Here is a 69,649-nt window from a genome sequence, read left to right as displayed (position 1 = left end):
AGAGTAAAAAGGGGCCCTCTTCCACCTCTGCGAGGTTGGCTTGCAATCCTATGTGGTGCAGAGTAAAATTACAGTAATGTACAGCAAACATGAGATATACTGCTTTACACTAATCCATATTACTGTAGTGTACAATAACAGTGCCAACTTGTAAAATGCTGCAGTACAGTACCATACTGTAAATCTTTACTTTACACTACCTTACACTACAATACAGTAAATGCATTCTGCAGTAAAGCTGTAAGTCTAAATGTAAAATGTAAAAAGTGACAAGTTCTTGTCCCACTGTAAGCTTCATGTAGACACAATGGCAGTAGTGCAGTGCAGATTGTTTAGTGCTGAATTACTGTCCAATATACACACCTGTTCTCCAGACGAAATGTTTGAATAATTTAATTTACAGTGGTTCTCCCAACATTTGGCTGCACCCTTCGACCAGCCTCAGCCATTGTGAGGCAATGATTGACAACATGGTCCACAAGTGACAGATTTTGACAACTAGTTCAACATTTTTGTATGTTGATTGATTGAAAACTTTATTAACAGATTGCAGAATGGGTACAATACAGTACGACTCAATACAAACAACTGCTAAGAGGATGCAGACCAGAAAAATACTTTGTCTTGTTTACATAAGGGTCCTACATTTTCAATTCATCAAGACATTTATGACATACAATAAATACAAATATACAGTACTGTTTAAGAAAAAGAGATAATAAAAAAATATATATAATATAATATTTTATATATATATATAATATTTTTACATTTACAGAGGCCAGTTTCTAATTGCAGCCACCCGTAGGTGGTCTTTGAGAGCGGTTTTGAAGGAGTGTAGTGATTCACGTTCCTTTACGGCTGTGGGTAGGGCGTTCCACATTATTGTGGCATAATTGCGAAACGTGTTTAGTCCCTTGTTTGAGCCAAATCTGGGTTGCACGTGATTTGTGGAACTATAACAATAATAATAGCTTCATTTTATATAGCGCCTTTCAAAAGACCCAAGGTCGCTTTACATAGAAATAACAAGAAATAACGAAAGTAACAAACATAGTGGACAGACACAACATACAAAGTGAGAAATCCCTCTGGTGTTGTGGTCGTGGACTTCACTGACCTTTGGGAAGTATTTTGACATGTACATGGGTATCTTAGTGGTGTAGTGTATCTTGTAGACCAGGCCCATTGCAAGTTGCTGTACTCTGTCATCTATTCTAAGCCATCCTAGGTTGTCAAAATGGGCATGGGTAAGGTGGGTTTTAGCAGTAAGGCCAAGCAGTAGTCTGACCAGTTTGTTTTGTGATGTTTGTAGCCTTGTTTTTAGGGCCTTTGAGGTGCTTTGGTACCATGAGGTGCAAGCATAGTCGTAGACCCCTTGAATGAGTGCTCCTAGAGTCTTCAGGGTATTCTTGTTTACCAGAGAGGAGATCCTGTACAAGAATCTTGTTCGTTGGTTGACTTTTTTGATTACATTGGTTGCCATTTTGTCACAGGAAAGATTTGCCTCTAGGATGGAACCCAGGTAGGTAATTTCATCTGTCCTTGTGACAATATTGTCACCCACTGTAACTGAGAAGCCGTTGGTCTTGCTGAGTTTTCTATTTGATCCAAAGAGAATGGACTCTGTTTTACTCAGGTGTAATGATAGTTTGTTATCAGCGAGCCAGGTGCAGATTCTGCCGAGTTCAGAGCTGAGGGCTTTTTCAACCTGCAACTTGTCCCTGTCAGAGACCAGCAGGGCTGAGTTGTACAGGAACAAGTTGCAGTCACAAGCTGATGACATGTCATTTTCATAAATTAGGAACAGTAAAGGTCCTAGTATGCTTCCTTGTGGAACACCACAGCTCACTGGGAGGGGGGGGGGGGCAGGGTACTGTTCACCTCCACCATCTGTTCTCTCCCCTCCAGGTAGGATTGCATCCAGCTCACTGATGAACTATCAAAACCAATTGCTTTTAGCTTATCAATCAGAATGGAGTGATTGACAGTGTCGAAGGCCTTTTGTAGGTCCAGCATGAACATGCCGCAGTATTTGCCCGTGTCCACCTCGTGTTTGATGTGGTCGTTCAAATAGAGAAGGCATGTGTCAGTGGAATGGGATGTTCTGAAGCCAGATTGGCATTCGTAGATTCGCCTTTTTTCCCGCAAGGTACTTTTCAACCTGTTCGTAGACTCTTTTTTTCATAACTCTCGAGATGGAGGTAAGAATAGAAACAGGGCTGTAGTTGCCTGGGTCTAATTTGCTGCCTTTTTTGTGCAGGGCGGTCACTCTCACAATTTTGAAATATTTGGGGACGTGTCCCTGTTTTATGGAGAGGTTTATTATGTCGGTGATGACTGGGGTGATGGTGGCTGCTGAGTCTCTGAGGAATTTGGAGGGGATATTGTCATGGCCAGTGGCATTGTTAGGTTGGAGGGCGCTCAGTTTTTTGAACACCTCATCAGTTGTTACCATTTCGAGTTTGAAATCGTCTTTGCGAACCCCTAGGTTTTTGTAGAAGGCTCGGATGTGTTCTACACCAAAATGCCCAGAGTGGGAGGGTAGTTTATTAACCAGTGTTGTGGCTGTTTGTAAAGAATATGTTTAAGTAATTGGCCATGTCCAGGGGCGGCTGATTGGCGCAGTGGGCAAGGCGCTCGCCTCTAACGCAGGAGACCCTGGGTTCGAGTCCAGCTCTCTTGCGTTGCTACCGGCTGGCCGGTCGTTCATACTAACACAATTGGCAAGTGTTAGAGGGTGGGAAAGCCGGTGGGTGGGGATTTGACGTTGTGGACAGCGACTCCTACAGGTCAGTTTGGTGACGCCGGTTACGACGGAAGCAGGAAGTGACGGGGGCAGCGTGAGCCTCCCACGCGTTACTCCTCGCCACTGAGAGTTCGAGCTGCTGCGGTGAAAAGATGCGACAGGCTGCCTCCTCGTGTACCGGAGGGGACACGTGATGCAAGGCTTCTGTCCTCACTACAGCCGACCTGTGGGAGGCATAGTCTAGCAACGTTCAAGACAGGGGAGGGAAGAATTGGATATACGAAATTGGGATGGGAGAAAAATAGAATATGGGGCGATGAAAAAGTGGATACAAAAAAAAATAGTAATTGGCCACGTCCAGCTCGTCTCTGATGAGAGTGTCGTCTGTCTTAATGTTGATGTTTGTAAATCTGGTTTTCAGTTTCTTACTGCAGCCGAGTTGGTTGTTGAGTCATTTCCAAAGCTCACAGGGTTTGTTTTTGTTTTCCTCAGTTTTATCATTGACGAAATTTTTGTGTGCAGATTTGATCATGGTATTTACATCGTTTCTTAGCCTGTTTCGTTGTTGTTTGAGTTTAACCACGTGGGCTTGGAGATCACTGTAGTAAGAGTGTAGTCAGAGCATTTTTTGTCTCTGGTTTTCATAGCGGTCACAGTATGTCTGAGTGCATCCACGGCTCAGCGCGATTTTTAACCCTGGTGGTTCTCAGGGGGGCCATGTTGTTTAGTATTTTTTTTTTTTTCCACTTTTTCTCCCATTTTCTATATTTTCTCCCATCCCAATTTCGTATCATCCAATTCAACCCTCCCCTGTCACGAACGCTGTTTCTTGCCTCCCACAAGCCGGCTGCAATGTGGACTAAGTCATACATAGCACAAGTCTCCTCCGGTACTTGAGGTAACAGCAGTCGCATCTTTTCACCTGCGCGGCTCGATCTTTCAGCGTCAGGGGTCTGTGTTTTGGAGGGGCGCCGCCCCCATCGCTTCCTGATTCTACTGCGCAGGCGCACCAACCGACCTGTAGGAGTCGCTGTCCACAACGCCCATCAGTTTCCCACCCCCTAATACGGCCAATGTGTATTAGTACGGACGACCAGCTAAACTGAAAGCAATGTGGAGCGCTGGGCTCGAACAGGCGAACCCAGCGTCTCCAGTATTCGTGGTGAGCGCCTTGCCCACTGCACCACGTAGCCGCCCTCATGTGTTGTTTAGTATTGATGTGAATTTGGTTTTGAAGCCAAGCCATGTTTCTTCAACCAGTACCACTGAGCTCCTCTGACCAGTCCAGACTCTCCAGTTCTTGGTTAAAGGCCTCACTAGAGTAGGTTTTAAGGTCCCTAGATGTGACTGTTTTGTGACAGCCGGCCTTTTGTTTTAGTTTTTTGCGGGTACAGAATATCATAAAATGATCGCTTACCCCTGCATACTATGAGATCAATGGTAGTTTGTGTTGAATCACACACCCTTGTGGGTTGGGTGATTAGCTGACACTGTGCAGATCACAAAACCTACTGAAGGATTTGAAGACGGGTGTTTCTTTACGTTGCATATCCATGTTCCAGTCCCCAATACGAATTGTTTCTACATCTTCCACCCCAGCTAAACACCCATCAAGTGTATCATAAAAACCACTCTGCTCTGGAGGTCTGTAGATGGTGTCGAGTCGACTAGTACAGTTTTAGCCCTTTCGAACATAATTTCAACCCATACCGTTTCAATTGCATCATGATTCAGGTCAGTACGAGTAATGAATTGGTATCTTTGTGTATATACATGCAGACACCACCCCCATACTTGTTTCTATCATTTCTGACGATTGAATCGTTTTCTATTTCCACCTCAGGGTCTTTGACTGACTAATCAAGTTTGGTCTCAGAGAAACATAAGATGTTTGCCTTACCGTTTAAAAACATTTGTCTAATTTCAGCCAGTTTAGGTCTTAGGCTATTACAGTTTTTCTCAATTGCTTTGGTGCATTTCTCTGATCAGAATTAAAGTTCTCATAACTGTTAGTGCATTTCTCAAAACAATTAGTACAAACTGCAAAACCTAGGTGATAACATGCAGAAGCGTGTCACTTGCTCAAAATGGATAATTCATTCCTCAAAAGCAAGTATTCATGTCAATGAAAGTGTCACTGTCATCAAAATGAAAAGTCCTGACACCATTGTTTATGAACAAGATAGTCAAATGGCTTTGCCATGTTTTCGTTATGACAGTTCACTCTGTAAGTGTTTTCCAATGCAAAAAAAGTCAGATCTTGGTGACACTTTCTGAAAATGCTCAAGACAGCACTATACACTATTTGCACAGCCATTTGAAATCTACAGTTACACATTGCTGTATTTATTGAGGTAAATGAGTACAAGACACGTATGTTTCACATTTTTACTGCATATGCTCTTTGCAATTTTTATTTGTTCACAGCATTGTGCAAAAGAAAAATACAAACTAATTTACAACAAACATAAGAAACACCCTTTGGCCTTTGGGTAGAGCTGTGCACAACTGTAAACAATATTGCAGTACATATTGGAACTGAATTGGAACATACAACATACACAGTACTGTAAATCATTCATTCACATCCAGACGTTCCTGTCTGTCTGGCTATTGGATTCAGGAATGGGAAGTAGGGAGGGAGATATTCCACCAGCATCCTTTCATGTGCTGCAAACCACTGTGTGACCAGAATTGCGTGGTGAAAACGCACATTATCCCATACAACAACGTATTTGGTCAGATGGTCGCCATTTAGACCCCTCTCATTCTCAGGGACTATGTCCCTGTAAAGAGTGTCTAAAAAAGTCAGCAGATGTTGTGTGTTGTATGGACCAATGCGGGGCATATGGGTGAGGACCAGTGGCGTCGTTAGCCCTGGGCTTCCGGGGCTTTAGCCCCGGATGTTTTTCTCCTAGCCCCGGACCTTAAAAAAAAAAAAAAAAAAAAAAATTGTTTACATTTTTTTTTTTACTTTACTTTTTTTTTTTTTTTTTTTTTTTTCAGCATCCCCATTGTCTGTGCTGAATGTTTGTTAGTGTTTGGTATTTTTTGTTGGTTTTTAGTACTTTTAATCCATTTTTAGTAAGTAGTTTTCATTTGATCCTATCATTCTTTCATTCACCGATTTGTGGACTTGAAGATGTGCACTTTAACACAGCAGCACCTGGAGCCATCCATACCCATGTCCAGTGTCCACTGACAAAGACATGCTCATGATACTGTGATAAACTATAATAAGCTTTAATCGAACCCTGGTTCATTTCCTCGGATAGTCCGGTTGGTTTGGGGTGGTGTGAAAGCTCATTCACTCTTGCAAGTGAACCCTGCTACAGTTCATTTGAGATGTGAATGCAAAGCGGACCAAAGGCAGGAAAAGACCCAAAAATCGAATATTTCTTTTATGAGAAGACTGAAACATAATTATAATGAAACACACAATAGTTTTTTTTTCGATTGCTTAAGCATGATTTTGAAAACAGGGCCCGGTGTTTCAAAACACACAATTAGCACAACCACACACACAATTATCAGAACACCTCAGATCCTTTGCTAAATTAAACACTTGTCAAAACCATACACTAATTTATAAAAACTACATTTTGTTACCATATGAAACACACGTTTCATATGACTCAATTCTGTTTGAACCAGTTACACACACTGCTGTGCTTAACCTAAAACACATTTAGCTATTCTACTTCTCAGTGATTAGAGTACTGTAAGTGAAGTATGCAGAGAATGTGCAAATATACAATAAATTCACCAAACACTACACAAGACCAATGCTGTAGTGTAGACTGATGAAAATATAATTTATTTATCTACATATACCCAAATCAATGATGCAGACTGCTAAAAAAAACATTTTCTCTCCATATACCCAAATCAATGATGCAGACTGATGAAAATATAAATGTTCTCTCCATATAACCAAATCAGTCAACATTTCAACATGGAGAATCACAACAAAACATGTCCCAGTTTTCATGCTACTATGTGCATAACACTGTAAGCTCAGCAAATATCAGACAAACATAAAATACTGTATCCAGTACAGGTTAAAATTACAGTAAAACAAAAACAATTTTGAAAAAATGTAAATAGAGTACAGAAAATACTAGACATTATCTCTTTGCCTATGGATCTGGCAAGATCATTTTTTGTTGTGATTCTCCATGTTGACATGTTGACGGATTTGGGAAAATGGGAGAAAATGTATATTTTCATCAGTCTGCATCATTGGTTGTCTTGTGTAGTGTTTGGTGAATGTATTGTATATTTTCACGTTCTCTGTGTACAGTACTTCACTCTCTTTCCATTTTGGTTGAAGACAGGTGAACTCACCTGCTGCATTTTTATAGTGCTTAAACCTGATTGGTGTATCTACAATTAAGCAATGGTGTGTTTGTGCATCTGATGGCTGTGTTTAACCAATTGGCTCATATGTGTGGTAATTTGACATTCTGTGTCTAATGTAATGGAAGTGTGTTTAGTGTTTTGCAAATCACTGTGTGTATTGTTTTGCAAAAAGTGTGAGGCTGACATTGTGCTTATAGGGGTGCAAATCTGGGCCTACGTTTTGCTCCTTGAGTGTAAGGTTTTGATAATTGTGTAATACTTTTGATTTGAGTGTTTATGCAATTGAAGAAAACTGTAAAGACTAGAGATGAACTGTTTATTTCTTTTGTACATAGGCTGTGCATAATGTTTGTTTGTTTGTTTGTTTATTTGCTTATGTGTATGATTCTTAACTGTTTTTATTTTGTTATTGGTGTATATGTGTGTATGTATGTACAGTATATGTATATATATTATATATATATGTATATATATGTGTATATATGTATATTTGTACTCCTGTTGGGGCCTCTTGGACCAGATCAATGTTTTATCTGGCAAAATAAAGGTTAAATAAATAAATAAGAAACTGATGATTTGGTCCTGTTAACTTTGAATTTTCTATGGGAACTGCCCAGATCCCTCTCATGGACATGGACCTCACTTTGAGAACCTCTAATGATTCGAGTTCTTCAGTATTCATCTCTAATTACTCTAAAATTGCGTATTTCTGTGTTAAAAAAAAAAAAAAAAAAAAGGGGGGGGGGCTGAAGCCCCCAATGTTTTCTAACCCTAAAAACGCCCCTGGTGAGGACGCCGTTTTCTGAGATGGCTGCACACATTGTAATATTCCCTCCTCGTTGGCCTGGGACATCAGTGGTTGCTCTCTGTCCAATGCTATTCCTTCCACACCTTCTACCTTTTGCCAGATTGAAACCCGCCTCATCAACATATTTGAATGTGTGCAGCGATTCCCTGGCATCCAGCTCCATGCAGGGGAAAAATTATAAAGAAATGTATAAAATTAGCTTGACAGATTTTGACAACTAGTTCAACATATTTGTATGTAATGACTCAAGCAATGAAATGAGGACTATTAGTTTTATAGGGAATGACTATTCAGCAGTCATAAGTATAGTTAATAAAAACAGCAGAGAATTGTATGAAAGCAATTGATGCATGTCCAAAAGTATTTGCAATTTGTTCGGAGGAATGAGAAACTGCTACTATGATGTGCACAAATTACAAAATGTTGTGGAGGTTGAACTAACAGTTATGAGAACTTTAATTCTGATCAGAGAAATGCACCAAAGCAATTGAGAAAAACTGTAATGTTTAGATGAATTATGTGCAGTCCATTGGAATTAATTATTGTAATTAATGTAATGTAATATATGTAATGACTCAAGCAATGAAATGAGGACTATTAGTTTTATAGAGAATTACTATTCAGCATTCATAAGTATAGTTCATTTTGACTGACATGACAATGATGACATAAGCAAATGATAATGTTATAAAACAGCAGAGAATTGTATGAATGCAATTGATGCATGTCCAAAAGCATTTGCAATTTGTTGGAAGGAATGATAAACTGCTACTATGATGTGCACAAATTACTAAATGTTGTGGAGGTTGAACTAACAGTTATGAGCATTTTAATTCTGATCAGAGAAATGCACCAAAACAATTGAGAAGAACTGTAAGCAAATGTGTCTTTGAAACAAGTAAAATAATCTACCAGCGCAGTAAGAAAATTTGGCTTCATAAGATTTCTTGAAATGAGTAAAAATATCTAGGGTTCTCTCTCCTGATTAGATAGATAAATATCTATGTTCTGATGGTCTGGGGGAAGAAGCTGAGCCTTAGTCTCTCTGTTCTTGCTGCGTGTGTACTGTGTACATAGGCGCTTGCCTGACCGCAGCAGCTTGAACAGGCTGTTGTTGGGGTGGTGGGGGTCTTTCATTATTCTGCAGGCTCTGGATTTGCACCTCCTGTTATATAAGTCCTGCAGGGGTGGTAGTGCTAACATTGTATTGCACTATCTCAGGACTTTAGCATGTCTATTTTATCATGCCTATTTTATGTCTATTTTATTACCTGTTTATTATGTCTATTTTATTATTTAGTATTATTGCACAATCAAAGCGGGCATGGCCACCTGCATTTCACTGTATGCCCTGGTATGTATGTGACAAATAAACCTCTTGAATCTTGAATCTTGAGATAGATAAATAGATAGATAGATAGATAGATAGATAGATAGATAGATAGATAGATAGATAGATAGATAGATAGATAGATAGATAGATAGATAGATAGATAGATAGATAGATAGATAGATAGATAGATAGATAGATAGATAGATAGATAGATAGAGATGGATGGATGGATGGATGGATGGATGGATGGATGGATGGATGGATGGATGGATGGATGGATGGATGGATGGATGGATGGATGGATGGATGGATGGATGGATGGATGGATGGATGGATGGATGGATGGATGGATAGATAGATAGATAGATAGATAGATAGATAGATAGATAGATAGATAGATAGATAGATAGATAGATAGATAGATAGATAGATAGATAGATAGATAGATAGATAGATAGATAGATAGATAAGATAAGATAAGATATTCCTTTATTGATCCCCTTGGGGAAATTCAGGCATCATAGCAGCATGGGGGGAGGGGGGGTACAGGTAGTAAAACAACACAGTGTACAGGTAGTAAAAAACAACACAGGCAGTGTAAACAATTTGATCAATATGGTCAATATAATTTACTATCTGACTAGCTGAAGAAATATTCACATTATTCACAGTGTCACATAGGGTGCAGTATGCATAAGGTAGTGTTATAATTTACTATCTACTGAGTATACATTATTCACAGTATCACGGTATCCACTGAAATATACATTATTCACAGTATCACAGTATCACAGTATCCACATAAGGTGCAGTAAGCCTAAGGTAGTGTAGGTTGTCCTCCTTGGGTTCCTATGAGTCCCAGGTCAATGTCTGGTAGCAGTCGCTGTCGCTGCTCCCTGTTGTGGAGCCTGGAGGCTGCTAGTCGCTGCCCACTGTTGTGGAGCCTGATGGCCGCTGGCAGTGGTGCGTTATTGAAATCATCTGGGGTGACACGCACCACGTGCATGCGCGCTCCCGGCGCGTGCGCGCGCTCCCGCGAATGCGCATTTAATGTCCCCTCGCTTGGGCACAGACTAAAGACCTGCCTAATTGCCTCTACGAATGGAATGTAACACGTCTTCACAACAAGTTAGGTGTGAATGGGTCTGAGAACGTATTTAACACACCTGACGACCGGCGCTATTGATATGCAAATAGCGAGTGAGCTTGCACACCGTGCTACCCCGTCCCATGAACAACGCATGCCTGGCCGCTGGTATGAAGGACTGTCCGAGGCGGTTAGTTGAGTGTCGGGGGGGAATGAGTCTGTGGCTGAACGAGCTTCTCATCTTGACTAGCTCGTCGTAGAGGGGGTGGTAGGGTAGATAGATAGATAGATGGATGGATGGATGGATGGATGGATGGATGGATAGATGGATAGATGGATTGATGCAGAAAAGCATTGCTATATAGTGTAACTTCTCAAACGGACAGAGGAGAGGGCGCTAAACTAAAAACACACAGCAGAAAAGCTTTGCTATACTGTACTGTAGTGTAACTTCCCAAACGGACAGGAGAGGGCGCTAAACTAAAAACACACAAACGATGCTCTCGTCTTCACACGGCCACACCCTAATAGTTTGTCGACGAATGAAACTGTTTCAGAAGGTTTGAGGAATGTCTACAACACCCAATCAGCACGCACTGTTTACAAACCAGGCCAATCAACGTCTACAGTGGGTGGGATTTACATATCAGTTACTTCCTGACTTTTCCCAAAATGCTTCTTTTTACCGCAAGTTAACCGTCAATGATTATTTGCAAGCCGTATTAAGATAAATATAACTAGTTTGGCTACAGTCGACGCTAGTGCGTCATATCACCGCTACGATGGGTTTATTAACAATTCTGAAGAAAATGAAGCACAAGGAGCGGGAGATGAGACTGTTGATGCTGTATCCTTTGCTTTGCATTTGTTATTACTTGTTAACTGCGACCTGAACACGGCATCCCCACATCTGCAACGTCAGTGTAATACCTTGTTGAATTGATTTAATCGCCCCTAATGAGAGGATGATGGCTGTGATCTGAACGATTAGCTTACTCGATTTGTGGTAGTTTGTTACAGTGAAATATAGGCCACTGGCCTTGCTTTGTTTGTATTTGTATGTTTCGTCTGATCCAAAGCTAGCTGTTTTAGTAGAATAGGCACACCCTGAATCAGCAGTGTGTCTGTCTGCCGGTCTATTGACTAGCCCATGAGTCAGTGCTCCATATAGTTATAATATATACACAGTGACAGTGCTATGTATGTGTGATCTAATCTACACCGTGTGTGTGTCTCTCTGTGCCTGCCTGTCTGCTTATGATGATAGACTCAGGTGCCAAGAACTGCGATACCCCCCCCAGAGAACGTCTTTCTCTGGTCTGCACCCCCTTAACAATTGTGTGTATTGAGCTGTACTGTATTGTACCCATTCTGCAATCTGTTAAATAAAGTTTTCATTCAAAAAAAACCTCAGCTCTGAACTAGGCAGAATCTGCATATGGCTCGCTGATAACAAACTATCATTACACATGGGCAAAACAGAGTCCATTCTCTTCGGTTCAAATAACAAACTCAGCAAGACCGACGGCTTCTCAGTTACAGTGGGTGACAATATTGTCACAAGGAAAGATGAAATTACCTACCTGGGTTCCATCCTAGAGGCTAATCTCTCCTGTGACAAAATGGCATCCAATGTAATAAAAAAAGTCAACCAACGAACTCGATTCTTGTACCGGATCTCCTCTCTGGTAAACAAGAATACCCTGAAGACTCTGGCAGGAGCACTCATTCAGGGGTACTACGACTATGCTTGCACCTCATGGTACCAAAGCACCTCAAAGGCGCTAAAAACAAAATTACAAACATCTCAAAACAAACTGGTCAGACTACTTCTTGACCTTACTCCTAGAACCCACCTCACCCCTGCCCACTTTGACAACCTAGGATGGCTTAGAGTAGATGACAGAGTACAGCAACTTGCAATGGGCCTGGTCTACAAGATACACTACACGACCAAGGTACCCATGTACATGGCAAAATACTTCCCAAAGGTCAGTGAATACCACGATCACAACACCAGAGGGAGCTCCACAAATCATGTTAAACCCAGATTCGGCTCAAATAAGGGACTAAACACGTTTCGCAATTATGCCACATCAATGTGGAACGCCCTACCCAAAGCTGTAAAGGAATGTGGATCACTACCCACTTTCAAAACCTCTCTCAAGAGACACCTACGGGAGACTGCAATGCAACACTGGCCCCTGTAAATATCCTAACCCAACCCCCTCCAATGTACAGTCATTTACCTAGTATGGTCTTGTCAATAGTCCAATGTACAATTTTGTTTGTTTGTACAGAGTCCCCCCCCCCCCCCCCTCAATGTACAGTTTTGCTTGTTTATACAATGTGCCCCCCCCCCCCCCCCCCACCCACCTCCAATGTAAATTACCCAGTATGGTTGTCAATATCCCAGTGTACCCAACCCCCCCCACCCAACCTCCTCCAATGTACAGTTTCTACGTCAAATGTATATACTCCCTTTTCTTGACTCCTTCTGTATCACAAACAGTACTGTATTTGCAAATCTGGTATGTCATAAATGTATAGATGTAGCAGTACTGACTATCTGTATGTCATGTATGTCATATATGTCCTGATGAATTGAAAATGGGGGACCCTGGTGTAAACAAGACGAAAGTCTTTCTCTGGTCTGCATCCCCTTAACAATTGTGTGTATTGAGCTGTACTGTATTGTACCCATTCTGCAATCTGTTAATAAAGTTTTCAATCAATCAATCAATCAATCAATTCATTCATCCCCCCGCCCCCCCCCCCCCCCCCCCCCCCCCCCCCCCCCCCAGGCCTACCTATAGTGTGTGAGCACTCTTCACTCATGGCATGGGCCCCTCTTTGAGGGGATTTGAAAATCGTGTTTTCCAAGCTTCTAGGAGTTGTGGAAAATGAAAACATGCCCAGACGGCTTTGGAAATGTCTTGGGCATTCAAAAATATTTTTTCTGCAGAATGATCAAGTTATCTTTGATGGAGCAACAACCCAAACAAATAGACCTAGGAAAAGTGCCTGTCTGACAAAAAAATTAACATCTGCACATAACCGTCGACATGGTCATGGAAATTGAGCTATTATTTATATCATGGAGTAGTCATGGGAAAAGTTTGGAATTGTATTGGGGGGGGGGGGGGGGGGTGTTGATCCGTGTGTGTCCTTCAGTCCTTAACCGCGTGTCTTCAGAGGCCTGGACAACGCTGGGAAAACGACCATCCTGAAGAAGTTTAACGGAGAGGACGTCAGCACCATCTCTCCCACCCTGGGCTTCAACATCAAGACCCTGGAGCACAGAGGGTGAGAGAGACGCACATTATATATGTACATACATACTTGCATACACACACACCTATACACACACACACACACACACATCAATTACGTTTGTGTACAACATGGACAGTGCATACACAATAGACCTGTCGCTAAACCATGCCCCCTTTGAAAACTCGGACAAGCAAAGCCGACCGTGAATGACTCGTTGATGATGGCCGCAGGCAGCCCCTTTCCTGACTGTGATGCAAGCCTTGCTTCACAGTCACGAAAGGGGCTAGGCAGCGGGAGATTTACCACAGCAGGTAATAGACCTGTTTTTTAAAGATAACACAAATATTTCATCTAGAAGCAGACAGAGAGGGTTACAATATGCAGTGGAAAAGTACTTTCATGAGATACACATTTACTTTAGACCTCCATGGTGATGCAAGCATTACTTACAGTTGACTTGATTGAAGATTACAAGAACTATGACGATAATCCATGATTACTACTATTGCTGATACATTTAGTTTAAGGCTAGTGGGCCAACGCAGTATACAAGCTAGACCCGACGGTTGTGTCACTAGTCACTAGAATGAGGAAAAAAGTGAGAGCTGTCACTTGCCAACAATCCTCCTCCATAAAGGGGTGAGACGTCAGAGAATGTTATGCTGCACATTCTAGTGTACATCAGGTCAAATTTTTAAGCGCTTTGGATAAAAGCGCTATATAAATACAGCCATTTACCAAAATACCTGTAAATCACAGTATATGGGTACAGGACATTTTCTTGTTCTTATAACTTTTCTTATAACACAGGGCGGCTACGTGGCGTAGTGGGCAAGGCGCTCACCACGAAATCTGGAGACGCTGGGCTCGCCTGTTCAAGCCCAGCGCTCCACATTTGCTTTCAGTTTAGCTGGTCGTCCGTACTAATACACATTGGCCGTATTAGGGGGTGGGAAACTGATGGGTGGGGATCGGGCGTTGTGGACAGCGACTCCTACAGGACGGTTGGTGCGCCTGCGCAGTAGAATCAGGAAGTGTCGGGGGCAGCGTGAGCCTCCCACGCGTTACTCCTTGCCACTGAGAGATCGAGCTGCGCAGGTGAAAAGATGCGACTGCTGTTACCTCAAGTACCGGAGGGGACTTGTGCTATGTATGACTTAGTCCACATTGCAGCCGGCTTGTGGGAGGCAAGAAACAGCGTTCGTGACAGGGGAGGGTTGAATTGGATGATACGAAATTGGGATGGGAGAAAATATAGAAAATGGGAGAAAAAGTGGATACAATTTTTTTTTTCTTATAACGCAAAGTATAAGTTATATTTAATATAAATATAAATAAATGCATATACAACACATTCTCAAGATAGATCACTCTGATTAGAAAAGAAAACCCACAACTAAAGTGTACATAAATAGCCACTATTTTTAATATATACAATAAATATACATGGATTTACAGTTACACAAATGGATGTACGATATAAACTGGAATAGCGAACAATATCATGTGTTGTTGTGATACATCTATGGTAATTTACCATTATATTCTTGTAGCCAAATGAATGCTGTGACAAGGCTTAAAATTGATTTTGTCCCAACCCCAGACCCATAGTTCACAAATCGAATTAAAATGTTATCGCTGGATGCACATTGTCAATCTCCTGACCCGTTAGTCATAGTCACAACATTTGCTGTGCTTATTGATGACCCTTGGAAGGAGAAACATGTTGATTTTGGTTACCCTTTCTTCTAGTACCTCCATTATGGATTAACACTTTGAGTGCCACGCGGTGGCGCCAGAGTTAGCGCTTCAATGCCACCATCGGCGCCAATGTTACGCTTAATATCGCCTAATCTATGTTTTAAATTATGGCTATGTGTCTAATCTGCCCTTCGCTTATCAAAGAATCCTTTTCCAGTCAGTGCTGTCAAGGCAGATTGGTTTTTATCGCTTCATTTCCGTTTGAGAGCATTTTGAAAAGCACCCGTTTTGAGGTAAAAAACAGTTCATTCTAGACCATTCTATGATAATCGTCTTTTACTGGAATATTCCAGAACGTTGATATTTGTCGGCCTATTTATGAATCGTTTTCAAATAAACGCTAGATGATCAATATTATACGTGCACGCAAGCACATTCGAGCCGCGCACGGATAATCGCTGTGTTCATTTCCTCTTGGACTTTTACAGTGAAACCGAAAGAGCCCATTTCACAAAACAGCTTATATCTTCATCAAAATTAGTCTGATTATCCTAACACTGATAACATAGATTCCTTACCTGACATCAGATGGTATCCAACTGGTATATTCCAATTCCTGATCACCATTCGAAAAAATCGATAAGTGTATGGATCCAACGTGTGTACAGTGCAGTACATGATTCCGCGGATCTCAGAGGCTCCAGAATGAACTGTGATAACCCCGGCTGCATCAGTTGACTGGAAAATGTGGAGTACAGGATTTTTTTTCCCATCCATTTTCATTGAGTCCATTCCAAAATCCCTTATGTCATCTGGGAGACGATAGGGGGCGCTTTTTTCCACATCTGATCGCCGGCGGCGCTCGGGTATACTAGGGTAGGCTCGCGTGATGCAATATGATTTCAGATCGCTAAAAAAAAAAAATCAGAGAAATCTCGTGAGTGGCTTTCAACATAACTATCGGAAACCCGAGATATCTCGTGAGTGGCAGTGAAAGTGTTAATAGCCTGGTCTGTTGACATTTGCAATATCAGCAGTAGTAGATGCCTATAGAATATGTACTGTACTTTTACTTTTGAAACTTAATACAGTACTGTAGTGATTGTAATGGTACATAATTCACCCACGGACCTATTGTTAGGAACATTCTAGAAAATTAGTGCCGCCCGATCATTCTGGAACGTTGGTGATGATGTCATAGTAGAACCTTCTAGAACCTCTAACATTCCTATTTAAGCATTCTTTAGCTTTCTAGTAATGTCCACCTTCCGGGGCCTGCTCCATAGGCCGGCACTCCTCATCTGGAGTAAGAGGGGAGGAGAGAGGGGTGATGGATAAGGAGAGAGGGGTGATGGATAAGGGGAGATGGGGTGAGGGGGAGAGGTGAATGAGGAGAGAGGGATGAGGGGGAGAGGTGAATGAGGACATGATTGTAAAGCTGCACACATTCCATGATGCTCACTTTAAGTCAAGTCAAGAGTTTTATTTGTCACGGCATACAAGTATACAATGAAATGCGGGTGGTCTTGCCCGCAACGATGTGCAATAACATATAATAGAATCCAATAGAACAACATTGTGCAATAAACAAGTAACATTGTGCAATAAACAAGTAACATATTAGGGCATATCAGTATATGTACATAAGCAGGGACCGAAACTAGAGAGCGCCACCCGCCATTTGCGCTCAGTTTTTACGTTTGGCGCCTCCCACTGAGACGTCTGAGCGCCGTGTGACGGGCAATCAAATAGTCATGTGAAAACCGAAAATCATGATCCAATTCTTTAGCGGAGTTCTCACTCGCTGTCTCAGCAGACATGAAGCGCGCACCGCGCACTGCTGCTGCTACCCCCTCCCCACCTGTTTCTGTATGCCTGCATGTAAACAGAGGCTATTGCCTCCGAGTCACCGTGACGTTAGTTAGCACTGCTGATGCTGCTCCTACCCCTGTATGCCTGCATGTAAACAGAGGCTATTGCCTCACCGTGACGTTAGTCTAGTCAGTGTGGGACCTTCGTGAGATAACGTTAGCTACCGTTACAAAATGACCCAGTCAACTATTCACTTAGTTTAATACACGAGGCATTGTGTAACGTTATCCAGCCGGCTAGCTACGGATAGCTCCCGACATCAACAAATCCTCCAGCAATAGTCCAGTGCATAATACCTCCGTTGGCTAGGTAACTAGTCACTACGAAATGTCGCAGTAAACTAAATAGTTCACTGAGGCGTTGTCCCAACGCCATCCACCAGTAGCTACAGATAGCTCTTGGCATCAATGTCCTACAACAACAACATGCGTATTCGAGTCCCTGGTTTACATCGCATGAGTGAGGGCTGCTGACTAGGGTCCAGGTGCAGCGCCGGAGAATTCTTTTGCATGCTGAATGTAGCGTTTAGGGTCCAGCTGCACCCCCGGAGAATCCTTGCTGGAGCTGGAGGCCACTCGAGTATACACACAGACAGTGGAGCTGTTTGCAGACAGCGAGGTGGCGATGTCTCGCAGATAACACAATCACAAGTATGATTATATAATATATATATTTTATTAAAAAAAAATCTATATAAAATAATAATAAAAAAAATATGTATCAAAAAAAAGTTGGCGGGTAAGAAATATGCTTGGCGGGTAGATTCTTCCCATCTACCCGCCACTGGCCGGTGAGTCAAAAAGTTAATTTCGCTCCCTGTACATAAGTTATTTACAGAGCATGGAGGACATGCTAGGTCCTTTGGTAGTGTCTTTCTGTACATGCTAATTTATACAATCTCCGGTTATACTATACTATTTTTAAAGTGACCTTTCCTTAGTGGCCATAAGTGTGGGCGTGTGCAGCATGAGTGTGTGCTTGCTCATGTTAAAGTGGCTGCTAGTGTGTGAGCGTGTACAGTGTGTCGTGTGTGTGCTCATGTGTGCTTGTGTGTGGAGAGTTCAGTGTTCAGGGCTCTGATGGCCTGGGGGAAGAAGCTGAGCCGAAGTCTATCTGTCCTCGTTACTGGTGTTCGCAGGCGTCTGCCTGACCTCAGCAGCATGAACAGGCTGTTGTTGGGGTGGTGTGGGTCTTTCATTATTCTGCAGGCTCTGGATTTGCACCTCTTGTTGTATAGAACCTGCAGGGGTGGTAGTGCAATACCCGTGGTACGCTCGGCTGAGCGCACCACTCTCTGTAGGGCCTTCTTGTCCTGTGCCGTGCTGTTTCCATACCAGGCAGTGAACTTCCTTAACTGTCTCAGGTGGTAGAGGCGTTGCTTCGCCTTTTTTACGACTGAGTCTATGTGTGTTGACCATGTCAGATCCTCTGCGATGTGGACCCCCAGGTACTTAAAGCTGCTCACCCTGTCCACGGTAGCCCCGTTTATCCTCAGTGGTGTGTGTGTCTCCTGCTGTCCTCTCCTATAATCCACGATCAGCTCCTTGGTTTTACCAATGTTCAGGAGCAGGCTGTTGTCCTGGCACCAGCGTTACAGTACCTCAACCTCCTCCCGGTAGGCGGCAGGCCTTCTCGTCGTTGTCCGAGATCAGCCCCACCACCACCGTGTCGTCTGCGAACTTCACTATGGAGTTGGAGCTGAACTTGGCCACACAGTCATGTGTGTATAGTAGGGATGCACAGAATGGGAAATTCTTGGCCGAAACCGATACCGAAAATAGAAAACAGTTGGCCGAAAACCGAATGCCGAAAGGCCGAAAATGATTCATAGAATAGATTTTTTTTTACCAATGTTGTGGAACATTATGATTATGGAAAAATATATGATTATGGCTAAACTTAACTTAAATAATAAATAATCACTATTATGGGTCCATAAAACATTTATTCAGCACTTCTGAATGCATACAGCACATTAATTCCATCTTTTCTCTGGCTGCCGCGGCGGACATCTGTGCTCTACTGAGCGCACCTTTCTAGTCCCCAGCTGAATGTGCTCTCTTGACTCGGCACAGTAGACGCGTGACGTGTATGCTCGAGAAAGATTATATTATCAACGACAGACAGCGTCAATGTGAGAAACACTACCCCCCCCCCCCCCCCCCCTCTCGCTCTGAATAATATGCATATTAGATCACTCAGTGATTAACCGCGACGGGCATATAGTGAATAAGGATGTTAAAGAAGCATTTATTGGACGCGTTGCGCGCAGAGTTTACATAGAAACAGCGCGACTCCCGACAGCGCGACATCATCACAACAACACAGGTTGTTTCTGTTTCGGTATTATATTTTCCGTGAAAAAACTCTTTCGGCCAAAAGCCGAAAGGCAATTTTTTTTATTTACCAGGGTAGGTTCTGTGTATAACCTTTATTTACCAGGGTAGGTTCTGTTTATAACCTTTATTTACCAGGGTAGGTTCTGTTTAGAACCTTTATTTACCAGGGTAGGTTCTGTTTATAACCTTTATTTACCAGGGTAGGTTCTGTTTATAACCTTTATTTACCAGGGTAGGTTCTGTTTATAACCTTTATTTACCAGGGTAGGTTCTGTATATAACCTTTATTTACCACTAGCTGGCTCTACTAGTACTAGCCCTGCTATCAATCCAGTCCAGAGTATAAGCTAACGTTATGATGCAGAAGGCTCACGTTATGATGCAGAAAGCTAACCTTATGATGCAGAAGGCTAACGTTATGATGCAGAAAGCTAACCTTATGATGCAGAAGGCTAACGTTATGATGCAGAAAGCTAACCTTATGATGCAGAAATATCTGTGGTATCGTTACATGTTGGCAGCTAACGTTAGCCGTCAAATATTATGTGTTTATGAATTGACCTTACCTTTGAGCAAACATAAGTGTCCTTGGTAATGGTCTTCACATTCAGTTGTGTATGTGGTCGACGACACAACATAATCCACCGCTTGCACTTCTCTAGTTTTCGTTTGGGCTTCGGAAAAGGTATGAAATATACTCCTCCATCCAGTCTTTCAGGGTACCTGGTGTCCGAATTACAGGTACCCCACGAACAGCGTTTCACCATCGGATATTAGGTCGATAATAACATAAAACTGAACTCTTGACAGTGTTTTTTTTTTCTTTCTTTTTTAACTTAAATTTTTATTAACATTTATAGACAAACAACACTTACACAAAAATGGAACCCATAATACAACATTGTTAAACAGACATAAATAATAAAGTACAAAAAATATAATACAATTGTAATACCCAAAAAAATAAAAAATAAAATCAGAAAATGCTAACTAAGTCAAAAGTGTGTGACATGGGTTCAGAGACCCTCCTTGAACCTCTTTCCTCCTTTACCCTTCGCCCTCTTGTGATGCATTTGGTTCTTCCTCTGTGATGTCGTTTTCGTTCCCCTTGTAATCCTCCCACTTTCCCCATCTTTCTCCAAATTTCTCCTCCTGTAACCTCAGCATGTGTGTTATCCTCTCCATATCCTGTATCTCCTCCACTATTCCTACCCATTGTGCTATTGTCGGTGGGTCTTCTTTGTACTACAGTCTTGTTATTGCTTTTCTGGCCGCTATCAACATTATCTTTATTAAATATTTGTCCCCCCCTTGTATTCCCTCGTGTGTCAGGTCTCCTAAGTAAAGCACCAGTCCTGTTTGTGGTAACCCGTATCCTAATATTCTGATCATTGCCTCCCCTATCTCCTCCCAATACCCCTTCAGCTTCTGACATCCCCAGAATATGTGTGTGTGATTTGCCCCCTCCTTCCCACACATCCTCCAGCATGCTCTTTGTGTTGGTGCATATTTTCCCTTCAGCTCTGGGGTTATAAAGAATCTGATTATGTTTTTCCATCCAAACTCTTTCCATATCCTCGATCCTGTTGTTGAATGTTGCACCTCGCATATGTTCCCCCATTCCTTCCCTGTTATTCCTATCTCTAGTTCCAGTGGGTTTTTTTTTATCCACTTTTTCTCCCATTTTCTATATTTTCTCCCATCCCAATTTCGTATCATCCAATTCAACCCTCCCCTGTCACGAACGCTGTTTCTTGCTTCCCACAAGCCGGCTGCAATGTGGACTAAGTCATACATAGCACAAGTACCCTCCGGTACTTGAGGTAACAGCAGTCGCATCTTTTCACCTGCGCAGCTCGATCTCTCAGTGGCGAGGAGTAACGCGTGGGAGGCTCACGCTGCCCCCGACACTTCCTGATTCTACTGCGCAGGCACACCAACCGACCTGTAGGAGTCGCTGTCCACAACGCCCGATCCCCACCCATCAGTTTCCCACCCCCTAATACGGCCAATGTGTATTAGTACGGACGACCAGCTAAACTGAAAGAAATGTGGAGCGCTGGGATCGAACAGGCTATCCCAGCGTCTCAGCATTCGTGGCGAGCGCCTTGCCCACTACGCCACGTAGCCGCCCTAATCATCAAAATGTGTTATGAAATTATTTAAGATTTGGGATCCCTTCATAGGGCTGAGAATACAAAATGATGCACAACTTTTGTTGTCTAAATTAAGGGTACAAAATGAAAGAGATTTCTTGTGATGTTTGAGAATCTTACCTGGAAATGACAGTTTCAGTTTGAAACTGTGTCACACACTTACCCTGCTGATATTGTGATATTAGGATGTTCGATATTGGCTTTTTTACCGATATCCGATATACCGATATTGTCCAACTCTTATGTCCGATACCGATATCAACCGATACCGATATATGCAGGCCCCCCCCCCCCCCCCCCCCCCCCCCCAAAACTGAATAATTTCAGGTAATTAACATTACATATCTCTTGTCGTGGAATTAACACAACATTATGCATACTTTTGACAAACCGATCCCGATAATTTCCGATATTACATTTGAATGCCAATATCAGCCGATAATATCGGACAAATCTATATATATATATACATATGGCTGCTGTGCTGAGTAGTGTAGAGGTCTAAGCACTGGAGCGACTGGTAGTGTAGAGGTCTAAGCACTGGAGCGACTGGTAGTGTAGAGGTCTAAGTACTGGAGCGGCTGGGTAGTGTAGAGGTCTAAGTACTGGAGCGGCTGGGTAGTGTAGAGGTCTAAACACTAGAGAGGCTGGGTAGTGTAGAGGTCTAAACACTAGAGAGGCTGGGTAGTGTAGAGGTCTAAACACTGGAGAGGCTGGGTAGTGTAGAGGTCTAAGTACTAGAGCGTCTGGGTAGTGTAGAGGGCTAAGTACTGGAGCGTCTGGGTAGTGTAGAGGTCTAAGTACTGGAGCGGCTGGGTAGTGTAGAGGTCTAAACACTAGAGAGGCTGGGTAGTGTAGAGGTCTAAACACTAGAGTGGCTGGGTAGTGTAGAGGTCTAAACACTAGAGAGGCTGGGTAGTGTAGAGGTCTAAACACTAGAGAGGCTGGGTAGTGTAGAGGTCTAAACACTAGAGAGGCTGGGTAGTGTAGAGCTCTAAACACTAGAGAGGCTGGGTAGTGTAGAGCTCTAAACACTAGAGAGGCTGGGTAGTGTAGAGGTCTAAACACTAGAGGCTGGGTAGTGTAGAGGTCTAAACACTAGAGAGGCTGGGTAGTGTAGAGGTCTAAACACTAGAGAGGCTGGGTAGTGTAGAGGTCTAAACACTAGAGAGGCTGGGTAGTGTAGAGGTCTAAACACTAGAGAGGCTGGGTAGTGTAGAGGTCTAAACACTAGAGAGGCTGGGTAGTGTAGAGGTCTAAACACTAGAGAGGCTGGGTAGTGTAGAGGTCTAAACACTAGAGAGGCTGGGTAGTGTAGAGGTCTAAACACTAGAGGCTGGGTAGTGTAGAGGTCTAAACACTAGAGAGGCTGGGTAGTGTAGAGGTCTAAACACTAGAGGCTGGGTAGTGTAGAGGTCTAAACACTAGAGAGGCTGGGTAGTGTAGAGGTCTAAGTACTGGAGAGGCTGGGTAGTGTAGAGGTCTAAGTACTGGAGAGGCTGGGTAGTGTAGAGGTCTAAACACTAGAGAGGCTGGGTAGTGTAGAGGTCTAAACACTAGAGAGGCTGGGTAGTGTAGAGGTCTAAACACTAGAGAGGCTGGGTAGTGTAGAGGTCTAAGCACTAGAGAGGCTGGGTAGTGTAGAGGTCTAAACACTAGAGAGGCTGGGTAGTGTAGAGGTCTAAACACTAGAGAGGCTGGGTAGTGTAGAGGTCTAAACACTAGAGAGGCTGGGTAGTGTAGAGGTCTAAACACTAGAGAGGCTGGGTAGTGTAGAGGTCTAAACACTAGAGAGGCTGGGTAGTGTAGAGGTCTAAACACTAGAGAGGCTGGGTAGTGTAGAGGTCTAAACACTAGAGGCTGGGTAGTGTAGAGGTCTAAGTACTGGAGAGGCTGGGTAGTGTAGAGGTCTAAACACTAGAGAGGCTGGGTAGTGTAGAGGTCTAAGTACTGGAGAGGCTGGGTAGTGTAGAGGTCTAAGCACTAGAGAGGCTGGGTAGTGTAGAGGTCTAAACACTTGGCCAGATATTATTCACGGAGGCGAATAACAGAGTCCTTGATTAAGGATATAGTTTACTGACAGAATGACATCATGAAGCAGTCGTCTGGAAGTCAGAAGGTTCTCGGTTAGATTCCGGCTCCTCCAGGCAGTGTGTCCCTGAGACACGACTTAACCCCTGGCTCCTTGCATGGTTGCCTCTGCCGTCAGTGTGAAATAGTGAATGAATGTGTGAATGTGAGGCGTCCATTTACTCCGGGTCACTCCTTGCCCTAGATCAGCACTCATGCTCTGCAAAGCTTTGTGAATATAGGCCCAGATTTCAGCTATTAGCTATTTATTGCTGGTCAGGTTCTATTATGGACGCCATGTTGTCACTTCAAGAATTTCAAACGCATAGTGGTAGTGATAGTGAGACAAGTATCTCTGCTGAAGGCACTTCTCATAGTCAAAGAATATCCATGCTAAATGTCGTAAATGACCATAATTCATTATTATTATTATTATTATTATTATTATTATTATTATTATTATTATTATTATTATTATTATTATTATTATTATTAATTATTATTATTATTATTATTATTATTATTATTATTATTATTATTATTATTATTATTATTATTATTATTATTATTATTATTATTATTATTATTATTATTATTATTATTTAATAAATGCATAATATAATAATGATGAAATTATTATTATTCAATAATAATAATAATGGCCTTGGATTGGAATGTAATAGTTACATTAAATAAATGGTCAAACTGATGACGTCTCTTAGGAAAATCTATGAATGAAAAACAATTGTAACAGGCTGACAGTATAGACTCCATATAGCCGACATGCAGTTCCTCAGCGAGCCCATTCACTCTTTAATGGATTATGATGGCTTTCGTTTTAAAAGTAGAATATTATTTTGTTTATCAAGCACAGGCTGCTCTTACAAAATTATAGCTGACTGTGTTAATGAAAATAGCTTTCACTTTAGGCTACTGAACACGGGCTGTTTCTTCAATAACGAGTACCATCTATCTAGCTCTTTGTAAGGACATGTATTAAGTTATTGACCTACAATAACGAGTACCATCTATCTAGCTCTTTGTAAGGACGTGTATTAAGTTATTGACCTACAATAACAAGTACCATCTATCTCTCTGTAAGGACGTGTATTATTAGGAACTATGTACCAATACTATAGATGCTTCCGGTGCACCTCTTAATAGAACCAAAACAGAGGTGAGATTTTCGTGGAATCAAAAGAACAAAATGACCAAGCATGTTCCACTACTCCACCCTCCTCTTTCCTTCCTTTCCCCTCTTCTGAGAACTGTTGTTTCTTGTCATCCTTCTCTTTTCTAACTGCCGTTTATCTGTGTCGTCATTAACGCTTCTGTGCCCCCTCCCATCTTACTCATCTTCCTCTTTGTCTCTTTTATTTTTCAGATTCAGTTGTGATTATTAGGGCTACAATTCCATCATCAAGCGGATATCGATTTTCAAATTGGCTCCTGTTCGATATATTGTGATTTGAATCATTACATAACCGTATTTGTTGTTACACTGCAACAAATTGAGTCAATAGAATTCAGTACATTCATACATTGCTCAGGAAAATAACATAACATAAACGAATAACTGAAAGGCCAGGAAACTGGACGAAGCTAAATCGATTATTGAATTATCTGCATCGACACGGACCGGTATCTCCAAAGGTAGAAATATCACATGATTATTTCTCCCACCCCTAGTCAATAGGAACACAGAAGGTCATAAATCACTCTTATCATAATTTTCCTCCTGTCCTCTCTCTTCCCCTCTCCCCCTCTCCCTTTCTCTCCTATCTTTCTATTTTCTCTCTTGCATCGGCTGAATTCAAAGGTATGTTGCGTGTTCCTCTCCTTCTCTTTTCACAAAACTCTTTAATTAGAGTAATTGGAACAGGATGAGTGTCGTCATAATATTGTCATAATATGTAGCGGTACGGTGGTGTAGTGGTTAACATTGTGGGCGTCGCCTCACAGCAAGAAGGTCCTGGGTTCGGTTCCCGCTTGGGGACTGGGTTGCCAGGGCAGATACCCATCTCCCGGGCCTTTCTGGATATTGGATAATAGACAGCAATTGGGGAGTTTGCATCCTCTCCCAGTGCTTGCAGGGTTTCCCCTCCAGAAAAAGAGATAAGGCGGACAGGAGCACCTAATTGGTCCCCGGGCGCCGCCCACACCGCTCATGTCTGCTCCCGGCTGCCCTTGGGGGGAGGGACGACGGGATGGATCAAAAAAAGTTAAAAAAAATTATGTGTTCCAATGTGTTGCCCATGTGTGTCGCTACGAATAAAGACTTCTTCTTCAAGTCCATTTGAATGAAATGGCTTCTCCTTCACAGCTAAGGATACATTGCTACGAGGTAGCATTCTGGGGAGGCACTGATACCAGGCTCAAATAGAATATCCCCAATACTAAAATCTAATGCCAAGACTAGGGACGCACCCATCCAACTTTTTCAGTCCCGATACGATACCTGGGCTTAGGGTATCGGCCAGTACTTAGTACAAATCGAATCCATTACTACAACGGTATAGACTTGGACCATCATTGGACAAAACCTTTTGAGAAATAATAAATTTTGAATACATTTATTAGAGCGAGTTAACGTGTCAAGGACTCTGGCCCAGTAGACATCGGCTTAATAACATTTATTATAATATATATATATATAAAAATTGCTTGACAATCCCATTTTACTGCAATAAAAGAAGAACAAGTCTTTATTTGTCATGCAGATTAACCCACACACATGCGAGATGGGCGACACACAGGAACACACGCATGCACTGAGTCGCCGATGAAATGTCTCTCTGCACTTTTCCCATCCCGTCTCCCCCCCCCCCCCCCCCCCCCCCTGAGGGCAGCCGGGAGCAGACAGGGCTGGGCGTGGGCCCCCCCCCCCCCCCCCCCTGAGGGCAGCCGGGAGCAGACAGGGCTGGGCGTGGGCCGCGCACCCGGGGACCAGTCCAAGTGCTCCAGTCCGTCTTCGTCAGGGACGCAATAGCGTTAGCGATCTGTTGTGCATGTTTTTATTAGATAAAACATATGTATTTTAGATGTTAACAACGTTTTCCATTGGGGACCTAATGCAGTTGAAAAAGGTAATAAATCTCAATGTACCACAGTATTCACATATTACATTGTGACTCCAGTACAGGGGTGGCCAACCCGTGGCTCGCGACCCCGTCCATCCATTGAGATTTTTTTTTTTTATACATTAAAAAAATATATATATATTATTCCATAACTTCTCTCTAGTTTCACTGTGCATTTCTTCCTGCCCATTTTGTTTATTGCAGATTTGTCATAAAATCATACGATTGGTTTGAAGCAATGCTAGGGTCGAGGAACTGGCGTGAGAACCACTTCAAACCAATCATGTATGGTAGCAAATCACAGTGGTAACAAAATAAATGAAAATCATTTGCTTTGCGCGGGTCATGCTCTTTTATGACAAATGCACACTTGGCTAACGTACTGTACGCGACCAAAGAATGGCTGGGAATAAATGCACAGCAAAACGAAAATATGAAGACATTTTTACCCGAGTGGGGGAGTAAATTTTTCTTTGTCGCACGTAATGCTCATTTTAAGTACTTATGAAGGGTGCCGTGACTGAAAAAAAAGGTTGAGAAACGCTGTCGTATATGGTGTGTCATGGGGCCTCTCCTCCTCCAGGGGGCAGAGCCAAACGGAACGTCACTTCTGCCGTCTATTATCCAATATTCTATGGCAGCCATTTTAGGGCGTTGTCATTCAAGAATGTAGAGTTGAATCTGAAACGGTCGTTCTCAATCAAAATCCGATGTCTTTCCCGTTTGCAGGTTCAAGCTGAACATATGGGACGTTGGTGGTCAAAAGTCTCTGCGTTCCTATTGGAGGAACTACTTTGAGAGCACGGATGGTCTGGTGTGGGTGGTAGACAGCGCAGACAGACTGAGACTGGACGACTGCAGACAAGAGCTCAGCAAGCTACTGCTGGAAGAGGTACACACACATATACACACATACACACACTGACTGACGACTGCGGACAAGAGCTCAGCAAGCTACTGCTGGAAGAGGTACACACACATATACACACATACACACACTGACTGACGACTGCAGACAAGAGCTCAGCAAGCTACTGCTGGAAGAGGTACACACACATATACACACATACACACACTGACTGACGACTGCAGACAAGAGCTCAGCAAGCTACTGCTGGAAGAGGTACACACACATATACACACATACACACACTGACTGACGACTGCGGACAAGAGCTCAGCAAGCTACTGCTGGAAGAGGTACACACACATATACACACATACACACACTGACTGACGACTGCAGACAAGAGCTCAGCAAGCTACTGCTGGAAGAGGTACACACACATATACACACATACACACACTGACTGACGACTGCGGACAAGAGCTCAGCAAGCTACTGCTGGAAGAGGTACACACACATATATTTGATTTTGATTTGATATTTATTTATCTCAAACAACCATAAACACACAAACTTAAAATAACAAAAACTAAATAAAAATCAAATAAAAAAAACTAAATAAAATACAAATACAAATAAAATAAAAATATATCTTCCTAGACATGGAAGCAATTGTCAACATAGCTCAAGACAAATGGTTTTGTTCGAGAAGGGACAGAAAGAAGCAAAGCTGCCCCTTCCTTACAGTATCATATTAATATGTAATAAGTTATCCATCAATATCAAAATACCTACCGGTATATACATATAGGTTACACATACACACACACACAAACAAACAGACAAACTGACTGACGACTGCAGACAAGAGCTCGAAGCGTTAGCAGAATGACCCCTGAAACAGACTGGAAGCGTTAGCAGAATGACCCCTGAAACAGACTGGAAGCGTTAGCAGAATGACCCCTGAAACAGACTGGAAGCGTTAGCAGAATGACCCCTGAAACAGACTGGAAGCGTTAGCAGAATGATCCCTGAAACAGACTGGAAGCGTTAGCAGAATGACCCCTGAAACAGACTGGAAGCGTTAGCAGAATGACCCCTGAAACAGACTAGAAGCGTTAGCAGAATGACCCCTGAAACAGACTGGAAGCGTTAGCAGAATGACCCCTGAAACAGACTGGAAGCGTTAGCAGAATGACCCCTGAAACAGACTGGAAGCGTTAGCAGAATGACCCCTGAAACAGACTGGAAGCGTTAGCAGAATGACCCCTGAAACAGACTGGACGCTTTATATCCCTCTTTTTCACTGATGTGTTCTCTCTGTCTCTATCTCTCTCTCTCTCTCTCTGTGTGTCTCTCTCTTCCTATGTCTCTCTCTCTCTCTCTCTCCCTCCTCCCTCCCCAGAGGTTGGCTGGTGCTACTCTGCTGGTGTTTGCCAACAAGCAGGACCTACCAGGAGCCCTGTCTAAAGAGGCCATAAGAGAGGTGAGGATGACACACACACCAGGGTTCGCACAAGGTCCTTAAAGTGCTTGATTTTTTACAAAAGAAAGTCAAGGCCTGGAATTCCCTGAAAACAGCCAATTTTTTAACAAGGTGCTTAAAAAGTCATTGAAATTCAAATCAACCATTCGCATTGAATGTTTTGTTCATCCATGATCAAATTGTTCTGAATCAAGAAATCGTTTTTTTTGTTCTGTTTTAATCAAATCTGACGAGTCTCTGTCTCGTGCACTCCAACTGCTTTTCCTCATTTCTTCTTGGCGTGTGATGCTCTAGCTGGCAAGCAGGCCAAGAAGATGCTTAAAAAAACAGCATTTAAAAGTGAATTGTATCCTCCGAGTGACCTCCTTGAAAATGGAAAATAGTGCTTGGAAAAAGTACTTAAAAGTCCTTGAATTTCATTGTGCAATGTCTGTGGGGACCCTGACACGCACACACTGTAAAGCTACTCAAAGATGCATTCGGATTTTTCACAGTTTGAAATGAGGACCAACCACATGGAATGAGTAGGTTTCCTTTATTAGAATCGCCATTAGCTATGCGAACATTTCACGTTTTCAGTTTACGTGAATGGAAAGTGATATGTAGCCGAGATGAAACCTGGGACATTCAAACCAACAACAACAAACCTTGGTCCTGGAAATCACGGAAAGGTCATGGAATTCGATCAGCAAAGTGTTTACTAACCGTGACGGTACAACGCGATGATTCGGCGAACTACTTATTTATAAGTAAGATATTACTTATTTGCTCTTATTGTGGAGTCCTCTCTTTGCCAATAACAAGGACTCAAGAATAAAGAGAAACCAATAACCGTTTAATTTAACTGTGGAACGATATCATACCAAGTCTTTTGTACACGGCGTCCAGGGTACAGGTGTCATTCAACCTCCTGGGCTGAAACCTGCACCTCAAGCCCCGTCTCCAACCTCGAGTCCTGACGGTCCTGATGGTCCTGATGGTCCTGATGGTCCTGATGGTCCTGATGGTCCTGGTGGTCCTGATGGTCCTGACGGTCCTGATGGTCCTGATGGTCCTGATGGTCCCGATGGTCCCGATGGTCCTGATGGTCCTGATGCTCCTGATGCTCCTGATGGTCCTGACGGTCCTGATGCTCCTGATGCTCCTGATGGTCCTGATGGTCCTGATGGTCCTGATGGTCCTGATGATGCTCCTGATGGTCCTGGTGGTCCTGATGGTCATGATGGTCATGATGGTCCTGATGGTCCTGATGGTCCTGATGCTCCTGATGGTCCTGATGGTCCTGATGCTCCTGATGGTCCTGATGGTCCTGATGGTCCTGATGCTCCTGATGGTCCTGATGCTCCTGATGGTCCTGATGGTCCTGATGGTCCCGATGGTCATGATGGTCCTGATGCTCCTGATGGTCCTGATGGTCCCGATGGTCCCGATGGTCCCGGTGGTCCTGATGGTCCCGGTGGTCCTGATGGTCTGATGGTCTGATGGTCCTGATGGTCCTGATGGTCTGATGCTCCTGATGGTCCTGACGGTCCTGACGGTCCTGACGGTCATGATGGTCCTGATGGTCCTGACGGTCCTGACGGTCATGATGGTCCTGACGGTCATGATGGTCCTGATGGTCCTGACGGTCCTGACGGTCCTGATGGTCCTGATGGTCCTGATGGTCCTGACGGTCCTGATGGTCCTGATGGTCCTGATGGTCCTGATGGTCCTGACGGTTCTGATGGTTCTGATGGGTGCCAGCACGAAGGGCACAAACGTGATTTGGTTATTTGTGAGAAGCGAGTTTAAAAAGATGGTTCTGAGTTTTGGAACCCTAGCCGTATTTCCTACTTAAAACCCTGTGAGGCCCTCGGTTGCAAAATTACAACATCACTTTTAGCTTTTAGCTATATAAAAAAAAGTGTTTATATTTTTAGAAAATTTACATGGGTCCTGTTGTTCAGCCTCACAATCCTATTGGATAGTAAATGTGTTTATAGGTCCCACATTCTGGCCTCTGAAGTTGCTAATGTCAATTTTATTCGGGCCTCACAGGGTTAAAGGGGCACTTCACCCAAAAAACAATTCTGATTTATTTTACACATAATCTCACACGCATCCAAAAACTCGAAACAGTTTTGCACATATTCATTTAGTTTGACAGTTGACAGTAAATTAGTTTGAATATGGCCACCAGTGATGTCATCGGGGACATTGAATCCTTGTGTTGTTAATTAAAGCTCAATGAAATGATAAGGTAGCAGTCCCTATAAGACAAGGTATTGCTATTTTTTCAACTATAATTTCATGGTACAGTCAACTTGGTGTTTATCTTTCCATGACACTGAACACAAGATAGCAGGGTACCAGGCGTTCCTTACAATAACAACCGCTGGGGTATAAACTAATGTGAACATATCTAAACCCCTAGGTCTCTTTCACCTGGACATTCTGTTAGACGGGAACTCGCTGACCTTTCACCTCTTCCGTGAGAAGGTGTTCACTGTTCATCTTCAGGAATTCCCATAATGTTGCTGTTCCTTTAATAGACTGTTGTGTGTGTGTGTGTGTGTGTGTGTGTTACCTCCAGGCTCTTGCCCTTGATGAGATTAAGACCCACCACTGGTGTATCATTGGCTGCAGTGCTGTAACGGGAGAGAATCTACTGGCTGGAGTGGACTGGTTACTGGACGACATCGCTGCCAGGATCTTCACCGCTGACTGATTGTGTGTGTGTGTGTGTGTGTGTGTGTGTGTGTGTGTGTGTGTGCACGCGTATGGGGGTGTGTGTGTGTAGTGTGGTGGAACTGGAGAGGTTAATCAGGCGCATGGTCAAAACTTCATGGTCGATACAAATTTAAAACATGGCTAATCAAATCAAACACCCTCACTTCCTGTGAGTTCGCTTCTTAATCCATTGCTGGGAGAAGGGAGAGGGTGAGAGGAGAGGACAAGGAGGATACAGGGGGGAGGGACGACCAGGTGAGGGGAGAGGACAAGGAGGATACAGGGGGGAGGACAAGGAGGATACAGGGGGGAGGGACGACCAGGTGAGGGGAGAGGACAAGGAGGATACAGGGGGGAGGGACGACCAGGTGAGGGGAGAGGACAAGGAGGATACAGGGGGGAGGGACGACCAGGTGAGGGGAGAGGACAAGGAGGATACAGGGGGGAGGGACGACCAGGTGAGGGGAGAGGACAAGGAGGATACAGGGGGGAGGGACGACCAGGTGAGGGGAGAGGACAAGGAGGATACAGGGGGAGGGACGACCAGGTGAGGGGAGAGGACAAGGAGGATACAGGGGGGAGGGACGACCAGGTGAGGGGAGAGGACAAGGAGGATACAGGGGGGAGGGACGACCAGGTGAGGGGAGAGGACAAGGAGGATACAGGGGGAGGGACGACCAGGTGAGGGGAGAGGACAAGGAGGATACAGGGGGGAGGGACAACCAGGTGAGGGGAGAGGACAAGGAGGATACAGGGGGGAGGGACGACCAGGTGAGGGGAGAGGACAAGGAGGATACAGGGGGGAGGGACGACCAGGTGAGGGGAGAGGACAAGGAGGATACAGGGGGGAGGGACGACCAGGTGAGGGGAGAGGACAAGGAGGATACAGGGGGGAGGGACAACCAGGTGAGGGGAGAGGACAAGGAGGATACAGGGGGATAATCCCTTGGGGAAATCCCTCCTCTGCATTTGAGCCATCCTAAGTATTCAGGAGCAGTGGGCAGCCACACAGTGCAGTGCTCGGGGACAGAGTCCAGTTGTAATGCAGTACCTTGGTCAAGGATAATGGCAGGAAACCTGGCATGCATGTCTTTTCTTGTGGGGTGGGGGAACCCGATTATTTGGGGGAAACCCACACAGGGGAGAACAAACTCACACAGAAAGGCCCCCTGCTGGGGTTCGAACCCAGGACCTTCTGAGGCAACCGTGCTAACCACTACGCCACCGTTCTGTAACTTGGAAGTGACTGTTGACTGTTCCAAAGTCAATTTGGAATACAATCAAATTGGAATAGTTTGCTAAGCATTGCATTCCATAGTTTTGGCCAGCAAGTAATCCCTAAACCCCTGAAAGTTATCTCTTTACATTACTTAGTTGGTGTAATCTGGTGTGTTTGTGTGTCATATGTGAGATCATTGGAGACTGGGTATATGTGTGCTTCTGGATAACCTGAATGAACTGCAATTTGTGTACTTGTGTGGGTGAGACAGAGGGTATCGGAATAAACTGCAGCTTGTGTGAGAGAGACGTCAAGAAATGGTTTGTAGATATGCTTATGGATTGAAATGTAGGGCTGCAACCACTAATCGATTAATTGAATAAGTAGTTGGCAACTATTCTTATAATTGATTAGTAGGGTCTATGTTCTGCTGCACCTCCATGGCCTGTTGCTGAAGCCATTTCATGTATAGCAAAGCCTGTTAACACGTAGTTTGTGTTTTATGTTTTTCTTTATTTAAGTTATTCAGCTTTCAAACTCAAGATTTACAGTATTTCTTTTTAAAATAAATAAACCTTTTTGCACTCCTGATGTATAGCAAACATCTTCATTTGCTTTTTGTTTTATAACCGTCAATTTGCAAGTTGTTGCAAAGAGCATTGTACAAGATGAGGAATGACTAGGAAAGATTTTTCTTTTCATTCAATAATCGATAGATTACTCGACGATCAAAATCGTTGTTTAGTTGCAACTTTATTGAAATGTCAAAAAACTAACGAGCCACGACTGTGTGTGGACTATGTGCACGTCCTCATCTACCAAGGAAGGCAAAGGAGACTAAACAGGATGCCCAGAAAGTGCCTGGGTGGCCTATCTATCCACTACAGAAATGTCTTGTTTACTAATAAACATCACTGTCTATTAAATCAAGGCCATGGTCTCGTCAAGATGGTTTGTCATATTTGAAGGTTTCCCTCGAGTTAAAATCGACAATGTGGAACCTGAAAGGCAGGTTACTGAGGCTACTCTATTGTGGCAAAATCATAATCGTAATTATAAATGGTGCATTTATATCGCGCTTTTATCCAAAGGGCTTTACAATATTTGTTCCTCATATTCACACACCGATGGCAGAGGAGCAAGGAGCCAACCTGCTCATCGGGAGCAATTAGGGGTTAAGTGTCTTGCTCAAGGACACTTAGACACACTGCCCAGGAGGAGCAGGAATCAAACCAGGATTATAATTTGTCAAATTTCCCTGGGGATGATTAAAGGGGAACTATCTTATAAATGGCCTTTTTGAGTGTTTAGCATTGTTTCCTAGCTATGTGAACTTATATTAATATGATCTATGTCTCAAAATTCTCATATTGGCGCATTCTTCCAATTCTCCTCTCACAATATTCACCCTCACTGAACTGAGTCGTTTGAAAATGTGCCTATATGTGATGTCATATAGTCACTGCTGCATGTTAATGTTGAGATATGGAGAGACCTGGACCTGGAGCCCACACAGCCTCTAGTGATGTCATATAGTCACTGCTGCATGTTAATGTTGAGACCTGGAGCTGGACCTGGAGCCCACACAGCCTCTAGTGATGTCATATAGTCACTGCTGCATGTTAATGTTGAGACCTGGAGCTGGACCTGGAGCCCACACAGCCTCTAGTGATGTCATATAGTCACTGCTGCATGTTAATGTTGAGACCTGGAGCTGGACCTGGAGCTGGACCTGGAGCCCACACAGCCTCTAGTGATGTCATATAGTCACTGCTGCATGTTAATGTTCAGGCGGGGCCGACGCTGCACAGTGGTTTAGGAGCCCAGGCTTGATTAGAAATACAAAACAATGAATAAAAAAAATATATATATTACAGAGGTGTTCCATAGACTCACAGGAATTGTGTAAAAGTGCCCAAATAGTGAAAGAAATAGTAAAATAGTTCCCCTTTAAAGTATTTCTATTCTATTCTAACCTCCCGATTACCAGACCACCACTCTACCATCTGAGCCAGTCCCCAGTAATCACCATTATTAAACACTTACTCACTGGGCCTCATGCATGAAGCGATATTATAAGAACAGATTTCGTTCTTAACTAGCATTTCCTCTTACTTTGTTCTTACCTGGGATTCAGCAAAGTTTTCTTATTGTTGCTTTTTTCTCAGGCAAGAACTAATTATAAGAGTGGTCGAGAGCACTCTTACCGAAATAAGAAATTCTCACCAAAAAAAAAAGCCTACCTACCATTGGTTAATTGCCCCCAAATACGACTTTAAAAATACAGAACTTTTCAATAAATTATTATTATAACTTATTGCATGCGTTATGTCTGAAATGGATTATATATTGCTGTTAGAACAGTTATGCTCTGGCCGCGCAGGCCATTGATTGATTGAGGATTTTATGAACAGATTGCAGAATGGGTACAATACAGTACATCAGGGTCCCCCATTTTCAATTCATAATGACATACACAACATAGATATATATCATGACATGACATACAGTACTGTATACGTAGCATAGAACGCATATTTAGAGATTGTCTATATCAGTGGTTCCCAAACTTCTGTTTTATGCGGACCACTAGATTGTTATCAAGAACATTTGCGGACCACCTTGTATGCAAACAGTAAAACATAAATAAATAACTTACTTAAACCCAGTAATACACGAGACCCTCTTCTTGGACCAAGTAGGTTTAGCCGATAATCCAATGTACAGTTCCCCACCCCACCTACCCAACCACCCCTCCTCCAATGTACAGTTCCCCACCCCACCTACCCAACCACCCCTCCTCCAATGTACAGTTCCCCACCCCACCTACCCAACCACCCCTCCTCCAATGTACAGTTCCCCACCCCACCTACCCAACCACCCCTCCTCCAATGTACAGTTTCTACATCAAATGTATATACTATTTTTTTTAACTCTTTTTGTATCACAAACAGTACTGTATTTGTAGATCTGGTATGTCATATGTCATATATGTTATGATGAATTGAAAATGGGGGACCCTGATGTAAACAAGACGAAAGTCTTTCTCTGGTCTGCATCCCCTTAACAATTGTGTGTATTGAGCTGTGTACTGTATTGTACCCATTCTGCAATCTGTTAATACAATTTTCAATCAAGACCCGCGTCGCGGGCACTGCGTTCCGTTCTCAGAATGGATTTGAGAGATGTGACCAGTTTGACTTGGAGCACGCACTGTACTATGCGCACTGCCAGTCATCACGCTAAGCTATATATGCGGAGATATTCAGACTCTAGATCTATTTGCAGAGCCAGATGAGTGGCAACCTGTGCGATTGGCTCTTATGCAAATGACTTGCGCGAGAATGCGCATCCAGTTTAGAATGAGTGGGATTCACCATTAAAAAAACTTTAAGAACGGCTTGATGAATGTGGCGGTGGCTTTTCTTATTGTTCTCGTAACACAGGTAAGCAAGAATATAAGAAAAATAATAGAGTATTGTTGAATGAGGCCCATTGATTTGAGAACATCACATGATGACAAATTAATTTACTTGACCTTTCTTCTCGACCAAAGGCTGCCTTTCTGTCATCTTTTACAAGTTACCAAAGACGTTACAAACACCAGCTGAAACTGTTTGGATTTGGAGGGGTGGAGTGCACTGCTGTGAAGGACGGACGTGTAGAGCAACACGGCATGTGGCACAATAAACGTTTTATATCGTGATCATGGGAACTGGGAAGCCCAAATCATAATTGAAACTCGACTAACCGCCCAGCCCTACATCAGTAATGAGATGACGCCATCTTTTCGTGACCATCTGTTGGCCTGGCTGCTCATTGGACAGACCCGTAGACTGGAGTGACAGGTTTGATCCATGTGACAGCCAATGGGCTTCAGTTATCAATATTCCCACGTGTAAACGGTTGAAAGTTGATACTGTGCCACAACTGTTTCCAAGGACTATCTAAATGACTTTCACTGTGTTGGCAACACATTGTTTTACCTTCATAACAAGCCTAAAATGACCTACAATGGAAATGTTTCGAGTGTGAACCACCTATTGTGTAATATATTCCTTGTTTTATTAACCTATGGGCTATTTTGATACATACTTATGCAGAATCTGGACCCATAGTTAAGCATTTGCATAGACCTTTAATCTGGAATTATTTACCTATAGCACATATACATTACACCCTTTTAATCTGGATTTATTTACCCATAGACGGTGCATATACATTAGACCCTTTTACGGCTTGTGAACGTTTATAGGCAAAACTGCTTCCGAAATCAAACCACAATTCCATCTTTTGGGACAAGACTCCAGGTCGTCTGAATGAAACAGACCCGCTAACTTGTTGCTCCAAATGCTTTCATGTCCCCGGAGTCTCTCCACAATGTGCAAGCGGATTGGTTCCAGAAGCAGCGTTTAATTTTCCTAGTGATGTTGACGAAAAGCGTTGTTATGAATTTGTGATCAATCAGCAGACCAGTGGCAGCGGTTCAGTGAATGGTTTAAAGGGAAGCAGTTGAGAATAGTAACACCAAGGCAGATTCACAGGTTGCTGTGAAGTTTGAGTAAATGGCAGATTTGTATACATTGGTCACATACACCGAGCCATAAACCACCACTAAGGTACTACGTCAGTTTTTAGCAAAGAAAGCAAGAATTACTGCCTTAAGACAGAAGCAACTCAAGCCTTCCTAAAGTTGAAACTACAAAATACTCTTGACCTTGTATGCAGACACAGGTTGGTACAAAGGCAGGAAACTAATGGTTCATTAAAAGCAAGATGCTTCAAGGTCATGACAAACTAGTGCATGTGAAGCGCAAAAGCAATAAAAAAGGTACATTTTTATGTCCATTACATCCTGGGTTGCTGCATAGCTGGTGTCAATTCTCCAGATTGAGAAAAGAGCCGTTGCAAATTCACCCCTTCAGTCAGAACCCTTGCATCCACTTCTCCAACATGCTTCAGTGAAGTCCACAAATCTCAACACTGGAATTCAGCCACTGAATGTAGGAAAACACCTGACCTGGCAGCAACCAGTCTAGTGAATGAGTGACTGAGACAATGTCCCCCTCTACAGGTTATTAGGTGCCACAAAGCCAGGGCTCTACAATACGAGCATTTATAAGACAACATGACCCTACATTTAACAGTAAATGTAGTTTTTCTAACTTGTTCAGAACTCTACAACGGTCTACAGCAAGCTTTTAAAGCAGTGGCGTCGTTAGTGACGTTTACATTTTTTTTATGGCAGCATCCCCATTGTCTGTGCTGAATGTTTGTTAGTGTTTGGTATTTTTATTTGGTTTTTAGTACTTTTTTTTTGTAAACTTTGACCAGTCAGCTGGTTCTTTTAGCGTTTATCGCTTTTTCTGGTCAAGCATGACGACAGAAACAGGTTGAATGGGGTATAGATCGGGGGAAAGACACTCTGAGAAAATACGGCGAGTCCAGGAGTCGAACTCGTGTACCCCAGATCCGTGACGCGCACGGTTGTCCCCGACGCCGAAATGGCGTCCGAGGTACGCGGTGAGCTACTGGAGCTCCCATGGTTTAGTACTTTTAAACATAGATTCTCCAACTCATGAGAACCTGCTCTCAAGCTCTTGCAGCATTCTGTCGAGGACTGGATAGAACAGTCAATGTCTCAGCTGATCTCCATGAGGTCTGAGCTTGTGCCACAAGATGACTCAACTACATACTCGTCCATCCTTTTCTGCTTCCTCCTTTGGCTTGTAGTATGTTCCTCAATCCCAAGGCCATTACATATGGCCTTTGTCCTGTCATACATGTCCACTGCCATCTCCGAGGTGCGATAACCTTTGAGTGTGTCCTGCACTGTGCTTTTAAATAGTACATAGGTATTGAAGATGTGCACTTTAACGCAGCAGCACCTGGAGCCATCCATACCCATGTCCAGTGTCCACTGACAAAGACATGCTCATGATACTGTGATAAACTATAATAAGCTTTAATCGAACCCTGGTTAATTTCCTCGGATAGTCCGGTTGGTTTGGGGTGGTGTGAAAGCTCATTCACACTTGCAAGTAAACCCTGCTGCGGTTCATTTGAGATGTGAATGCAAAGCGGACCAAAGGCAGGAAAAGACCCCAAAATCTAATATTTTTTTTATGAGAAGAGTGAAACATTATGTATATAATTTTTTCGATTGCTTAAGCACGATTTTGAAAACAGGGCCCGGTGTTTCAAAACACTACACACAATTAGCACAACCACACACACAATTATCAGAACACCTCAGATCCTTTGCTAAATTAAACACAAACTATACACTAATTTATAAAAACTACATTTTGTTACCATATGAATGAATTCTGTTTGAACCAGTTACACACTGCTGTGCTTAACCTAAAACTAGGGATGTCCCGATCCGATTTTCCGATCAAAAAAAAGTAAATCTTTTATATATTTTTTTTATTCAACAAACATGACCATGTTCACGTCTTAAACTCATACTGAGGCCTTAGTTTTGGTTTTAAATTGCATATCATATTTTTTTTGTCAAAACAAACCAATAGTATCCAGCTGCAGAACGGCAGACCAGCCACACTCTGACCCAAATAAAATTTCTTTTAATCCCAATTTCTCACATTACATTCACCCTGAATGTTGACGTTATCCAGGTGAAAAGTTAACTTCATTCAAGCAACGCATTGCAATCCTTGACATAAATCATTTGATGTATAATTAAATCAAAGGAAATGCGTTTGGGTCTGAGAGTGTGGCTGGTCTGCCGTTCTGCAGCTGGATACTATTGGTTTGTTTTGACAAAAAAAAAATATGATATGCAATTTAAAACCAAAACTAAGGCCTCAGTATGAGTTTAAGACGTGAACATGGTCATGTTTGTTGAATAAAAAAAATATATAAAAGATTTACTTTTTTTTTGATCGGATCGGGAATGAATGAATGAATGAAAACTTTATTTAACAGATTGCAGAATGGGTACAATACAGTACGGCTCAATACATACAATTGTTAAGGGGATGCAGACCTGAGAAAGACGTTTGTCTTGTTTCCATCAGGGTCCCCCATTTTCAATTCATATAGACATTTATGACATACACAACATACATGACATTTATGGCATAGGGACATATAGGTATTTAGTACTGATACATTTGTGACATAAGCGGTATTCAAATATACAGTACTGTTACCCCTAGATCCTGACAGAGTATATACATATGATGGGGAGGGGACTGTACATTAGGAGGGGGTGGGTGGGTGGGAGGGAAATATACATACGGCGGGGAGGGAATATATACATGCGGTGGGGAGGAGACTGTCTATTCGGAGGTGGTGGGGGTTTTGGGCATTTACGGTGGCCAGTTTCGAATTGCAGCCTCCCGTAGGTGCTCTTTAAGAGTGGTTTTGAATGTGGGCAGGGATTCACATTCCTTTACAGCTTTGGGTAGGGCGTTCCACATTGTTGTGGCATAATTGCGAAACGTGTTTAGTCCCTTGTTTGAGCCGAATCTGGGTTTAACATGATTTGTTGAGCTTCCTCTGGTGTAGTGGTTGTGGTATTCACTGACCTTTGGGAAGTATTTTGACATGTACATGGGCACCCCGGTCGTATAGTGTATCTTGTAGACCAGGCCCATTGCAAGTTGCTGTACTCTGTTGTCTACTCTAAGCCATCCTAGGTTGTCAAAGTGGGCAGGGGTGAGGTGGGTTCTGGGGTTCAGGTCAAGTAGTAGTCTGACCAGTTTGTTTTGTGATGTTTGTAATTTTGTTTTAAGCGCCTTTGAGGTGCTTTGGTACCATGAGGTGCACGCATAGTCATAGTACCCTTGAATGAGTGCTCCTGCCAGAGTCTTCAGGGTATTCTTGTTTACCAGAGAGGAGATCCGGTACAAGAATCTAGTTCGTTGGTTGACTTTTTTTATTACATTGGATGCCATTTTGTCACAGGAAAGATTTGCCTCTAGGATGGAACCCAGGTTGCCAGGTAGGTAATTTAGTCTTTCCTTGTGACAATATTGTCACCCACTGTGACTGAGAAGCCGTCGGTCTTGCTGAGTTTGTTATTTGAACCGAAGAGAATGGACTCTGTTTTGCCCATGTGTAATGATAGTTTGTTATCAGCGAGCCATATGCAGATTTTGCCTAGTTCCGTGCTGAGGGTTTTTTCAACCTGCAACTTGTTCTTGTCAGAGACCAGCAGGGCTGAGTCGTCCGCAAACAGGAACAAGTTGCAGTCACAGGCTGACGACATGTCATTTGCATAAATTAGGAAGAGTAGCGGTCCTAGTATGCTTCCTTGTGGAACACCACAGCTCACTGTGAGGGGGGGGGGATAGAGTACCGTTTACCTCTACCATCTGTTCTCTCTCCTCCAGGTAGGATTGCATCCAGCTCACTGATAAGCTATCAAAACCAATTGCTTTTAGCTTGTCCATTAGAATGGAGTGATTGACAGTGTCGAAGGCCTTTTGTAGGTCCAGCATGACCATGCCGCAGTATTTGCCCGCGTCCACCTCTTGTTTGATGTGGTCGTTCAAATAGAGGAGGCATGCGTCAGTGGAGTGGGACGTTCTGAAGCCAGATTGGAATTCGTAGATTAGATTTTTTTCCGCCAGGTACTTTTCGACCTGTTCGTAGACTATTTTCTCCATGACTTTCGAGGTGGAGGCAAGAATAGAAACAGGGCGGTAGTTGCCTGGGTCTAATTTGCTGCCCTTTTTGTGCAGAGGGGTCACTCTCGCAATTTTGAAGTCCTTGGGGACGTGCCCCTGTTTTATAGAGAGGTTTATTATGTGTGTGATGACTGGGGTGATGGCGGCTGCTGCGTCTGAGGAATCTGGAGGGGATGTTGTCATGGCCAGTGGCCTTGTTAGGTTGGAGGGCGCTCAATTTTTTGAGTACCTCATCGGTTGTTACCATTTCAAGTTTGAAGTCGTCTTTGTGGACCCCTAGGTTTTTGTAGTATGCTACTATGTGTTCTACCCCATACTGCCCTGAGTGGGAGGGTAGTTTGTTTACCAGTGTTGTGGCTATGTTTGTGAAAAAGATGTTTAAGTAATTGGCTACATCCAGCTTGTCTGTGATGAGCGTGTTGTCCGTCTTTATGTTTATGTTTGAGAATCTGGTTTTAAGTTTTTTACTGCAGCCTAGTTGATTATTGAGTAATTTCCAAAGTTCGCAGGGTTTGTTTTTGTTCCTCAGTTTTGTCGTTGATGAAATTTCTTTTTGCGGTTCTGATCATGGTGTTTACGTCATTTCTTAGTCTGTTTCTTTGAATTTTTTGTTCAACCACGTGGGCTTGGAGTTCACTTGGAGTTTCACCGATACTGGGAAAGATCGGTATCGGTAGATACTCAAAATCACATGATCGGGATCGGATCGGGAGCAAAAAAACGTGATCGGGACATCCCTACCTAAAACACATTTAGCAATTCTACTTCTCAGTGATTAGAGTACTGTAAGTGAAGTACACAGAATGTGCAAATATACAATAAATTCACCAAACACTACACAAGACCAATGCTGTAGTGTCAAACTCATTTTCACAGAGGGCCACATCAGCATTATGGTTGCCCTCAAAGGGCCAAAGACCGTATAAATGTTAATGTAATGTAAAATAAATGTAGCTACTCATTTACATATTGTTAAACATGTTGTTTCTGTATTTATTACTTATTCAAGTTATACATATTGCATATGCATTTGCATAGATGTAAAAATATATGTTAGCTTATGTTATTTTAACAAATAATTTTAGTTTTTCAGAACCCCATATTACTCCATCAATCAATGATCAAACCATTCAAGTAAATAACAAAGAAGAATATCATCAAATACAAGCTGACATTAAGTTTGTTCAAAACCTTTTTGTCACAGTCAAGAGGGGCAGAACTAACAACTGTGAGCTGCAAAGAACACGTGGGCAGTGGCGGCCGGTGTGAACTACATTTGGGTGGGCGCGGGGGGGGGGGGTGAAGGGGGGCAAGCGGACAGCTGACCAAGCGAATACTGACTCATAACGTTACCCTAGACGTGAGCGATTCGACTCACTCACGGCAATGAATCGGCTCTTATGAACGAGTCGCTCGTGACCGACACATCACTAGTTACCCCGTTTCCAACGTTAAGTCGAGTTCATTCATACTACACTAGTACACGTATGATCAATCCAATAATGAACACATATATCTTGTCATTTTAAACAAGTTACCATTCATTCATTCATTATGCGTCACCTGCGACGAAATGAAATGTAATAGTTCAACAACACGCTGTGTTGAGAGCGAGAGAGACCGCATTAACTTGATTGATTGATTGATTGAAAAGTTTATTAACAGATTGCAGAATGGGTACAGTACAGCTCAATACATACAATTGTTAAGAGGATGCAGACCTGAGAAAGACTTTCGTCTTGTTTCCATCAGGGTCCCCCATTTTCAATTCATCATATGACACACATGACATACAGATAGACAGTACTGCTACATCTCACTAAACTCACTTTGTTTAGTTGAAACGTGGTCCAGGAGGGCTTGATAAAGTGTATATGTCCACTGTTGATGTATATCCACTGTCCAGACTGCATCCAGCTAGCTTCTTGTTAGCCAGGTTAGCCACCACAACACAAGTACTGTGACGACGAGCTGTGTCTTTGCCCATTTCCGCATCGAACAGCCTGCAAACTACCTGGCGTTCTATCGCCCTGCTCTAAGACAAACTCTAACCTTAACCATCGATCGATATGATCGACTGGCAGATCATAAATATGCCATCAAAACTAACAACATGGATTATGCAATGGCTAAACATATTCATGAAGTTTACCAAAGTACCTCTGCTTTATTTACAGCTATCGGAATTGACAGTGTTCCACTCACGTCTAGAGGAGGTAATAGACAAAGAATTCTAAACCAGAAAGAAAGTCGCTGGATCGATAGACTACAGGCCACCTCACTCCCAGGTTTAAATGATTCCATAGACATGGTATCATTTTTATAGGCCAGTAGAACACTATTTATTTATTGTATTTATACATTGTTATTTATTGTATTTTGATAACTACAGGCCACCTCTTTGCAGGTTTAAATGACTCTATGGACATGTTGTCACTTCTATAGGCTAAGTAGGTTACATTATATAGTAGTATTTTTTGTCTTGCATTACTCAATGCTCTTACATTGTTGTTTTTGATATTATTATTGATCTATTCTAAATTTGTTTTGACTCATTTCCTTATGTTATAATATTTTGAGTGTGTATATATACATATATAATATACATTTTTTTTTTATTTCTATTTAGTATTATTGTATATTCTTTCAACGTAGACATAACTTATAAGTGGATTGTCTTCTAACTATGTCAAGTTGAGAATGTGCTTTGCCTTCATTCATTTGGGACCAGCTGTCCCCCATTGTAATTAGTTTCTCCCAGAGTTGTTTTTTCCTTTTTTTCTTTATTTAGTCACAGTATTGTTTTGTCACAGCTACAACACCCTGAAGAAGGCCATAGGCCGAAACATGTCGGTTTTTAAAAAATGTTCTAAATAATGTAAGCCAACAAATAAAGGCTTTTAAAAATTTGTAGAGCTGCCTTGGATCTCAACTTTTCTTCTAACCTTAACCAACTTTGAAAGAGTGCCTAAGCTTAACCGTGGAAAGAACTTGCCTAACCTTAACCAACTTCGAAGAGTAACTACCTAACCAGTGTAGAAACTGACGTCGGCCAATCAGAGAGCGTCTCAGAGAAATGCGGCTACGGAAAGTATAGACGCTGCTTGCTTAGATGATATAGATCGCTTGAAAACGCGCCCGGCTTCCATCATATTTCTACGCACAGTGCGTTGACCTATTTGATTGGCTGCGAGGATACAGCGATGAAACCAGTGCACGCCCTACTGTGCGCAATATGTCTCGCCCCGGCTTGAGAGGTAGTTACTAGTGACTTCCTGTAATCCTGTGATATTAACGTTATATTGTGCATTGGAAACACAAACACTTAAAATGAGTAAATATTCATTTTAAACATGTTTATTTTATTTCTAGGGCTAAAAAGAAAAAAAAACTTCTCTCTTTTAACCAGGGGGGGGGGGGGGGGGGGGGCGGCGCTCTAGTGCCCACTATCGGCCAGCCGCCACTGCACGTGGGACAGCAGATGTTACAAAAACTGGCAAAAAAATGGCTGCACACAACCTTGCAGAGGCCATACATCCAACTAATGGAATATAGTTTAATTAACAGATTGCAGAATGGGTACAGTACAGCTCAATACACACAATTGTTAAGGGGATGCAGACCAGAGAAAGACTTTCGACTAGTTTACATCAGGGTCCCCCATTTTCAATTCGTAATGAACACACAACTGTAACTGTACTCAAATAACAAAATAAGGGTTGTCTCAGTTCACAACTATATTGGTCAAGTTTTGGGTGGGACTTGTTTGCGTCCCTACAGCTTCTTATTCAATTGAGCGAGATGCTCGGTTATGTCACACAGCCAGTTTGCATCCGACAGTTCAGACAATATTTCTTCAACCCTTTGTTACCTATTCCGCCTGGATCTTTTGTATTTTGGGCTGTAAAATTGTCAAAGAATGTCTGAGGAGTAAGTGCTTTTGGCTTTTTTCCTTTGTTACTTCATCAATACCTCAGATGTTTAACATACATGCGCGTAAGAATGTGTAATAACTAAGGCTGTCAAAGTTAAAGCTTTATTAACGCATTAACCTGCAATTCTTTTAACACCGCTATTTTTGAACCCAAGATTAATGTAAAAAATAAATAAAAATAAGTTTGACACCTATGTCAGTAGACTGATGAAAATATAAATGTTCTCTCCATATAACCAAATCAGTCAACATTAGGGATGTCCCGATCATGTGATTTTGAGTATCTACCGATACCGATCTTCCCGATCCGATCAAAAAAAAATAAAGTCCGAGTGTGGCTGGTCTGCCGTTCTGCAGCTGGATACTGTTAGTTTGTTTTGGTAAAATTCTTCTGCTCTGTGACAATAAATAAATGAATGATGATATGCAATTTAAAACCAAAACTAAGGCCTCAGTATGAGTTTAAGACTTGAACATGGTCATGTTTGTTGAATAACAATAAAAAATATTTCTTTTTTGCCGATCCCGATCTTTGGAAAATCACGTGATCGGCCCTGAGCCCGATCGGATCGGGACATCCCCAGTCAACATGGAGAATCACAACAAAACATGTCCCAGTTTTCATGCTACTACAGTGTGCATAACACAGTAAGCTCAGCAAATAGACAAACATAAAATACTGTATCCAGTACAGGTTAAAATGACAGTAAAACAAAAACAAAAACAATTTAAATAGTGTACAGAAAATACTAGACATCGCTTTGCCTAGCTGGATCTGGCACGAGATTTTTTTGTTGTGATTCTCCATGTTGACATATTTGGGTATATGGAGAGAATTAATATTTTCATCAGTCTGCATCATTGGTAGTGTTTGGTTAATGTATTGTATATTTTCACGTTCTGTGTACAGTACTTCATTCTCCTTCCATTTTGGTTGAAGACAGGTGAACTCACCTGCTGCATTTTTATAGTGCTTAAACCTGATTGGTGTATCTACAATTAAGCAATGGTGTGTTTGTGCATCTGATTGCTGTGTTTAACCAATTGGCTCATATGCGTGGTAATTTGACATTCTATGTGTAATGTAATGCAAGTGTGTTAGTGAGGCTGACTTTGCTTATAGGGGTGCAAATCTGGGCCTATGTTTTGCTCCTTGAGTGTAAGGTTTTGATAAGTGTAATACTTTTGATTTGAGTGTTTATGCAATCAGAGATTAACTGTTTATTTCTTTTGTACATAGGCTGTGCATGTTTGTTTGTTTATTTGCTTATGTGTATGATTCTTAATGTGTTTTAATTTTGTTATTGGTGTATATGTGTGTATGTTAGTGTTGTCAAAAATATCAAAGTATCGATACATATCGATACTGAATATTTAAAACGGCTTCGATACTCATTTCCCGAAGTACCGATTTTTTTTTCTGCAGTATCGGTACCAGCTGGCGAGTGCCCCCCCGGCTCCTCCGAGTCCAGCCCTCCCCCTCAGAGTCACAGAGAGCCGTCTTCTTCAATTAGTAAACAAACATTTTAGCTGAAGATGGTAAATGCAGAGCCTCCGCAACTTGTGCTTGTGGATAAAGAAAACAGCAGAAGTGCTGTTTGGAGGTACTTCGGGTTTCAAGTAAACAACGAAGGACAAGCTACAAATGACCCAATGCTATTTGCAAGCGGTGTTAGAGCAGTGCCAGCGCCGATCTCCATAAAGAAATTAAAGAGGTTCGTGACAGCTGCTCTTTCAACGTCACTGTGACTGAAGCATTAAACCATTAACTCTAGTTTAATACATGATACGTTGTCTACTGATGGCACATAATATCAACAGCTGATTCGTTGTAACGTTACAGCTACCAGCTAACGTTAGCTACTGCTAGCTCCGTTATCTTAGCTGGCTACTTGTATAATTACTGCATGGTAACGGAGTAACGTTAACGTTTAAACGTTATGTCGAGGTCATACAATACTACAGTCGACATAAGGTTAACGTTACCCCATTTCCATCAAGTGTTTAAATAGCAGCAATCTTGTTGAAAATGTAACGTTACTAAAATGCTCCGAGCATAGCCTCTCTCTCTCTATCGCTACCTCTCTCCCTCTACCGCCCTCTCCCTCTCTATCACTACCTCTCTCTCCATCTACCGCTACCTCTCTCTCTATCGCTACTTCTCTCTCTCTCTACCGCTACCTCTCTCTACCGCCCTCTCCCTATCCCTCTCCCTCTCTCGTTATCTTTAAATAAAAACGAAACTTTTACTAACTGTAATATAAACAGTTCAGTTTGTCAGGTGCATGCAACACAGATTACAGTGTTTACATCTGTCTGCTTGAGAAAATACCATGTTCTGCATTTGCAATAAAAATGATTGAAGTGAGATGAACAGTTATTTTTAAATGTGTGATCTAAAGATAAACAAAGGGTTTTAAAATTGTTATATTTATCTTCTCTTATAGTACCAGAGAGAAGCTAAATTTGAAGCTAAATTTGTTAAAAAAAAAAAGAAAAAATTAAAATATATTATATTATATATATATATATACCGTAATTCCTATAATAGTAACCGGGTCTCAAATACAAGCCGGGTCTCTATTAATGGCCGGGTGCGCTCTTGAGCTAAGCAATTATAAGCCGGCCTCCTAATACAAGCCGGGTTACTAATATACTGAGCTGCATACTGAGCTAGTTACTTGATTTCACTTTGAAAACGTTGAAATGACCAGTGACCACCTGTAATTGCACTGTTTACTATTTCATACAGTACTTGGTTTCAATAAATAAACCCAGTACATTTTACTGGGTTCAAACTGGCACAAAATGTTGATTTATTCATTATGATCCGTTTGAAAATTTGAAATATAGGCCTCCCTCTTATACAGGCCTCCTCCTAATACAAGCCTGGTACCCGCTACAGTTGAAACAAATACAAGCCGGGGTTACTATTAGAGGAATTACGGTATAAAATTCGAAATAATATCGAAGTATCGATACTTTTCAAGGTATCGTATCGAAGTCGAAATTCCAGTATCGTGACAACACTAGTGTATTTAAGCATTACATCACACGCAGGAGTGGTTTGTGACCAATAAACCATGCCTAGGGGTGGTTGTTAGGCCCGAGGCGCAGCCGAGGGTCGTTAGACCCCCCTAGGCATGGTTTATTGGTCACAAATCACGACTGCACGTGGTGTAAAGCTTTTATACAACTGCCAGATTCATCCAACCTTATTTCTATACAATAAACACACATTAATCGAAGATTTATTGAAAAAACCATCCGCCAGAAAAAGTAGTTCCCACAACTCCATGTGGAAGCAGCTTGAAGTGCATCCAACCAAACTAACACATCCAACTGTGTATTATTGGAATGATTGAGAGAAGTTGCCTCATGTGGAAGCAGCTTGAAGTGCATCCAACCAACTAACACATCCAACTGTGTATTATTGGAATGATTGATTGAAAATTTATTAAAACGTTTTCTTTGCCCTATAGGAAAAAAACGTTTTCTTCGCCCTATTTTTTTATTTATTTCTTTTAGCCTAAACTTAACCAGTTGGAAACCAGGGGTACAGTAATAAAATTAGCAATCAACCAATCAATCAATTCAATAGACCATGCTCACTTAAAACAGCGCTGCTTCTCTCTCAGTCTGACTCCCCCGCTGTTGCAGACAGGAGTGTGTGTGTGTGTGTGTGCGTGTGTGTGTGTGTGTGTGTGTCACAGTGTGTGTGTGCGTGTGTGTGTGTATGTGTGTGTGTGTTTGTGGGTACGCCAGCGTCGGACAGTGTGAGAGAGAACGCTGCAGTCGGAAAGTAGGAAGGAAGAAATTTAAATCAATCAATTAATCTATCAATCAATCCGCGATTTTTCTTTTGTTCTAGATTGAGTCAAGACCCATCAATTACATCATCCAACATTGTTTAAAATACTAACACATTCCCCTTGACAGAATCGCTTCATATTTAGTCGTTATGGTGCTTTCAACATAACCATTTGTTGTCCGCGATCCTGTTTTCTCCCGGAGTGAGCCGGGGAGGGTTATGTGATTTGGTTGTGGGCGGGTCCTGAGCCCAGGACCGTGGATTGTTGCCAATAAAGACGTGTGAATGGCCAATCAGAATCGAGAAATTTGCATGCCGTTGTATAAGTATATATATTATATATGTATGTATGTGTGTATATATGTATATTTGTACTCTCGTTGGGGCCTCTTAGACCATATCAATGTTTTATCTGGCTAAATAAATAAGAAACTGATGATTTGGTCCCGTTAACTTTGAATTTTCTATGGGGACTGCCCAGATCCCCCTGATGGACCTGGACCTCACTTTAAAAAACTAATCTAGTTCTTCAGAGGGCTGAAGCCCCCAATGTTTTCTAACCCTAAAAACGCCCCTGTTTTAAAGACTACCAGCTTAAGCACAAGTTATTTGTGAGAAATATGCCTGGCATGTTTAGGGCATTCAATCATTTAAATAACTGCACTAATGTGGTCGATTTTAAAATCCCAGTCAGTTTACCCACCATTTTGCAGTCTGTTCAAATAAAATTCCAATCTCCATTCAGAAATTACTCAAATGCATTCCAAATACAATGTGTGGCCACTCAAGCTACCTCGCTCAACAAATAACATTATGGACCTAGTCAAGGTAAAAACCCAACAAGCGCAAGAGTAGCGTTTCACATTTTATTTATAAAAAAATATAAAAATCAGGCGACTGGGATAGAAACTGGGCAGGACCCATGACTAGAATCCTGTGGGGTGGTGGAATCCTGCGGCCCTGCAGGTGGTTCACAGCCAGACTCTGGAAGGAGGAGAGATCATAGAGCATTGATGAGTTTGTAGCATTTTAGAGGCACAAAAATCTAGCTAAAAAGCAATTGATCAGAGACACCAATCAGTCATGTATTTTCAGACTGGGGCGGTAAAAGAAACTCATCACTTCTAGTTTGTTAACACATTCGTGGCCAACCACATATATATACGTGATTGGGAGCCAGCGCTTGACAGCCAACCACGTGTTAAGCTTGTTTTTGTTTTTATTCCATTTGTTTGTTTTTATTCCATTTTAATATCCCGGATGTTGTCACAGAGCTGTATTTTGGCTGTAAAAGGCATATTGGGACTCCGAAAGTGCAGTACCGGCCAGATCCTGGTATTGGCGCTGTCTCGAGAATGCAGTTTCCCCTGTTGCAGACCGGTTATCACAATTTTTTCGCTCCGGGTTAGCTTTTCTGTTAGCCTAAAGCTATGGCTTCACCAGATCGCCTGGAATACTTTTTGCGACGCCGAATTCAGTATGCAGTAAAGGAATATAGCATCAGCCAATGGACATATCGATCTACCAGATGGCGATCAAATAACTGGGAAATTCTTTTTGGAATCCAACAGGCCACAGGTAAGAGCGATTTGACATCAATTTCAGTCTGATCGGGCCTTGTTCTCATAGCCATCCACCCGTTAACCTGTTCCACACGATGTGAAAATCCGCCTAAAATATATACCTAGGTAAATGGAATATTGCTCCACTTCTACAAGGGCTATTTGCATATTCTTGGTATCTAGGTACATCTATGGACCTCGGGGAATGTATTCACAGTGTCAGAAATATTGTGTCCATTACTAGGCTTGCTTAAATTGTGATGACAGAATATGAATTATGATTTTTCTTTGCATCTTTGACAGTGAATAACACCATGATAATGACCAAACTTAAAAAAACGGCCACTGATCTCGTTCAGTACCCTCTTGAGATAAAAAAAAAAAAAAAGGAAATTAATAAAGGGAAGATGATTAAACTGAAGGTTCTGTAGATACAGTACTGAATTCTCCCATCCGGACCAATGCAATTTGAAATATTATAGAATATGATGCTTATACATTAACTTATTATAGCCAATTCGCACATTTATATATATATATATTTATATACATATATTATCTTTCAAATGCCAGAGTTCAATTTGGATTTAGTATCACCAGGCTTGCATCGACTGTACTTTTTAATTTTCCCCACAGTGCAACCGTTTTGAAACTAATTTCAGATCTAATTGTTCCTACATGCCAACAATAGGGAGGAGAAACTAACTGCGTTTCAATATTTGTCAAAAACGTTACCTTTTGTGGCTTATTATCGCAAATCATAACAGTTATTGATATGATTCATTCAGAACGCTGAACTTTGAAAGCCCACAGTAGCTGACAGGAAGTGTAGTTCGGAAACATTCCAACGCTGGTCGACAGCTATGCATGTCCGTTTCCGTCTTGGAATAGACTTCAGAAAATCGAAAACTTAAATCTAATGGCACTTTTAACCTATTGCTAAACGAATGTATTGATGATAATATACATTCTACATGCTTTTGTGACATGTTAGTGATGTTAATACTTGAAAACGTTTGACAAATTGCAACTTATATGCAGGGAACATATTGATGAAAAAATTATTTCTTTATGGCATATTGAAGGGAAGGTTTATACTGTAAATTGACAATGACAATGGACACATAGCAATAATATAAAATATAGATTTAGCTCTACAAACAACCTCACGCACAGTGAAAACTTGTAATGAAAAGCTGGCCTCAGAGTGGGGCCCGTCTAATCCCAATGGCCCAGAATGTGTTAAACAAAAACAAATTCATTAACACAATGAGACGTTTAAAAACCAGCTATTTACACACCTAGTCATCCATGAGCCACAGCTATGAAGTCCACTTCAAGCAGGAGATCTAGGAGAATGAGAACAGTTCTGTTAATGTAGAACAAATGGCTGATGGGAGCATCATGCAATAATTCCTGCAATCAGAGGTAAGACCAATCAGTCATGAATTGTCAGACTGGGGCGGTACTAATTAACTCATCACTTCCAGGAGGAAAAACAGGTGTAACAATTTCATAAAAAAATAGTTCCATTAAAATTTTAATGAACCGCCGCTCTTAATTTATTTGCAAATTCAGTTGTGCCTCAAGTTATTACGTTTTGGTAATGAGGCCTTGCACTTAATGTGCCTAGTTCTTCCAGTATGGCTGCCTGTAACATGGCAACCCTTGCTTTGTACATGGCATTGGACGAGTACAAAGTTGCCACGTGAGAAATATGACATAACTGAGTCTTATTACCGATCGTCACAACAGTAGTATCATGCTTTCACAATGTTTGACCTACTCTACCATTGCACATTAGGCATTTTCTTTCCAAAAGTTACAGGCAACCATAAATAACACATTCCATGCAGGCCTCTTTCTGCCAATCCTTTCCAATTGATCAAATTGTGGGGGGGGGGGGGGGGGGGGGGGTCCTCCTCCACAATTTAACCGTACCGGTCCCGAAATTACATCTGGTCATAAATCAATATTTTTTAGACTGTTGAAACATGTCACAACAGCATGTAGAATGTATATTATAATCAATACGTTAGTTTAGCAATAGGTTAAAAGTGTCATTAGATAGATTTAACTTTTCAATTTGGTCAAGTCTATTCTGAGGGCGACCATTTTGGAAATTTTGAACCATGGGAATTGTAGTTTATTTGCGGCCATTTTGTAATAGACATCGCTAGCTGTCGATCAGCGTTGGAATTTTTCAAAACGACACTTCCTGTAAATTTCTATGGGGTTCAAGGTTCAAAGTTCTGTATGGATTATTTCAATAACTGTTCATATTCGGGATAATTCTACCACAAAAGGTAACGTTTTTGACAAATATTGAAACGCAGTTAGTTTCTCCTCCCTATTGTTAGCATGTAGCAACAATTAGATCTGAAATTAGTTGCACTGTGGTGAAAATAAAAAAGTACAGTAGATTACAGTAGATTTCATTATCTGTTCTTATGCACGCCTGGTGATACTAAATCCAAATTGAACTCGGGCATTTGAAAGATAATATATGTATATATATTAGAGCTGGGCCGTTAAGGGCGTTAACGTGCTGCGTTAACGCGATACTAGTATCGCGCGATAATTTAATTAACGCATTAATCTAAAAAAATAAAAAATGATTTACCCAGGGTAGGTTCGATGAGCACAGATGCTCTTTTTCAGGAACGCCCTGCTTCACATTCACACAGTTCCATTCACACCTGGGAGCTGCCCAGTACAACCACAGTTGACACCATTGGCCACTGAGCAACTCCATAGTTCAAGTTTGAAATGCTTCTTTCTGTTTTGCTCCTGAGTTTGCTAGATACTGTACTGCACTGGTAATATTATTTATTTGTGTTAACTTCTGAATAAAACAACTTATTAAACACAAGTACATCTTATTGAACATTATTTTGATATTTCATTACCAATTATCATAGCAAAACAGCTTTTTCAAACAGTCTGTAATGCATTTTGGAAACGGGAGATGGGCTCATGGTGTAATGGGCCACCTGGCCTGAGAAACATGAGGAAAGAAAAAGTAAGGACTTACTTCTGGTCATTATTTGGGTAGATCACACATATTTTGAATGCCTTCGGCAGTTTTTTTTTTTTTATTATTTTTTAAGACATTTTGATCTAGATTAATCTATGCCCACCTCTAATATATATATATAAATGTGCGAATTGGCTATAATACACGCAATTGTCATTTCATAATAAACACATATCACCGCGGCGCACAGCAAGTTTCAATTTCAGTTCCTGGCATTTTTAACCAGTGGAGAAAGGTAAGATATTTCCCTATCGTTTTTCTTATATGAATTATTCTACGTTAATAAAACATACCTGGTGATCAACTACAGTTTGCTGTGAACATTATGATGTGTAGTGTTCTGACGGCTGGGCAGCGCGAGCTGGATGTTGGATTTTGCGACTGCATGCAGCTGCAGAGCCGCAGAATCCACCATAACCCACCCATCTGTACTGGCACCGTGCAGTACTCCAATTCAGCCATTGGCAATTCAGCTGTTGGGTGGGGGGCGCTGTTGAGCGGTCCCCAGAGAGCCTTAAAACAGCTGAATCTGCTGCGACACTCTTTGCAAATAAGTCGTTGCGAGGTGGAGAGAGTCATCACGCAAACCCACGATAATGTTGCCGTCTCTGTCTGCCAAATTTCTCAGTTCTTCGCTTGATATAATTAATACAAATGTCCAATATAACGGAATTCGTTTATTAATGTCGGGCGACTGCCCACAGACACCCATTTGATTTAAAGTCGGCAGCAGCACGGAGTCTCGGGACTTATTTTATTTGGAATATAATGACTATACGCAAAAGTAGCCTAGTTTTAAGTTAAAATATTATAAATCTACATGCCTTGAGGATGTCATTGTTTATATAGCCTGCCTATCAGGCAAAAAAAAATATTCTAACGGAAACACTGATACCGTGATATATACCGTTACAGTCTATGCTTCAAATTATACCGGGATATAAATTTTAGACCATACCGTCCACCCCTATACAGAACCTTCCGTTTAATCATCTTCCCTTTATTAATTTCCTTAGATCAGTGGCAGTTTTTAATGTTTGTGATGAAACAAAGAATATGAATTATGATTTTTCTTTACAATTTAAGCAAGCCTAGTAATAAGACACAATATTTCTGACACTGAATACATTCCCTGTGGTCCATAGATGTCCCTAGATACCAATAATATGCAAATTAGTTTGTAGAAGTGGAGCAATATTCCATTTACCTAGGTATATATTTTAGGTGGACAGGTTAATGAGGCAGATTTTCCCATCCTATAAAAATGTTGCCCTCAATTTAATACAAGCAAACATTGAAGCAAAGTGGCAAAAGAAAGTTCTAATACAAGTTTAATCTTTCAGAGGTTTTGTCGCTAGTTCATGCCGACCGCTGAGTGCCGCCAACGTTATATAGCGTTTGTTTGTCATTTATTGCCGATTTGAATTCATATTTCATCAATCGAGCCTCAGGTTAGTGTTGCAAAACTAGGCTGGTGCGGGCTAACTGGCTATCGTTCTGGGAGCTAACGTCAGTAGTACTAGGCTGGTGCGGGCTAACTGGCTATCGTTGCGTGATTTGTTTACTTGGTAACACGGGTTGCTAAGGAATTGGAATTTAGGTTAGAGGTTGAAGAAAGTGCACTTTTCGGTTGAAAGAACGGCCCTAATGTCAACGTGTTTCAATATAAGCGATATTATGGTGATAACGAGTATATTGTTAGCCCCCCCCCCCCCGATAAATGAAAGTCATACAGTCATAATACCCATACCGGGGTATTATGTCAGCAGGGTATGACTATGAAAAATTATACTGCCCAAGCCTAGTCCCTAGATACCAAGAACATGCAAATGGACCTTGTAGAAGTCAAACAATCTTCCATTTACTTGTGTATTTTTAGGTGGATTTTCTGAAAATGTATTCTGATTTATTCTGGGGGGCAAATAAACAGTGGAGGTCAAAATGATTGCCCAGACAAACTCACCTTCCTTTGAGCCATGCATCACCGCCCGATGGTCTCAACCCCAAAGCACCAGGCAGGTAACCTAAACACAGACAACGTGGTCAGGTCTCACCAAAGACTTTAGCTCCAAGAGTTATACGAGACCTCCGATGTCAGAAATTCCATTTCTCAACAGCAGTTCAGACGAACGAGATTCCAAAAGTATCTCATCATTACACCAGAGGATTTAAGGGGGAAATCATCTGAATAGCTAAATCTAGTCTCAAGTTAATGAGCTTGAATTGTGTCCAGGCTAAATTCAGCTCAGGTAGATGATTGCCAGAACAAGACCAGTTCAGCTACATCATGGATGACATGCCCCTTTCAAAAACCATGCATGTGGACCAGTATGGTGAAACCAAATAGAAGTCCTCACCTGCATGTTCCACTACGGCCATCGAACCACCAGGTTGGTACAACAGAGCATCACCACCTCAGCTGTCGAAGAGGGACACTAGTTCAGATTCAGCATGAGTTTCAAACACAAGATTGAACAACTTTCCAAAATATCAGATATGAAAGATTCTCAACATGAAATTTCTGACGAACGAGATTCCAAATAAGAATATCATCACGCACTTGAATACATTTTACAATACGTCAAAGACAAACTTACCACGGAATTGCCTGGAAGTGACAAACAGCAAGGCCTGTAAGATACAAGAGTCAACCACTACATTAATAAATCAATGTTTTAGGAGACATAAGAGGCATTTAAATGTTGCAACACAGTGTTCTGCCAGCATGGCGATAGCAAGGACAGGAGAAGCATTTCACTACAAACGTTGGTTCGACAAATTCTTTTTTGCAAGTGTCTCACGTCAGAAAAATAAAGTCCATTCACTGTCATTCAGAACAGGTCTGTGAAAATTCTCATCATTCCGAGCCACTGCAGTGAGACTAATTTTAAACAGTCATCTGAAATTACAGAGTCCTGAAAACAGTTTATATATTCAAAACTTCAACCATGTTGAATGCATAACACTGCAAATTAACTGTACAGCAATTAGAGTTACTTTACCAACACAGCACTAGTTCTTAAGTTTGCAAAAAATCTATGAACGATATAGAAGATGGAATTTCAGACAAATTCCAAATAAGAATCAGTTTAATTAATCAAAGACCAAACTTACCATGGAACCGCCTGGAGAGAAACAGCAAGGCCTGGAAACAAACGAAAAAGTCAACCACCGCCTCTTCAGACTTCGCAAATGAAGAAAGAATATGTATACACAACTATAACTATTCTACACATCTGGCACTAAGCTAATTGGATGCAGTTACTCAGGTGTTCGTTGTCGTTTCACATTGGTTCAAAGTGAGCTAAGTTCATCATCATTGTAACTGCACTGTAGTGGATGGAACGAGTGACTGCGGTAGACGAGCCATATGTCCACATGGAATTTAAAATGTATTTCTGAAACTCCACAGACACTTAGTTAAAAAACGAAGCCTTCTGAAATTAAGTCCAAGATGTCAGCCATCTAGAAGTGGTTGATGACAGTCCAACAGGACATTTTAATAGGCCACGGTTTCCCCATTTCATCCCGTCAAACAAAGCACTTGGAAACACCTTGCCCCTCGACATCATATTGCTCATTCATAAGGGGCTGCGAACCCATCCCCACAGGATCTGCAATACGCTTCAAAGAACTGTGATTAAAAGCAAACCGCTGTAGACAAAGCGTACCCGCGTTGATGCGTTTGTTGGCGCGCGTGTGTCGGCGACGCGTGTGTCTTTCCATTGGCTTCATTTGGTTAACCTTATTGGGCGAACAAGAAAACTGTAAAATTGTAATGACCCTGCAGCTGTTCCAATGTAAATGTGCCTCTCTCCGTGCACGCTCTCCGTGCACGCTCTGAAGTCTGACGTGTGCACGCTCTGAAGTCTGACGTGTGCACGCTCTGAAGTCTGACGTGTGCACGCTCTGAAGTCTGACGTGTGCACGCTCTGAAGTCTGACGTGTGCCCGCTCTGAAGTCTGACGTGTGCCCGCTCTGAAGTCTGACGTGTGCCCGGCCACGCGCGCTGTTCTCGCACGGACCTCGCGAGTGCCTGTATGTGCGACTGGTGTTGGCGTTGTGGGGTGTATTCTCCGTATGGCTGTGTGTACCGCACCGTGACGGCCGTACGGTAAATTCGAGCTCAGAGCCATTCCCAATGATGTCAGGCTGGACAGATGAAAAATGAATGAAATCTCGTTATTGGCAACCAACGCATGGCGGCCAATAACGAGAAATCTTGTTGTTGGCAACCAATGTGTTAATGGATTCATAGATCATCTATGTCTAAAGACACATGTGGCCAAAACCAGCTAGCAATGAAAGATTATATACATGTGTCCTGCATGTGCTACAGAATCTTTAACACTTGAGTGCCACGGGGGCGGCTACGTGGTGTAGTGGGCAAGGCACTCGCCACGAATGACCGAGACGCTGGGCTTGCCTGTTCGAGCCCAGCGCTCCACATTGCTTTCAGTTTAGCTGGCCGTCCATACTAATACACATTGGCCGTATTAGGGGGTGGGAAACGGATGGGTGGGGATCGGGCGTTGTGGACAGCGACTCCTACAGGTCGGTTGGTGCGCCTGTGCAGTAGAATCAGGAAGTGTCGGGGGCAGCGTGAGCCTCCCACGCGTTACTCCTCGCCACTGAGAGATCGAGCTGCGCAGGTGAAAAGATGCGACTGCCGTTACCTCAAGTACCGGAGGGGACTTGTGCCATGTATGACTTAGTCCACATTGTAGCCGGCTTGTGGGAGGCAAGAAACAGCGTTCGTGACAGGGGAGGGTTGAATTGGATGATACGAAATTGGGATGGGAGAAAATATAGAAAATGGGAGAAAAAGTGGATAAAAAAAAAAAAACACTCTAGTGCCACGGACGCGCTTTGTCGTTAGTTCATGCCGACTGTTGAATGCCACCAGCGCTATATAGCGTTTGTTTGTCGTATTTTTATTTATTAGCGATTTGAATTCATATTTCATCAATCGAGCCTCACGCTAGTGCTGCACTCTGAGTGACCGATTAAAAAACAATCCGTTTCGACAATGTTGACTGCAAACAAGTCATTGATAAGCGACGGGCAGATTAGACACATAGCCATAATTCAAGACAGAGATTATGCGTTCACAGCGCTATCATTGAAGTGGGTGGTGGCATTCAACCATGTTAACAAGTGGCAACCAAAGAGTTAAGGCTAACCCAAGCCCCCCGCCAAAGGTTAATTAAACCGCCCTCGATACATGTACTGAATAACTTTGCAGTAAGTTAAACACCTTTCATTCCTCACAACTCTGGAGACAGTTCGGTTTGTCCACAGGTTTATTGATGTGATGAATAAACCCCTTGAATCTTGATGAAACTGGGAAGGACCCATGACTAGAATCCTGCAGGTGGTCCACAGCCAGACTCTGGAAGGAGGAGAGATCGTATGAGCATCGAGGGGTTTGTAGCATTTTAGAGGCACAAAAATCTAGCTAAAAAGCTATTGATCAGAGACACCAATCAGTCATGTATTTTCAGACTGGGGCGGTAAAATAAACTCATCACTTCTAGTTTCGTTATACAAAAACAAATCATTAACAAGACTTTAAAAACCAGTTATTTACACACCTAGTCATCCATGAGCCGCAGCTATGAAGTCCACTTCAAGCAGGAGATCTAGGAGAATGAGAACAGTTCTGTTAATGTAGAACAAATGGCTGATGGGAGCATCATGCAATAATTCCTGCAATCAGAGGTAAGACCAATCAGTCATGAATTGTCAGACTGGGGCGGTACTAATTAACTCATCACTTCCAGGAGGAACAGTAGGAGTGTAACAATTTCATTAAAAAAAATGTCCATTAAATGAACCGCCGCTCTTAATTTATTTGCAAATTCAGTTGGTGCCTCAAGTTATTACTTCATAGTAGTTAAGAAGTGCCTAGTACTTCCAGTATGGTTCATCTCCTTAACAATTGTGTGTATTGCTCCGTACTGTATTGTACCCATTCTGCAATCTGTTAAATAAAGTTCTCATTCATTCATTTCTCCCCCACTACTCCAAAGGGTGTTTGTGCGACCATGTCGACCTGAACAATGGGGGATTAATAAGAACGAGCCGCCTCGGAGAGAGGATATCGCAGGCGGAAGACGGCCGCTGGAGCTGGACTGAGTCAGCGGCGCACGGAGCCGGGGAGAAACCACCGCCGAGCCGGGGAGAAACCACCGCCTCGCCCCGCTGGGCGTTTCCGCTTCACAGCGCGAGAGTGGGAGATAAGGGGGGCGTGCTAGCGCGCGGTCACGTGGGCTTAGTGGCCAATCAGAGGAACCCGGAAACTGAGAGCCGTTGTAGAAGGCATAGAGGCGGCCAGGTCATGTGACATGTGCGGCAATCGTGGGACAGCAAGTTCTGTGCCTATTTCCGGGTCTAACAGCCTGCAAACTACCTGGCGTTCTATCGCCATGCTCTTAAGACAAACTAACCAACTTCGAACGAGCGCCTAAGCTTAACCAGTGTAGAAACTTGCGGTCCCATGATTGGGCGTACATGTCGCATGACCAGAAATGACCTGGCCAATCAGAGACGCGGAAAACGCAGTTCTGTTGTAGAAGGCATTCAGGCCTCCCGCGCAGCGTGTCGAAGTATCCTTGAGGCTCGACCAAGACACTTAACCCCCAATTGCTCTCGATTAGCAGGTTGGCACCTTGCATGGTTGCCTCTGCGGGGTGAGTTGGGTAAAATGTGAGGAACAAATTGTAAAGCGCTTTGGATAAAAGCTATATAAATGCAGCCCTTTACCACCAGAATAGCCTACAGCCTCATCTATTCTTAAAAGTAACCCAATAGAAAATAAATACAAGGCAACAGCCATTGCCCATTAGGGATGAATCATCATAATTTAACAACCCAGTTTGTCAATATTGTTCAAAAGATTTATCATATTGCCAATTTATATAACTTTACCATTGGATGAAGACAGCTTGAAGATACGTTGCAGAATGTTGCTCAACGGGTCCCGTTTTGACATTTTATTTAATCTCAAATCTGTTCTGTATAGTCATGAGTACCAACACAAGGCAGCAGGTACAGTAAGCTTTCAGGGTCACCTCAAGTTGTTGGAAGACATCCTCCAACAAGGCCACACAGCATCTTGGATCTCAGCTCATAACCACCATCTTGGTGCTTCACTTCAGCCGGGAGAGGCTCAAAGCCACCACTCAGAAGAATCTACAGGGAGACAAAACATCCAGTCCCTGGTGTTTAGGATCCAATGTGGATTCTGGTTTGAGGGGGTCGGGGCTTTAACAACACTGGGATGGGATCAGAAAGAACACTCAGTCATTGCCCAACCACCAGTACCCTCTTTTCTCAGGATTCCAATAGTCACCTTACACCTGAAGTTCAGGGTTCTCAGTGACATACTGGGCCAATAGAAGAGGGTTTCACGAACTGGCTAAGGAGGAGACGATACTCCACGACTGACTGACAGCATCCTAAGTCATCACTTCCAGCATCCCAGCATCATCTACATTTTAGCTGACGTAAAAGAGTTACAAGTTCTGTACGACAAGTCAGCAGGAAAGGTATAACTTCCCTTATGAGGCCTTCAGCCATCAACCTTGAGAAGCCCTGCCCATAAGCAACACGTTAAGTCTTCTTCAGAGACACAAGATGGATACCAGTTTCCCTTCTGCATGTTCAGTAGAAAGCTATCCAGCTGCAAGCGTAGCTTACCTTAGCTTAGCACAAGGAAGCAAACCGTAAGGCTAGGGCTGGGCGATATGGCCAAAAATGAGTTTAATTTAAAGTATTAAATAATTTTTGTATTTTTTAAAGATTTCTTTTTTAAACAACAGATATCTTTATTTTGCAGCAATTCTTTGTCGTTGCCGTCATCTTTAGTGTTACATCCCTTCACACTCCAGTTCTCAGGTAAACAAAGCTTCTCTGCTGGCTGTGGCTCCAGGGGAGTTGAACAGTTCTGGCTCCGCTAGTTTATTTTCTATCTTTTGGCGCTTTTCTTGGTGGACAAACCACCACGTGCACCGTGACTCGTGACTGGAGACTAGTTCTGCTAGCACACATAGCCTACTGTGTACAGACGGTTTCAAACTGTATTTTAAATTCGAAAGCAAACAAAATAAATCGACAAGAGAACAATTTGGTCAGTATAGTCATTTGGACAAGCAAAGCCATTAATTTAAGTTGCAGGCAAGAAAGACAAGTCTGTCCACCATCTCTGGATTTAAAACTGCCCTGTTGCAGGTCACAAAAAGAGGGAAAAAAACAATATTTCCCCCCCCAATATCGATTAAAATATATCACGATAATTATCATTATCGTTTAATCGCCCAGCCCTACGTAAGGGTTAGCCTAGCTTAAACTTCAGGAGAGGCGTTAGTTGGACAATGCCTAGGCTAACCGGTATGGTCCACATCCATTCATTGTGCTAAGCTAGGCTAAGGTGTAGATTACTATATACGATTCCCATAATGTTAGTGTGTTCCTTTAAATTGTGGTCAAAAGTTGACAATACTAACCTCAAATGGTCACTCTTGGTTTTTAACCGTCAAGGATTGGAACAGTCTGAGAAAAGAAAATCCAAAGTCATTATAGTAGTCATTCAAGCTATTCCCACTACTAGGGCAGCCATTTTGTGTCACAACCACAACCTAGTCAATTCCCACTCAGACTGTTGGTAACCCCAACAGGCTTTCCCCTTGTTGCCCTGGCAACTCCAGTGGGTTCACCTTTTCAGGTTCTGGTGTTAGCGCTGGGCGTAAGACACGTGCAGGTGTCATCATTGAGGAATCAGGTGTGACATGGCAATATCTTCTCAAATATGTGCAAACATCATAAATCCTTGTCTACAGACTGTATGGATTAATGTTGCGTTTTTTTTTTCTTCAAATATAGCCAAGCGTAAAGAAGTGTAAAGACCCTAATCCTGTCAAAACAGCAGTCTGTGTATATTCAGCAATATGTTTGTTTACCAATATGTTAGTGTTTAGTGAAATATCAGTTCAGGAAATGTATTCATAAACAAGCAAATATAGATGATAAAAGCGCCGCAATGCCATTTTGTTTATAGGCATATGAGGAGGACATCCAGAGCTCTCAATGAGCATTGAAATGTCCAAAAACTACATTACCCAGCTCATGCCAGCTTCAGTCAAGCAAAAGCTTTTTTATTTCTCTTATTTTTCAGGATTATCTACCACAAGACTGAACGTTATTGGCATACATTAGAACGCAGTTCGTTTATCTACCTTTCTGTGAACGTTTAGCAACAATCCGCGTTGTAATCAGATTAAAAAATACGGACCGGTCTTCAAAATTAAAGTGACTATTTACAGTAGATTTCATTCACTTTTCTTGCTGCACGCCTGGTGATACTAAATCCAAATTTAACTCTGCCATTGGAAAGAGTAGATTTGACTAGATCCATAGATGTGCAACTTGGCTATAATAATGTCATTTATAGGCCCGATATTCTATAATAATATTTCAAATGGCATGTGTCCGGATGGCTGAATTCGGTACTGCATTTACAAAAGATTCCGTTTAATCATCTTCCCTTTATTAATTTGCTTAGATGTTTTGTACACTTGATCTCAAGAAGGTGCTGAATGAGGTCAGTGGCAGTTTTTCCATGTCTGGTCATTTTCCATGTCTGGTCATTTTTAGCATGGTGTAATTCACCGTCAAAGATGCAAATAAATCATAATTTATATTCTCCTTTGTTTCATCCTATTTCTGACACTGGGGATGTCCCTAGATACCAAGATCATGCAAATGGGACTTGTAGAAGTCGAACAATCTTCCATTTACTTATGTATTTTTAGACGGATTTTCTGAAAATAGATTTATTCTGGGGGGGGGCAAATAAACAGTGGAGCTCAAAATGATTGCCCAGACAAACTCACCTTCCTTTGAGCCATGCATCACCGCCCGATGGTCTCAACCCCAAAGCACCAGGCAGGTAACCTAAACACAGACAACGTGGTCAGGTCTCACCAAAGACTTTAGCTCCAAGAGTTATACGAGACCTCCGATGTCAGAAATTCCATTTCTCAACAGCAGTTCAGACGAACGAGATTCCAAAAGTATCTCATCATTACACCAGAGGATTTAAGGGGGAAATCATCTGAATAGCTAAATCTAGTCTCAAGTTAATGAGCTTGAATTGTGTCCAGGCTAAATTCAGCTCAGGTAGATGATTGCCAGAACAAGACCAGTTCAGCTACATCATGGATGACATGCCCCTTTCAAAAACCATGCATGTGGACCAGTATGGTGAAACCAAATAGAAGTCCTCACCTGCATGTTCCACTACGGCCATCGAACCACCAGGTTGGTACAATAGAGCATCACCACCTCAGCTGTCGAAGAGGGACACTAGTTCAGATTCAGCATGCGTTTCAAACACAAGATTGAATAACTTTCCAAAATATCAGATATTAAAGATTCTCAACATGGAATTTCTGACGAACGAGATTCCAAATAAGAATATCATCACGCACTTGAATAAATTCTACAATACGTCAAAGACAAACTTACCACGGAATTGCCTGGAAGTAACAAACAGCAAGGCCTGAAATATACAAGAGTCAACCACTACATTAATAAATCAATGTTTTAGGAGACATAAGAGGCATTTAAATGTTGCAACACAGTGTTCTGCCAGCACGGCGATAGCAAGGACAGGAGAAGCTACAAACTACACTTCACTACAAACTAGGGCTGCAACGATTAGTCGACGACGTCGATCATAAAAATTCGTCGACGCAGAATTTTAGTGCCGATGAATCATATAAAAAGTAAACAGCCGGTAACGTTCATTCAAAACTGCGCAAATGCACCACAGGAAGTGCTGGGGAAGAAAGAAGAAGAAAGCAGTGATGCACGAGCAAGCACCCTGGAACCGTGATGACAGCTACTCGGATCATGGGTACGTTATAGCTTACATGTTGGAAAACAGAATGTCTCATGGATAATGCTCGCTAAGCGAACGCTATTTCAGTTAATATGGTTGAGGCTGCGTGTCCACCAACTACTATGTAGCGTTAGCTAACATTAAACGGCGCCAAGCTTACAGGCTACTAGAGCTTGGCTAGGCTACCGCTGTTTACAGCTCCGTGAATTAGGTTAACAACCCCATCAGAACCACAGTGCTGGGGCAGAGGCTGCTACTTTTAAAACATTCTTTACATTTAAACTTGCACTTTATTTAATTTGTTTATTATGATTGATTATTGTATTTGTTATTAAAATACATTTGATTAAGCAAGTAGCATAATTAAGATCCAAATTCAAATGTTTCATGAGTCCTTAGTTACTATGGGATCATGTTAAGGCAGAGGGAGGGTGACATTCACAGGTGTGCAGACTTGAGCATGCGAGGTAAAACATGCACAGGGAGCCATGAAAATGAGCCACACCCACAGGAAGCAGAGATGGAGGGTGCGACAGAAATAATAGTTAGATTAGTAGACTAATAGGGCGGTCAGGTGGCGTAGCGGAGATTGCGCTCATCACCAACGCAGGAGACGCTGGGTTCGAGCTTGGCTGGCCGTTCATACTAATACAATTGGCAGTATTAGGGGGTGGGAATCTGGCATTGTGGACCGCGACGCCTACAGGTCAGGTCTCGGCGCTTGCTAAGCGGGGGAGGACTTGGTGGAGATGGCGTGCCCTCCCACGCGTTACACTCCACCAATGAGTCCTCGCTGCCAAGTGTAAAGAGCGTCACTGGCTTGACGGCGCACGTCTGGGAGGAAGCGTGCGTTCGACATCAGGACACCCTTGTACCGACTCGTAGGAGAACATGTGTACAACAACCAGGTAGGGGAGGGGGGAATTGGCACAACGACTAATTGGGACTGGGAGAAAAATAGGAGAAAGGTTTATATATATATAAAAAATTAAATAAAAATTAGTACCGGTAGACTAATCGAAAAGAAATTCGACAGATTAGTCGACTACCAAAATAATCGTTAGTTGCAGCCCTACTACAAACGTTGGTTCGACAAAGTCTTTTTTGCAAGTGTCTCACGTCAGAAAAATAAAGTCCATTCACTGTCATTCAGAACAGGTCTGTGAAAATTCTCATCATTCCGAGCCACTGCAGTGAGACTAATTTTAAACAGTCATCTGAAATTACAGAGTCCTGAAAACAGTTTAAATATTCAATTGGATGGTTGGTTGGTCTGGTGGATTATGTAATCAGTGTGTAACTTCAACCATGTTGAATGCATAACACTGCAAATTAACTGTACAGCAATTAGAGTTACTTTACCAACACAGCACTAGTTCTTAAGTTTGCAAAAAAGCTATGAACGATATAGAAGATGGAATTTCAGACAAATTACTTTCCAAATAAGAACAGTTTAATTAATCAAAGACCAAACTTACCATGGAACCGCCTGGAGAGAAACAGCAAGGCCTGGAAACAAACGAAAAAAGTCAACCACCGCCTCTGCAGACTTCGCAAATGAAGAAAGAATATGTATACACAACTATAACTATTCTACACATCTGGCACTAAGCAAATTGGATGCAGTTACTCAGGTGTTCGTTGTCGTTTCACATTGGTTCAAAGTGAGCTAAGTTCATCATCATTGTAACTGCACTGTAGTGGATGGAACGAGTGACTGCGGTAGACGAGCCATACGTCCACATGGAATTTAAAATGTATTTCTGAAACTCCACAGACAGTTAAAAAACGAAGCCTTCTGAAATTAAGTCCAAGATGTCAGCCATCTAGAAGTGGTTGAGGACAGTCCAACAGGACATTTCAATAGGCCACGGTTTCCCCATTTCATCCCGTCAAACAAAGCACTTGGAAACGCCTTGCCCCTCGACATCATATTGCTCATTCATAAGGGGCTGCAAACCCATCCCCACAGGATCTGCAATACGCTTCCGATAACTGGGATTAAAAGCAAACCGCTGGTAGACAAAGCGTACCTACGTTACAGCCACCAGTATACTTCAGTCATCACCATGGGTCATCCACCTACAAGGAAAACGAGTCAGGTCAATATCATGTTTTAGTAGTCACTTGATTTGGTTGGTTTGCCGTTAGTTATCAGACTCAAGGTTGACATCAATAAATTCAGGCATATGCTTGTCAAGAGTTAAATCATCATTTTTAAAACCAGATATTTTAACAAGTCTTGGATCAAAGTCTGTACTTACATCATGAGACTTCCAGGCAAACTGCCAGTTACTATTGGAACCTCGTCATAGTTGCACCCCAATGAGTACAACCCCACCTACAAAGGGAATTCCACGTTAGCATAAACTTAAATAAAATGTCAGATTCAAGGTTAGCATCACTGAAATCAGGCATATGCTCGTCTTAATTTGAAGATCATCCTGAACCCTCGTCATAGGGAGGTGTAGTGTTTACTTCCTGGTCTACAGGGAGGTGTAGTGTTTACTTCCTGGTCTATAGGGAGGTGTAGTGGTTACTTCCTGGTCTATAGGGAGGTGTAGTGGTTACTTCCTGGTCTATAGGGAGGTGTGGTGGTTACTTCCTGGTCTATAGGGAGGCGTGGTGGTTACTTCCTGGTCTATAGGGAGGTGTGGTGGTTACTTCCTGGTCTATAGGGAGGCGTAGTGGTTACTTCCTGGTCTATAGGGAGGTGTAGTGGTTACTTCCTGGTCTATAGGGAGGTGTAGTGGTTACTTCCTGGTCTATAGGGAGGTGTAGTGGTTACTTCCTGGTCTATAGGGAGGTGTGGTGGTTACTTCCTGGGCTATAGGGAGGTGTAGTGGTTACTTCCTGGTCTACAGGGAGATGTAGTGGTTACTTCCTGGTCTATAGGGAGGTGTAGTGGTTACTTCCTGGTCTATAGGGAGGTGTAGTGGTTACTTCCTGGTCTATAGGGAGGTGTAGTGGTTACTTCCTGGTCTATAGGGAGGTGTAGTGGTTACTTCCTGGTCTATAGGGAGATGTAGTGGTTACTTCTTGGTCTATAGGGAGGTGTGGTGGTTACTTCCTGGTCTATAGGGAGATGTAGTGGTTACTTCCTGGTCTATAGGGAGGTGTAGTGGTTACTTCCTGGTCTATAGGGAGGTGTGGTGGTTACTTCCTGGTCTATAGGGAGGTGTAGTGGTTACTTCCTGGTCTATAGGGAGGTGTAGTGGTTACTTCCTGGTCTATAGGGAGATGTAGTAGTTACTTCCTGGTCTATAGGGAGGTGTAGTGGTTACTTCCTGGTCTATAGGGAGGTGTGGTGGTTACTTCCTGGTCTATAGGGAGGTGTAGTGGTTACTTCCTGGTCTACAGGGAGGTGTAGTGGTTACTTCCTGAAGTTCCTGGTCTATAGGGAAGTGTAGTGGTTACTTCCTGGTCTATAGGGAGGTGTAGTGGTTACTTTCTGGTCTATAGGGAGGTGTAGTGGTTACTTCCTGGTCTATAGGGAGGTGTGGTGGTTACTTCCTGGTCTATAGGGAGGTGTAGTGGTTACTTCCTGGTCTATAGGGAGGTGTGGTGGTTACTTCCTGGTCTATAGGGAGGTGTAGTGGTTACTTCCTGGTCTATAGGGAGGTGTAGTGGTTACTTCCTGGTCTATAGGGAGGTGTAGTGGTTACTTCCTGGTCTATAGGGAGGTGTAGTGGTTACTTCCTGGTCTACAGGGAGGTGTAGTGGTTACTTCCTGGTCTATAGGGAGGTGTAGTGGTTACTTCCTGGTCTATAGGGAGGTGTGGTGGTTACTTCCTGGTCTACAGGGAGGTGTAGTGGTTACTTCCTGGTCTATAGGGAGGTGTGGTGGTTACGTCAGTTGTTTCCAGCCGGTCCACCTCGCTTGAAATTGCAATGTATTTCAAACGGACACATTTCTAAATCGGCTAGTTTAAAACAAATAAAGCATGAACATTGGCACGGTGTACCTTTCTGTGTGTATTCATCCACAATCTATAGCTCAACATGAAACAAATAATCGTAAAATAATTACGTATAATTTTTTTTGCAAGTGTCTCGCGTCAGAAAAATAAAGTCCATTCACTGTCATTCAGAACAGGTCTGTGAAAATTCTCATCATTCCGAGCCACTGCAGTGAGTCTGTAATTTTAACAGTAATCTGAAATTACAGAGTCCTGAAAACAGTTTATATATTCAATTGGATGGTTATGAAATACTAGTCTGGTGGATTATGTAAGCAATGTGTAACTAGGCTTATTTCAACCATGTTGAATGCACACTGAATTAACTGTACTGCAATTAGTTACTTTACCAACACAGCAATAGTTCTTAAGTTTGCAAAAAAGCTATGAACGATATAGAAGATGGAATTTCAGACTAATTACTTTCCAAATAAGAATCAGTTTGTAATTCATCAAAGACCAAACTTACCATGGAATCGCCTGGAAAGAAACCGCAATGCCTGGAGGAGAAAAAAAAAAAAAAAAAAAAAAGTCAACCACCGCCTATTCAGACTTCGCAAATGAAGGAAAAAAATATATACACAACTATTCTACACATCTGGCACTTGGCCTTGAGAGAAATCGGTGGTTTTTCAATGTATGTGATGTATATATTGGGGGAGATGACTAGCATTTAACGGTGCCAGGTCAGA

At 42.3% G+C, this 69,649-nt stretch overlaps 1 protein-coding gene across 1 annotated transcript; it reads left to right on the top strand.

Annotated features, from left to right (window-relative positions):
• The first annotated feature begins 11,019 nt into the window (after positions 1 to 11,019).
• On the top strand, positions 11,020 to 32,125 carry arl2 (ADP-ribosylation factor-like 2). The gene is made up of 5 exons (XM_084321450.1): positions 11,020 to 11,186; positions 13,535 to 13,645; positions 27,563 to 27,725; positions 29,086 to 29,166; positions 31,739 to 32,125. The coding sequence occupies exons 1-5, from the start codon at positions 11,122 to 11,124 to the stop codon at positions 31,871 to 31,873; spliced, it is 555 nt and encodes a 184-aa protein (XP_084177576.1). The 5' UTR covers positions 11,020 to 11,121; the 3' UTR covers positions 31,874 to 32,125.
• The last annotated feature ends 37,524 nt before the right edge of the window (positions 32,126 to 69,649 follow it).

The sequence above is a fragment of the Notolepis coatsorum genome, assembly GCF_963971535.1.
Source record: "Notolepis coatsorum genome assembly, chromosome: 1".
NCBI classification, from domain to species: domain Eukaryota; kingdom Metazoa; phylum Chordata; class Actinopteri; order Aulopiformes; family Paralepididae; genus Notolepis; species Notolepis coatsorum.
The sequence above is the reverse complement of the archived record's forward strand: the minus strand, read 5'-3'. Positions and strand labels throughout refer to the sequence as shown.

Coding starts and splice junctions, on each gene's coding strand:
- arl2 (XM_084321450.1), top strand. CDS start 11,122: ATGGGTTTATTAACAATTCTGAAGAAAATGAAGCACAAGGAGCGGGAG. Junction 13,646..27,562: donor AAGACCCTGGAGCACAGAGG/GTGAGAGAGACG, acceptor TCCCGTTTGCAG/GTTCAAGCTGAACATATGGG. Junction 27,726..29,085: donor GCAAGCTACTGCTGGAAGAG/GTACACACACAT, acceptor CTCCCTCCCCAG/AGGTTGGCTGGTGCTACTCT.